The sequence below is a fragment of the Rutidosis leptorrhynchoides genome, chromosome 5, assembly GCF_046630445.1.
Source record: "Rutidosis leptorrhynchoides isolate AG116_Rl617_1_P2 chromosome 5, CSIRO_AGI_Rlap_v1, whole genome shotgun sequence".
NCBI classification, from domain to species: Eukaryota; Viridiplantae; Streptophyta; class Magnoliopsida; order Asterales; family Asteraceae; genus Rutidosis; species Rutidosis leptorrhynchoides.
In genome coordinates, this window is record NC_092337.1 from 306,124,253 (window position 1) to 306,196,341 (window position 72,089).

A 72,089-nucleotide genomic window follows, 5' to 3' on the forward strand; every position below is an offset into this window, starting at 1 on the left:
CGCAACACGTCATTTGACAACACGGTACTTTATGTACGCAACACGTCATTTGACAACATGGTACCATGGGTCGAGATTAATTCTTATCAATACGAATACGATGGGGTCTTTATTTATTTTATTTAAGCAACTAATTGTGGACCACTAACATCGGACTGCTAACTACGGACTAAGAAAATATTAAAAGTATTAAAAGTATATATATATATATATATATATATATATATATATATATATATATATATATATATATATATATATATAACGATTACTTAAAAAGAAAATATGTTGATATATTATATATATGGTTAGGTTCATGATATCTATCGGAGACCAAGTTGAATTAAATACCTTCAAGGCAAAAGTGAGTTTCATTTGCTCCCTTTTTAATTGCTTTTGCAATATATATTTTTGGGCTGAGAATACATGCGCTGCTTTTATAAATGTTTACAAAATAGACACAAGTACTTAAAAATATATTCTACGTTGAGTTGTACCACTGGCATATTTCCCTGTAGCTTGGTAACTACTATTTACATGGGTATTGTAAATGCCAATCCTGTTGATAGATCTATCGGGCTGACAACCCCAACCGGACTGGACGACCAGTATTCAACAGTTGCACAGTACTTCGTTTTGGTGACTACACTTGGTACGGTGTAGTGAGATTTCATAATAAAGGGAATATGCGACGTTGATTAAATGTTAAGTATGGTTACCAAGTGCTCAACCACTTAGAATGCTTTACATACACTTGCGAGTGTATTATTTTTATGATTATGAAATCTTGTGGTCTATTAACATATTGAAATGATTGTTATGATAAACCTATGAACTCACCAACCTTTTGGTTGACACTTTAAAGCATGTTTATTCTCAGGTACGAATTAAGTCTTCCGCGGTGCATTTGCTCAATATAAGGGCATTACTTGGAGCCGATCATCGCAATGGGACCAAATGTTGATGACTTCGTCCAGGTGGATTAGGACGGGTCCTTTCAACATCAATCTTACTGTTAGTCTCCAAAACCAAATCGGTACTCCCGATTTCCCTTTGACCCACTTCACCCCAACAAATCGGGGTTCGACATCTTCGCCCATAAAGCATCTCATAAGGTGGCATCCCGATACTAGTATGATAACTATTATTGTACAAGAATTCCACCAAAGGTAAGTGCTCGTCCCAACTACCATCAAAATCAATAATACACGCTCGTAACATATCCTCCGATGTTTGATTCGTACGTTCGGCTTGACCGTCAGTTTGAGGATGATACGCCGTGCTCAATTTCAATTGTGTACCCATATCTTCATGAAACTTTTCCCAAAACCGAGATGTAAAATGAGTGTCTCGATCCGAAACAATAGATATAGGAACTCCGTGTCGAGAGATGACTTCCTTGATAAACAACTTAGCCAAAGTATCCGACGATATCGCTTCCCGAATGGGAAGAAACAAAACACTTTTCGTCAATCGATCAACTATAACCCAAATCAAGTCAAATTGGGTTCTCGTCATTCTAGGTAACTTTGTGATGAAATCCATGGTAATGTGCTCCCATTTCCATTTCAGGATTTCTAACGGTTGTAAATTACCATACGGTTTTTGGTGCTCGGCCTTAACTTGCAAACACGTGACGCATTGCTCAACATATTTCACAACATCACGTTTCATGCCCGGCCACCAATAATCTTTCCTCAAATCAAGATACATTTTCGTCACGCCCGGATGAATGGAATACTTTGACTTATGTGCTTCATCAAGTAGCACTTGTTGATAATCACCCATCTTAGGCACCCACACTCTTTCTTGAAAAGATAACAAACCACGCGAGCCCATAGTAATGAACTCTGATTGTCCCACAATTCGCTCTGCATGCTTGTTGTGAACGTAAGACTCTATTTGAATCACACCCAATTTTCAAGAAAATTGTTAGTAATAATCATACGTAACAATCCCAATCGTAACACCGGGTGATGACTCTTTCGACTTAACGCATCCGCGACCACATTCGCCTTGCCCGGATGATAAAGTATCTCACAATCATAGTCTTTTACCACATCCATCCACCTACGTTGACAATAATTCAAATCTCGTTGATTAAAGAGATGTTTCAAACTTTTGTGATCCGAATAAATCGTACACTTGACACCATACAAGTAATGGCACCAAATTTTCAACGCATGCACAACCGCCGCCAACTTAAGATCATGAGTCGGATATCTCGTCTCGTGTTCCTTTAATTGTCGAGAGGCATAAGCGATGACTTTACCTCTTTGCATTAGAACGCACCCGAGTCCATTTAATGAAGCATCACAATAAACCGTCATGTCTTCCACCCCTTCCGGCAAAACTAACACCGGAGCTTGACACAACTTCTCTTTTAACAATTGAAAAGCAATTTCTTGCTCATTCTCCCATATAAATCTCGCGTTCTTCCTTGTCAATTTCATCAACGAAGAAGCGATCTTAGAAAAGTCTTGGATAAACCGACGATAATAACCAGCCAATCCGAGAAAACTTCGGATTTCTGTAGGCGTAGTCGGTTGTCTCCAACTCTTCACCGTCTCTATCTTCCCCGGATCTACTTGAATACTGTCCTTGTTCACAATGTGGCCCTCCCTTAGCCAAAATTCACATTTGGAGAACTTAGCATACAACTTCTCCTTTCGTAATGTCTTCAATACTTCACGCAAATGACGCTCATGTTCGTTCATACTTTTCAAGTAGACAAGTATGTCGTCAATGAATACAATTACCGACTTGTCCAACATAGGTTGGCACACTCGGTTCATAAGATCTATGAATTCTACCGATGCATTCGTAAGACCAAAAGGCATAACTACAAACTCAAAATGTCCATAACGCGTTCGAAAAGCCGTTTTCTCAACATCTTCCTCACGGACCCGCATTTGGTGATAGCCGGACCGTAGGTCGATTTTAGAGAAATACGTAGCACCCTGGAGTTAGTCAAACAAATCGTCAATCCGAGGCAATGGATAACGATTCTTGATCGTCACTTTATTCAACTCCCGGTAATCAATGCACATCCGCATGCTACCATCCTTCTTTTTCACGAATAAAATCGGAGCACCCCATGGCGAAGCACTCGGTTGAATAAAACCCTTCTCAAGCAACTCTTGGGTTTGATTTAATAACTCTTGCATTTCCGTCGGCGCTAAACGATAAGGAGTTTTAGCAATAGGAGTAGCTCCCGGAACCAACTCAATGCGAAATTCAACTTGTCTTTCCGCCGGAACACCCGGTAACTCGTCTAAAAAACGTCTTCAAATTCACTAACCACCGGAATTTCACGAATGGGTGGTGGCTCATCACGAGTATCAACGACATGGGCAAGAAAAGCTATGCCACCACTAACAAGAAAACGACATGCCCGCGCAAAAGAACATATCGGCACAAGTTTCCTCCGCTTATCACCGTGAATAATTAACTCTCCCCCACTAGGGGTCTTCATGCGAATAGATTTTTCATGGCATGCAATATTGGCTCTATTATGATCGAGCCAATCCATACCAACAACGATATAGAAATCACCCAAAGTCATCGGGATAAGATCAATTTTAAACTTTTCGGCACCAAAAAAAACATCACAATTCTTACACACATCAACCACTAGCACCGTCTTGCCGTCCACTATTTCAACTTCTACCGGGCGACTTAACTTAGCTAACGGTCTATTAAGTTTAGGCACAAACTTTGGAGACACAAACGACAAATTTGCATCGCTATCAAATAGGATTCTTGCCAGTTTAGAGTTAACCATAAAAGTACCTGAGACAACTTCGTTGGATTGCTTGGCTTCGTCATTCGTCATCAAGTAGTTGCGACCCCTAGCCGTGCCCGCCGCCTTTTCTAGCTTCTTAATATGATCATTATTCAAATCGGGACATTCTGGCCTCTTGTGCCCCTCTTTACCACAATTAAAACACGTGACCGACTTGGTCAAACAATCACGGGCGTAATGACCCGGCTTCCCACAACTATAACAAGTAGGCGTAAAAGTATTCGAACCACCCTTCTTCACACTTCAGACGCTTTTGGACCCTTTCTTGTTCTTGTTTCGCTTGTTTGAAAAGTTAGAATGACTAGAACCTTCAAACTTTCTTTTGGAAAAGACGAAATCACTCTTTCTTGGAACCTCCGGCTTAAAACCCCGAGCCAATTCAAATAACTCTTCAAAAGACTTAGCCATACCCCGACTAATCTTACCCTTGAACTCATCATTCAAAGTACGGTAGAAATCCTTCATTAGCTTATGATCATCACCAACATATTCCGAACAAAAACGAGTCTTTGCCAAGAAGGTAGACTTGAGAGTAACCAAGTCCATTGAACCTTGTTGCAAATTGTGCAACTCATCCCGGATTCCATCAAGATCGGAATAAGTTCGGTATTCTTTGAAAAATTCCTTCTTAAACTCCTCCCATGTCAAGCTCATACATTGCTCTTCACCATATAAATTGATTTTATCGTCCCACCACAACTTAGCTTCTTCTCGTAACATACTAGAACCATACCTCGCCTTCTTTTCGGGAGGACACTCCGCGGTACGGAAAGCCCCCTCGATATCAGAAATCCAACACGTGCTTTTCAACGGATCTCGCACCCCATTAAACATCGGGGGTTGAGCATCCTTGAAATTCTTGTAGTGGAAGTCCCGCCTTCTTTCACCTCCTTCACCACGAGGATAAATGTTTCTAGCATCAAGTGCCTCATCGACAGTGGCCTTCATTCGTTCATTTATTAAATCGGTTATTTGCTCGTCAACCGATTCCTTGAAAACCTTTCTCATGCTAACAAGAAAATCCTCCTTGTAGTTCTTCAAGATGACCTCAACCTTGGCCGTGAACTCGAAGTCCTCGCTTGTACCTCCGATATCGTTATCGTGTTCGTTTCTCGTCTTCATTCTATAAAACAGAAAAGGTTAAACAAAGAACTAAAGGACATAACACGTAAGTATATACATGTACACCACGCTACCCCATCTTGCTCAACAATCGTCGTACATTGCTTGTTTGATACGATTTGCACCCGTAACAATGGTAGCTAATCATTGTTACGCGAGCACGTCGCATCAACTCGCTAGTACAACGTCCATCTCGCTTGACGATTGCTAAACACAATACAAAACAATTAGCACAAGGTTAGTTCATAGAAACCAATGCACTAACAATTCCCGATCCGACCCAAAGCCCTACAAGTCCCGCATAAAATGTACACACAATAAAGTCTAAGTCTAGGCACCTATCTCAAGTCACCTAAATCCCTTAGACCATGCTCTGATACCACTTGTAACAACCCGACTTCATAAATCCAAAAACGTGTACCAAAAAAAAAAAATTTCTGATTCAACTCATCTGGATGGCGTCCAAGATCTTGGACGGCGTCCAGCTCTTAAGGCCAGGATGGCGTCCAGCAGATTTGGACGGCGTCCAGAAGGCCTGGCAGCTACTGATCCGGGCCATACTCACACGATCGGAAAACCCGCTTCCCGACACTTTCAAACGAAAACCTTTTTCCAACATGACAATATAAGTAAAACTAAGAGATTCACATAATCAAAATAAGTTTTACATCATCGGGCTCACATCGCCCATTTTACGAGTTTCGTTCAAAAATACAAGTTTTGACCAATACAAGTTTAATTTCCAAACGACACTAGAGCATGGTGTTTGGGGTTAAACTACCCAAATCATGGCCGAACTTCCAAAAGCTAACCCAAAAGCATCCCCTATCAAAAATAAGCGGGAGGCCACTAATCCAACCGAATACTTTTCCTTTGTCCGCGTCCGAGCCTAAAAAAAAAGTAAACAACGAGAGGGTAAGCTAATGCTTAGTGAGTAGAATAAATATATACATGCATATAAGATTTACCTACTCGCATCCACGATATCATATAACGCATACAATCGCAAAACATCTCTATAACGAGCTAGTATCATCAAACCGTACAACTAGCAACATTAATAGCATAATAATCATAACATTAATTAAATGCTAACGTTATCAACTATAAACCCATGGTCAACCAAATTCTTCGCAAGGGAATGACTTCGCGAAACAAGTCATCGATGTTCATAACAATCGTTAGCTCCCAAACACGGCTATGGTATACTAACCCCCGAAGTGTTTAAAAAACGGCTATGGCATCACCCCCAAGTGTTCCAAAAACGGCTATGGCATCACTTGATCAATGTGTGAGTAAAACACGGCTATTACTCACAATCATGCGCACAAACACGGCTATGTGCACAATTAATACTACAACAACGTGGGAGTAAAACACGACTATTACTCGCCACCATATGCACAAACACGGCTATGTGCATAAATAACAAATGTGGGCAAAAACGGCTATGCCTCACAACTATGGTCACACAACAGCTATGTGACACCATTAATACGGGCATCTAAATGATAATGCTAAAAACGAACATATATTTCATAGCATTATTCCCCAAGAAAGACAAGATTTTAGTTGGTATTGTTCGATTTACAAGCAATATTCGTTTAAATATTAAAAAGTGAAGACAAAAGGCAGATTCGACAAATTGAAGACAAAAAGGTCCAAAGAGCTAAAAAGTACAAGATACAACTAAAAAGGTTCAAAATATTGATGAGGAACGTCTCAAAATGACAAGAGTACAAGTTACAAGACGCAAAGTACACGATATAAAATAATACGCGAAGACGTCCGAAAATCCGGAACCGGGACCTGAGCCAAGAAGAAACGCCCGACGCAACGGACCAAAAATATCTAGTCTACTATGCACAAGAATATAATATAATATATATATAATTATATATAATTATATATTATATATATTATTATTATTATATTACGTCGGCAATAAGAAAACAAAGCAATTTGGCTGGATCCAGGGTGGCCATGCGACTCGCATGGCCAGAAGCACAAATCCATGCGAGTCGCATGGAGTGAAATTGCTGGTCAGGTCCTATATAAAGCCAGTTTTCTGCCGAGTTTTAATCATCTTTTTTTTTCTTCGTCTTCATACGTAAATATATTTATATTTATAATTTATATTTTAATTTTAATTATAATTCTAATAATAAGGGTATGTTAGCGAATGTTGTAAGGGTGTAAGTCGAAATTCTGTCCGTGTAACGCTACGCTATTTTTAATCATTGTAAGTTATGTTCAACCTTTTTATATTAATGTCTCGTAGCTAAGTTATTATTATGCTTATTTAAAACGAAGTAATCATGATGTTGGGCTAATTACTAAAATTGGATAATTGGGCTTTGTACCATAATTGGGGTTTGGACAAAAGAACGACACTTGTGGAAATTAGACTATGGGCTATTAATGGGCTTTATATTTGTTTAACTAAATGAAAGTTTGTTAATGTTAATATAAAGATTTACAATTGGGCGTCCCTATAAATTACCATATACACTCGATCGGACACGATGGGCGGGGTATTTATATGTACGAATAATCGTTCATTTAACCGGACACGGGAATGGATTAATAGCCACTAGAATAATTAAAACAGGGGTGAAATTACATTCAAGGGTAATTGGTGTAATTGTTAACAAAGTAGTAAAACCTTGGTTTACACGCAGTCGATAACCTGGTGTATTCATTAAACAAAGTATTAAAACCTTGTTACAATTCGAATCCCCAATTAGTTGGAATATTTAACTTCGGGTATAATAATAATTTGACAAGGACACTTGCAATTTATATTTATGACTGATGGACTGTTATGGACAAAAACCAGACGGACATATTGAATAATCCAGGACAAAGGACAATTAACCCATGGGCATAAAACTAAAATCAACACGTCAAACATCATGATTACGGAAGTTTAAATAAGCATAATTCTTTTATTTCATATTTAATTTTCTTTATTTTATATTTAATTGCACTTCTAATTATCGCACTTTTATTTATTGTTATTTTATTTTATCGCACTTTTAATTATCGTACTTTTTAATTATCGCAATTTTATTTTATCGCATTTTTATTATTCGCAATTTCATTATCGTTATTTACTTTACGCTTTAATATTAGTCTTGTATTTATATTTTACATTAGGTTTTAACTGCGACTAAAGTTTTAAAATCGACAAACCGGTCATTAAACGGTAAAAACCCCCCTTTATAATAATAATATTACTTATATATATATTTGTATTTTTATAAAAGTAAACTAATATAGCGTTGAGCTTTGTTTAAAAGATTTCCCTGTGGAACGAACCGGACTTACTAAAAACTACACTACTGTACGATTAGGTACACTGCCTATAAGTGTTGTAGCAAGGTTTAAGTATATCCATTCTATAAATAAATAAATATCTTGTGTAAAATTGTATCGTATTTAATAGTGTTTTCCTAGTAAAATAATAACTATTTTATATACACCTCGTTGCACATCAAGTATTTTTGGCGCCGCTGCCGGGGACATTCGCCGAAGCGAAACGCCATATTTTTAATTTTTAAGTTATAATTAGTTTTGGTAAAATTTATATTTTTAAAAATTAAAAAAATATATAAAAAAAAAGAGTATTTTAAATATATTTTTAAGTTTTTCTTTTATTTTTACAAAATTATAAAGTATTTTAAGTATATTTTTAGTTTTTAAAATTAAGTTTTATTTTAATTATATATATATTTATCTTTTAAATATAAAACAGAAAAATATAAATAAATAATAAATATTACGTGACCTGTCATTTGAACCAGTCCAATTGAACCAGTTCAGGGTATCCATGCGACTCGCATGACCCACCCTCTTAAATCATGCGACTCGCATGAGGGGTCTGACAGGGCCACATCCTAACCCTAATTCCGCATTTATTACGGTTATTATTTAATTATTATTAATTAAACCCTAGTTTGATTATTATTAATTAAGTTTTTAGTTTAATTATTTTTAACTACTTTTAATTAGTTTTATTATATTTAAAACTTAATACTTTAATATAATTAATATAAAAATAATATTTTAATAAAAATTGTATTTTTATAACTTTTTATAACTTTTAATATTTTGTCCCTTTTTAATCGTTGTAGCGTAATATTTGTATCTTTTAGCTCATATTTAATTTTAAACTTAGTTTTTGCTATAGTCATTTTTAATCCTAGATTTTTAGGCTTTGCCGTAGAATTCCTTAAGTGCTTTATCTTTAGACTAAGATTTAGGTGCTTTAGAATTTTGCGACGCCTTTTTAAGTTTTAGTTTCTTTTTAAGTTATTTCCATTTGGGATTTAGTTTTTCCTGTAAGCTTTAATATTTTTAGACCTTTTACTATGTACCAATTATCATTCCAATTAGTAATTTCAATTTGCGATTATAATTTTAAGTTAGTTGTAGTAATAAGGTTAGGATAGTCAAGTATTTTTAAGTTTTTATAAGTTTCTTTTATTTTTCCGTCACCTTTTATTTTTCAACCATTTTTTTTCTTTTTCGACCTTTTGCGACGAACTCTTTTTCTCTCTTATTTCTCGCCATTCTAGTTTTTAGGACTTAGAATTTTATTCTACTTCTTATCTAAATTTCTTAAAATAACGAAAATTTATTTTAAGTGGTTAAATTAATAGACATCAAAATTTTCTGGTTCGTAGTAATAGTTGGATTTGTACGTGGACCGGGTTATTGGAGCCAAACAGTCCTCAATTATATTGAGACCAAACGAATCCTGCCCCTCTGCTGCATCTTTTGGCTATTCGAAACGTGGGCAAAATCAGAAAAGTCTATCGATTGGATAACTTATTATAATTTTTCTTTCCTTTTTAAAACTAATAGGATATTCAGTGAATGCACCGAGCAAGACGTTCATCACCTTTTGTACGTTCACCACCTGTAACTAGATCAAGACATCGTTTAACAAATATAACCGCCATTGATTTTTCTTTAGAATCGTCATCCAGTCGACCAAGTACTTCAGTTCAAATTTCCGATAATCCATTTTTTGAACCCAACCTCACAATTGAGAATCCGGAAAATATTCAGGAACGGTTCGTAGATCCTGAACCACTAAACTTTCCTCCGGAGCCACCAATCATTCAAACAGAGATTGTTGAGGAACGAACCATTAAATCTGAAGCATCTAGTGATACCGATTCAACAAATTCAATTATGGAGAATCTGGAACCTTTAAGTATGGAAGACCGAATGAGAGCTAAACGCACTGGCCAAGGTCACGCAATTACTCATCCAGACATTAATGCGCCAGATTATGAAATCAAAGGACAAATTCTACACATGGTGACTAATCAATGCCAATTTAGTGGTGCGCCGAAGGAAGATCCAAATGAACATCTACGTACCTTTAATAGGATCTGCACACTATTTAAAATCCGAGAAGTGGAGGATGAACAGATATATCTCATGTTATTTCCCTGGACTTTAAAGGGAGAAGCCAAAGATTGGTTGGAATCGTTACCTGAAGGGGCGATCGATACATGGGATGTTTTAATTGACAAATTTCTTAAACAATTCTTTCCTGCATCTAAAGCCGTAAGACTTCAAGCAGAAATTGTTACGTTCACACAAAAACCAAATGAAACTCTATATGAGGCGTGGACAAGATATGGAAAGTTGTTAAGAGGATGTCCGCAACATGGTTTAGACACCTGTCAAATAGTACAAATATTCTACCAAGGATGCGACATCACTACAAGGAAAGATATAGATATAGCAGCTGGTGGTTCTATTATGAAGAAAACCGAAACTGATGCTTACAAAATTATTGATAACACTGCTTCCCACTCACATGAGTGGCATCAAGAAAAAGATATCATTAGATCATCTAAAGCAGCTAGAGCCGATTCTAGCCATGACTTAGATTCCATTTCGGCAAAGATAGATGCTTTCGAGAGACGAATGGAAAAGATGACTAAAGATATTCACTCAATACGAATTAGTTGTGAGCAGTGTGGAGGACCACATTTGACAAAAGATTGTCTAAGTATTGAATTAACAATGGAACAAAGAGAGAATATTTCATACATAAACCAAAGGCCTGGAAATAATTATCAGAATAATTATCAACCGCCAAGACCGATTTACAATCAAAACCAGAATTATAACCGAAATATTCCATACAACAACCAACAAGGTCCTAGCAATCAACAAGTATCCAATAATACTTATAATCAGCAAAGACCTAATTTTCAAAACAAACCACCACAACAAACCGATGATAAAAAGCCGAATTTAGAAGATATGATGACGAAGCTAGTTGAAACTCAAACGCAGTTTTTCACATCTCAAAAACAAACAAATGAACAAAATGCTCAAGCATTTAGAAATCAACAAGCTTCTATTCAAAATCTAGAACAAGAAGTAAGTAACCTAGCAAGGTTAATAGGTGAAAGAAAACCGGGAAGTTTACCTAGTGATACAAATGCTAACCCCCGGAATGAAACAGCTAAAGCTATTACCACAAGAAGTGGTACAACACTTAAATCACCTGAAATACCTGTAACTTCTGATGAAACTATTCCTACTCCACAAGAACCACAACCTGATCAAGATAAGGAAAAAGAACCGGTAGTTGAGAAGGTTAATGAAGATAACACAGTTAAGGATAAACCTTATGTTAAACCATACCAACCACCACTTCCTTATCCGAGTAAAATGAAGAAAGAAAAACTTGAAGCCGAGCAATCCAAATTCTTGGATATGTTTAAACAGATAAATGTAAATCTTCCTTTCATTGATGTGATTTCAGGAATGCCTAGATATGCTAAATTCTTGAAAGATCTAATCACGAATAGAAAGAAAATGGAAGAACTTTCGGCTGTTACTATGAATGCTAATTGTTCAGCAGTGCTGTTGAATAAGATACCAGAAAAATTATCTGATCCAGGAAGTTTCACAATTCCATGTTTTCTGGGTAGTCTTAGTTCAATAGAAGCATTGGCAGACTTAGGTGCTAGTATAAATCTAATGCCGTATTCACTATACGCTAAACTAGACCTTGGAGAATTAAAACCAACCAGAATAAGCATACAACTAGCCGATAGATCAATAAAATATCCTAGAGGGATAATGGAAAACATGCTAGTTAAAGTTGGTACTTTAGTATTTCCAGTAGATTTTGTTATTTTGGACATGGAAGAAGATTCTCAAGTTCCTCTCATATTAGGAAGACCATTCTTAAACACGGCTAAAGCAATGATAGACGTGTTCGGTAAGAAACTGACCCTAAGTATAGAGGATGAGAGTGTTACCTTTTCAGTTGATAGAGCAATGCAACAACCACAATCTGCAGATGATACATGTTATTATATTCAAACTATAGATGCACATGCAGAATTATTAGAAGAATTTCCAGAATTACAAGGAACAGGAGAATGTTCTTTAGGAGAAGGTAATGAACCAATTGATGAAGCTGAAATGTTAGCTACACTTATAGCTAATGGATATGAACCAACAACAGAAGAAATTCAAATGCTAAAAGAAGAAGATAGATATCGATATAAATCATCGATAGAAGAACCTCCGAAATTAGAGTTAAAGCCACTTCCAAACCATTTGGAATACGCTTATTTACATGGTGAATCTGAATTACCTGTAATAATATCATCTTCTCTTACTGAAAATGAGAAAACACAACTCATTTCTGTGTTGAAAGCTCATAAACCAGCCATTGCATGGAAGATTCATGATATTAAAGGAATAAGTCCTTCGTATTGCACACATAAAATCCTTATGGAAGAAGGTCATAAAACGTATGTGCAACGCCAACGAAGACTAAATCCTAATATGCAAGATGTAGTTAAGAAAGAGATTATTAAACTGCTAGATGCAGGTTTAATTTATCCAATCTCTGATAGTCCATGGGTAAGCCCAGTTCAATGCGTGCCTAAGAAGGGTGGCATGACTGTCATTACAAATGAGAAAAATGAGCTTATTCCTACTAGGACTGTAACAGGATGGCGTGTATGTATTGATTATAGAAAATTAAATGACGCCACCAGAAAAGATCACTTTCCCTTACCTTTCATAGATCAAATGTTGGAAAGATTAGCCGGAAATAGTTACTATTGTTTTCTAGATGGATTTTCCGGATATTTTCAAATTCCAATAGCACCCGAGGACCAAGAGAAAACCACATTCACGTGCCCTTAAGGTACTTTTGCTTACAAACGCATGCCATTTGGACTTTGCAACGCCCCTGCAACCTTTCAAAGGTGCATGATGGCGATTTTTCATGACATGATAGAAGAATGCATGGAAGTATTCATGGATGACTTTTCAGTCTTCGGTGATACATTTAAATCATGTCTAGTTAATCTGGAACGAATGCTAATTAGATGCGAAAAATCAAATCTAGTACTTAATTGGGAGAAATGCCATTTCATGGTTAAAGAAGGCATCGTTCTTGGACATAAAATTTCAAAAGAAAGAATTGAAGTGGATAGAGCTAAAGTAGATGTAATTGCTAAACTTCCACATCCCACCAATGTTAGAGGAGTTAGGAGTTTTCTAGGGCATGCCGGTTTTTACCGACGTTTTATAAAAGATTTTTCTAAAACTGCCACTCCTATGAATAAACTCCTAGAAAAAGATGCGCCATTCATCTTTTCAGATGAGTGTATCAAATCTTTTAATATTCTTAAAGAAAAACTCACTAATGCACCAATCATGATAACACCAAATTGGAATCTACCATTTGAACTAATGTGCGATGCAAGTGATTTTGCAATGGGAGCCGTTTTAGGACAAAGGATTGAAAAACGATTTCAACCTATATATTATGCTAGTAAGACATTACAAGGAGCACAAACGAACTATACAACTACTGAAAAAGAACTCCTTGCTATTGTCTTTGCTTTTGACAAATTTCGATCATATCTCGTTCTAGCAAAAACGGTGGTCTATACCAACCATTCTGCTCTTAGATACCTATTTTCAAAACAAGATGCTAAACCAAGATTAATCCGTTGGATCTTACTCTTACAAGAGTTTGATATTGAAATCCGAGATAAAAGAGGACCAGAAAATCTCGCCGCTGATCATCTTTCTCGTCTTGAAAATCCCGAATTAGAAGTTCTAAATGAATCGGCCATACAAGACAACTTTCCTGATGAATATCTATTGAAGATAGATTATAAAGAAATCCCATGGTTTGCAGACTATGCAAACTACTTAGTTTGTGGATTCCTTGAAAAAGGATTATCGTACCAAAGACGAAAGAAATTCTTCAGTGATATAAAACACTATTTCTGGGAAGATCCACATCTGTTTAAAAGTTGTCCCGATGGAATAATACGCCGATGTGTATTTGGAGATGAAGCTAGTAAAATTTTAAACCATTGTCACACAGGACCAACAGGAGGGCATTATGGGCCTCAACTAATAGCAAGAAAAGTTTATGAAGCTGGATTCTATTGGCCTACAATTTACAAAGACGCACACCTTCTTTGCAAATCCTGTGATGCATGTCAAAGGGCCGGAAAAATAAGTCAACGTGATGAAATGCCACAAAATGTCATCCAAGTATGTGAAGTATTTGACATTTGGGGTATTGACTTTATGGGTCAATTTCCAAAATCTCATAATAATCTATATATACTCGTAGCCATTGATTATGTATCTAAATGGGCGGAAGCACAAGCTCTCCCAACTAACGATGCACGAGTTGTAGTCAACTTTTTAAAACGTCTTTTTGCAAGGTTTGGAACACCGAAAGCTTTAATAAGTGATCGGGGAACTCATTTTTGTAATAATCAACTTGAGAAAGTTCTTAAAAGATATGGAGTAACTCATAAAATCTCCACCGCATATCATCCACAAACAAGTGGACAAGTTGAAAATACCAACCGAGCTTTAAAACGTATTCTAGAGAAAACCGTAGGATCAAATCCAAAGGAATGGTCCATTAAATTGGAGGATGCACTCTGGGCTTTTAGAACAGCCTACAAAACTCCAATTGGAACCACACCTTTTAGACTTGTTTATGGAAAAGCATGTCATCTTCCAGTAGAAATTGAACACAAAGCATTTTGGGCTTTGAAGACATGTAATCTTGATTTATATGAAGCCGGACGTCTACGATTAAGTCAACTAAACGAATTAGAAGAATTAAGACATGAAGCATACGAAAATTCGTTAATCTATAAAGAAAGAACGAAGAAATGGCATGATAAAAGAATCAGAAGTTCAAAAGAATTCAAAGAAGGAGACAGAGTTCTTCTTTTCAATTCACGATTCAAGCTATTTCCTGGAAAATTGAAATCAAGATGGTCTGGACCATTCATAGTCAAAAGAGTTTTCCCATACGGAACGATAGAATTAATAAATTCAAATGGGATTGAATTTAAAGTTAATGGTCACAGAGTTAAACATTACATACATGGTCCGGTGGAAGTCGACAACGAAGTTAATCACAATTTCGACACCACAGCTAACTAAGTGTGGGGAGAATCAAGTCTTTAAAGGATAATATGTATTTCTGTTAGAGTTAGATTGTCTGTTTTCGTGTAGTTTTCGAAAATGGAACCCGAATGGTCTTTCCCTAGCAGACCCTAAAGAACTAGTCTTCTCCCCCCATTCTGAATTTTTATTTTTTTTAGGTTTTTACAAAATGAAGACTGCCTGTGAATTAAACCATGGTCTAATGCTACACGCTTTGATCACTAAAAGAAATAATGACATACTACCGAGTGAATTAGTATCAGTAATCAGAGAAAGAATGGACGGAGTTAGAAAAGGATCCAGATGCGAAGATAATAAGTTACAATTTGGTAAAGGAAAATCAAAATCCGCAGCGAAAAGAAGAGCACGACACCTAGAACGATGTCACAAATGCGGAAAATGGTCACATGGAGGTAAATGTTCAAATAATCAAACCTATTCAAATACCGAATTTGTTACTTTATGCAGAGACGGACCGTTCATATGTTTAGAAGAAAAGACAATGAATGCTCGAGGTTACGCCTATGCAGCCATGGAAAACCAATTAAACCGACTATCTTATGAATATAATAGATCATATAACTAAGAAATCTATTTCATAGGTATGTCTGTACAGTTTTTAGTTTTTATTTTTATTTTTAACCTTTTGATAATAAACGCTAATTTGTTCGCTAAAAAGTATTAAATTGGTATTGAATAAAATTAGGTTTGGCGACCGAAATTATTGATATCATTCAAAAATTTATTACATCACTGCGAAATTTAACATTTATTCTTAAGGTATAAATATCTTTAATCAATCAAACCAAAATATTTCAAAAATTCGTCATGAGTTAAATTAGGTCTTGGAACCGAAATTACTTTACCGAAAAGAGGGGCGCATATTTTTGATAATATTTGATTGATTAAAATGGGATAAAAAGACAAAAAGATTTTTAATTTTATTTTTACCATGTTTTTAAAATTAATATTTAAATCTTAAATTAATATTGTAAACTTTGTAAAAACAATATATTTAAAATTGTAAATATTTGAAAAATTAATATAAATTTTTAAATTTATGAATTTTTAAAATATGAATTTTTAATTTTATGCATTTCAAATTTTAAGTTTGGTGTGATTTTTTTTTTATATTAATTTTGAATTTTATAATTGTGTGAATTTAAAAACAAAAATTACTTTATCTCATTAAGTTAAAAATATGATTTTTAAAATTCGTCGTAAGTTGAAGACTAGGTCTTTGAACCGAAATTGCTTTACCCGAGGGAGGGACGAGAACTTTTATTATCATTATTTTTAATCTTTTTGATTTAAAGTATGCCAAAAAAAAAAAAAAAAATTAAAAAATCCAAAAATCTAAGCTTTTAAAACAATCGCTTGAAAATGACAAAATTTTAAAATTTTGTCGAGGGACGGACTAGGGCATCGTCCCGAAACGACCTCGTCCTAAAAAGAAACAAAATTTTTAAAATTTTATTTAATTCTATGTTTTAAAAGTATAAGGTTTTATTAAAAAAAAAAAAAAACAAAAAAAAAAAAAAAAAAAAAAAAAAAAACAAACAAAACCTGGAATTTACCCCCATGCGACTCGCATGGGAGAAAGGCATAATCCATGCGAGTCGCATGGCCACAGAAAACTGGTCAGGTTCAAAAGCTCAGTCCGATCTGTTTTTCTTTCACAATACACACACATATACACGAAAACTCTCCCAAATCCTCTCAAAAATCCGCCATTTTTCACCAAATTTCTTGCAAAACTTCACAACAATCATGCCTAGATTCAGTAGTCTCAACCCCTTCAGGAGAAAGGTAAAGATTTCACCCCTAATCTCTTTAAATTCGAATTTTTGTGTTCTTGAGCTAGAAATTTTATATTTTGATTTTGTTAAATTTAGGTGTAATTAGAGCTAAATTGTTGTTATATTATGCATGTATATCCTAAATAGAAGCTATTTAACATGAATTGAAGCTAAAAACTTCAAATTTTTAAGAATCTAGGGTTTGTGTTCTTGAGCAATTTGGGGCTTTTTGATATAAACAGGTTATGGCCGATTTTTGTCATGAATTGTTGCTAAATTAAGTAGTGTAACATGTTTAGGTAGTTAATTGATCCAAACTTTGAGCCTAAACATGTTTTTGAGAATTAAAGTGGACTTTTTAAGTCTAAAAATTCATGAACTTGGATAATTTGATATAAAGGCCATTTGAAACTTGTTTCATTGCTAGTAGTGATTATTTTGGCATGTTATTTGAGATAAATGCTTATGAACCTGATGTACATTTTTCGTATATGCTTATTTGATAAAGTGTAGACTTGACAAAAATATGAAAATAAGCACTAGTTTGATTTGAATGCCATGTAACAAGTGTTTAATTGCCATAATGATTATTGTTGACATGTTTAAGAGTTTAAATATGATAAAACATTGTACACATTTTCGTATGTAAAAGTGTAGAATTGTTATTGTTAAGAAAATGTGTATAAAATGTGTTATGAATTGAACATGTCATCATAATTGTTTCAAGTTATTATTTTGCTAACACTAATGCATATTTGGATGCACAATTTTTGTGTTTAATGTGTTTTACAGAGAGCCGATACTGGAGGTTCAGGAGCATCATCGTCCAGACAACCAGAGCCCGAACCGGAAATGTTTCATGAACAAGAACAACATATGCAACAAGAAGAAGAAGAACATGAGGAGCAACATATTCCTTATCACGATCAAGATCAATTATTCGTGAATCAGTTTCGTCAATTCGCTCCACATCAAAGGATTCTGAGCTTAGACATTAATGAAGATCAGTTACACCCAAATCTGAGATTTGATCGATGTTGGATAGAGTATCCAGATTATCAAAAGAACATGCACATTCTCTACTTTAAGGTTGTTGAAATGCCAAGGGCAATTGACTGGGTACCTTTGGAAACAGTTGACCTTGCCGAACCGATTCGGGAATTATTGGTGCAAAGGTATGGTAATTCTCAGTTTAACGATTGGATGCGCCTATTTTCCATTCGTAGAACCATATATAGGGAATGGTGTATAGAATTACTTAGTACTATTAAGTTAAACAGTGATGTTAGGAGGATAGATGATAGAAGCTTTATTAGATTTCTGTTAGGTGGACGCATGTACAGAATGTCCATGATAGATTTAGCTAGGGCCTTACAGATTTACACCCCTGCTGAACTTTTGAGCCCCGACTGTAATAGCCTGATTGCCCAAGGAGAAAGGGTAGATAGGGAATTTGATATTAACGCTGTCTGGAGGCGTATGTCCCACTTTAATGAATTTCACGCCAGTGGAAATCATACATACTTAGATATAGACAGAGCTGAACTCCGGGTGATTCATAGATTCTTAGCAAACACAATTACACAAAGGGGAAGAAATAAGGAGAAATTGACCGTAAACGATTTGTTCTACCTCAAGTGTATTAGAGACCCGAGGAGTTTCGTTAACATTCCCTATTGTGTTGGTTATTATCTCGCTAATGTAGTTTCGGGGATGAAATCGGGGAGTATTATAGGTGGTGGTATTTTCATTACTCTCATTGGAGAGTATTTAGGTGTAGATAAGCACCAAGGGGGTCCAATGAACGAAATAGAGGACGGAGGTGAAACTATAAGTTCAAACCTTTATCACGGTGCAAGGGTATTATTGATGAGACGTGGTCGGGTATATCGATACGAGGGACCTCAGCGACAGGTAGAAAGAGGTTCGGATGATGAGATGGAGGATGCGAACAACATTATAGGAGTTGTTCGGGAGACTGCTCTTGATTTAGGCGTTCGTATGGAGGATGAATACATGACGAACTATGATAGGCATATGCAGTACGAGGCATGGCAACGTCGGAATGACTACGAGCATTCCCGGCAACGAGAGCATGGCCGATGGGATTATCATCAGCGCCAAATTATAAGCCAGTTGCAGCCTGGCGAGATGTATTATCCGACCCGACCCGCATACTATCCCGCACATCAGCCAGAAATGAGACCACCCTATGATTCATATGATTATGACGCAGCATACCAGTTCACCTATAATCAGCCATGGAACCCGGACGCGAACATGAATTGGGATCCCTATCCTAATTATCCTCCTAACCCACCTCCTGATCAGTAGAGATAAGTTGGTAATTTTTATTTTTATTTTAAACACTTAACATTTTATTACGTTTATGTAATGTTTGATATTCTTATTATTATTGTGTACTAATATTTTTCTTATAGTTTGAAAGTGGGATGCCAAAGTTCCATTTCAAATTGCATGTATGATTATATTTGTATTGTATGTATTCTCTTTTATGCACAAAACAGGGTAAAACAACGCGTTTTCAAAGACTGGCATTAAGTTCAGCAAAAGCAAGTAATTTTGACGACAATGATGCAAAATGTATGTGAAATAACAACAAGACGGAATGAACAAATGACGTGCACCATTTATCATTCAGCAAACAAACGCCAATATATTTGGAAACTTTGGTAAAAATTTAATCATTTTCACACAAATCACCCTCAATAATTTAAATTGTTACTGATTTCTTGCAAATGAGGGCATTGCAAGATCTTAAGTGTGGGAAGGGGTTAAATTCTTTCGGATTTTAAAATTTTTATATTAAACACTTGGTTACCATTAAAAATACTAGTAAAGCAGTAGTTGTATTAGAATCTAGTGCTCTCTGATAAAAAAGAACAGCCCTAGTCTTATATACTGACTACCCAATTCTAGTAAAATTTTTCAATTAAATGAATTCAAATCATGTTTATACATATTTATGAACGATAAAACTAGGTTTTAACACCGAAATTATTGTTACCTCGGAAAGGACATAAATTGAGAAACAAACTAAAATGTTAAAATTCATTTAAAATGGAATAGAGGACGATAAAAAGGAAAATAAAAGCCAAGTGTGGGAAAATTTACCAAGTTATCTTAAACATATGTCACATATATCTGTAACAAATAACTAAAAATACTTTTGCTTTGGACTAAACTAAACTGTTTTACCCGATGAAAGAAAAGAAGAGATGGATCTACACGATGAATCAATTCCATCATTAAAAGGAAGTAAAGTCTTCCGAAAAAGACACGCGCTTCTTGATTTAGGTCATGAAGTTGTCGTCCAGACCAGCTGTAGGTTGACGAAAAATCTAGAAAAGTCATCACTAAAATCAGCAGGAAATCCACGGACCTCAGCATTAAACAGGGTCGCCAAGTGGTCAGATTTATCCTAACCATGAGAAGGATTTATCTCGTACAATGGGGAGGCACCATGCAAATTAGCTGGATAAGACTAATGAATCAGATTCCCAGAAAGGATAATCTCCTTAAAGATTAAAAATCAGCTTTTAAGACTGATATTACTCAATCCTAGAGATTGACCTTAAAGATTGAGAATTACAAACTCATGGAATTCAATGATATCTAAACTCGAGCTTGAACGAGAAAATATTTTGATCAAAAATACAAACCGATTTGTTTTCTGAAAACCCTATTTTCAATGCGTTCATTACCATTGAACGTAAAATCCTAGGAATTCACCTGGAATTCATTAGGTCACCTGAACTAAATCGGGTGTCAACCGTAAGAACGGTGGTTGCATAGCATGGTCAAAGACAGGACCTTGTGCCAGACCGAAAAATTATAAGGGTGAGCTTTTACTATTGCTCCTACCAAGGATAGTAATTGCGTCCGACACGTTATAGACCATAATCAAAAGCATGTCACGGGACATTGCCTTAACAGTTGCTTGTTCAACGCTTTCCTTTACAACCGGACGGTAGTTTACCGAAAGGTAATATACGGGACAAGTAAACTGGACGTGTTGCTTTCCAAATACAAGGTTAGCAAGTGGGTGACACAAAACCGCAAGTTTTGAGCTAAAATTTTCAAATCTGAAACCCACCAAACCCACAAAAATATTTTGCAAACACCGGTAAAGGGTTATTCCGGAAAACTTATCTAGGGTAAAAACTAGATTTCAAAAGATCAAATGTTTTCATAAAGATCCAATTTCCTTAATGGATCTAAATTTTTATAGTCATGTGGGACTGTAAACCATATCGTTACTACCATTGTTCATACCGCCGTATAGAAATCACTGATGTACAAAGTATGAAGAATAAAGAAGTGATTCTAGTATTTCAAGACAATATTGCTTGAGGACAAGCAAACGCTCAAGTGTGGGAATATTTGATAATGCTAAAAACGAACATATATTTCATAGCATTATTCCCCAAGAAAGACAAGATTTTAGTTGGTATTGTTCGATTTACAAGCAATATTCGTTTAAATATTAAAAAGTGAAGACAAAAGGCAGATTCGACAAATTGAAGACAAAAAGGTCCAAAGAGCTAAAAAGTACAAGATACAACTAAAAAGGTTCAAAATATTGATGAGGAACGTCTCAAAATGACAAGAGTACAAGTTACAAGACGCAAAGTACACGATATAAAATAATACGCGAAGACGTCCGAAAATCCGGAACCGGGACCTGAGCCAAGAAGAAACGCCCGACGCAACGGACCAAAAATATCTAGTCTACTATGCACAAGAATATAATATAATATATATACAATTATATATAATTATATATTATATATATTATTATTATTATATTACGTCGGCAAGAAGAAAACAAAGCAATTTGGCTGGATCCAGGGTGGCCATGCAACTCGCATGGCCAGAAGCACAAATCCATGCGAGTCGCATGGAGTGAAATTGCTGGTCAGGTCCTATATAAAGCCAGTTTTCTGCCGAGTTTTAATCATCTTTTTTTTTCTTCGTCTTCATACGTAAATATATTTATATTTATAATTTATATTTTAATTTTAATTATAATTCTAATAATAAGGGTATGTTAGCGAATGTTGTAAGGGTGTAAGTCGAAATTCTGTCCGTGTAACGCTACGCTATTTTTAATCATTGTAAGTTATGTTCAACCTTTTTATATTAATGTCTCGTAGCTAAGTTATTATTATGCTTATTTAAAACGAAGTAATCATGATGTTGGGCTAATTACTAAAATTGGATAATTGGGCTTTGTACCATAATTGGGGTTTGGACAAAAGAACGACACTTGTGGAAATTAGACTATGGGCTATTAATGGGCTTTATATTTGTTTAACTAAATGAAAGTTTGTTAATGTTAATATAAAGATTTACAATTGGGCGTCCCTATAAATTACCATATACACTCGATCGGACACGATGGGCGGGGTATTTATATGTACGAATAATCGTTCATTTAACCGGACACGGGAATGGATTAATAGCCACTAGAATAATTAAAACAGGGGTGAAATTACATTCAAGGGTAATTGGTGTAATTGTTAACAAAGTAGTAAAACCTTGGTTTACACGCAGTCGATAACCTGGTGTATTCATTAAACAAAGTATTAAAACCTTGTTACAATTCGAATCCCCAATTAGTTGGAATATTTAACTTCGGGTATAATAATAATTTGACAAGGACACTTGCAATTTATATTTATGACTGATGGACTGTTATGGACAAAAACCAGACGGACATATTGAATAATCCAGGACAAAGGACAATTAACCCATGGGCATAAAACTAAAATCAACACGTCAAACATCATGATTACGGAAGTTTAAATAAGCATAATTCTTTTATTTCATATTTAATTTTCTTTATTTTATATTTAATTGCACTTCTAATTATCGCACTTTTATTTATTGTTATTTTATTTTATCGCACTTTTAATTATCGTACTTTTTAATTATCGCAATTTTATTTTATCGCATTTTTATTATTCGCAATTTCATTATCGTTATTTACTTTACGCTTTAATATTAGTCTTGTATTTATATTTTACATTAGGTTTTAACTGCGACTAAAGTTTTAAAATCGACAAACCGGTCATTAAACGGTAAAAACCCCCCTTTATAATAATAATATTACTTATATATATATTTGTATTTTTATAAAAGTAAACTAATATAGCGTTGAGCTTTGTTTAAAAGATTTCCCTGTGGAACGAACCGGACTTACTAAAAACTACACTACTGTACGATTAGGTACACTGCCTATAAGTGTTGTAGCAAGGTTTAAGTATATCCATTCTATAAATAAATAAATATCTTGTGTAAAATTGTATCGTATTTAATAGTGTTTTCCTAGTAAAATAATAACTATTTTATATACACCTCGTTGCACATCACTAAATCATATACATACATATATAGATATTCCACTCACCTTAGAGTTTTCTTGCAAAAGATAACCATGCTTGCAACTTCAATGTAATGTACCTATTACATTTAGCACATTATCAAAATCACAACTCACGTTGATCAACCAACTCATTCACATACTAGAGTCTTTTGACCCAAGGTGCAATTCCGACCCATTTTGCACCCTAAACCCTAATAATGGGTTAACTTCCCCAAAAACCCTAACTCTAGCCATTTAAGGTCTTAATACACTTTTAATCACAAAGTTAACTCATTTTCACACTCGCAAGCCAACTTAGATCATCAAAGACCCATTTGACCCATTTCAAGGTCAACATACCCACTTGGGTCACCCACAACCCAAATAACACCCATTAACATTAACCACAAGTGTACTAGTGATTTACTTAGGTCTTTAAGACCCATTTCATAATTAAACCTTTCAAAACCCTAGGTTAGTCATCATTTGGGTCTTCATGACCCAAACCTACCCGAAACCCTTAAATCACTAGCAAGTGGGTTTTATGTGCAACACTAACCCAAACCCTAGCCCTTAACACAATTAGAGTAAAGAAATTAGGTTTACGACTTACCAACACAATCACAACGTAGCTAGAGACTAGATGAACGACTTTAAAGCTTGCACAAAAACCCGATTCAACCTTCTTCTTACTCGTTTTGAGCTCTCTCACTCTAAAAACTTTCTCTCTCTCTAGATTTTAATGGAAGATGATAAGGTAGATGGAAATGGAGTAATGAGGCTCACCAAAACTAATCTAGGGCCTTAAATTCGGCCCCTATGTGAAATTACCAATTTAACCAATTTAAATATCTAAAAAGCAAAAGGCTTGCCTGCCAGCTATTCTGGACGGCGTCCAGAACGTTGGACGGCATCCAGCCCTTTAATCTGGGATGGCGTTCCGTCCCTTTGGACGGCGTCCCACTGTGCTGAGAAAACAGGATCTTACACCGCTTCGGCGCAGACCGAAGGAACCCTTGCTGATTTTCTCAGGTCATCTCGCAAAGGAAAAGGTTTCGGATCATCAACTACAAAGGTATCATCGTGAACCTTGAATAACACAAATGCCTAATTGTTATAGATGGTAAAATTTTAACCCCCACTATTGCACTCAGGTTGAGATCTTCAAGTGTACTGTCCATGTACCGAATGTCCGCACCAAGAATGGTTGGTATTACGTGAGTTGTAACATTTGCCAAGCTAAGAAAGGTATTACAAGGGAGGATGGCCACTATTGTTGTGATTCATGTGCCCAGGATGTGCTGTACCCAAATACAAAGTAATAAATTGCCCAAAAACTACATTAGGATATGTTAATTTTAAACCACATGTTCGCCCCGTACACAGAACTGACCGCCACGTTGTTATTCTCCCCACCAGGTTCAAAATCCAGCTCGAAGTGACAGACAGGACAGGCAAGGCTGTTGTCGTTTTTTTTTACGAAACGATGGAAAAGTTGGTGAAAGCAACAGCTAAATCTCTGGTGGCAGAGCTTGATGAGGTTATTTCCTAACTTACCCTATGTCTTCTTAATTTAATACTCTTATTTCAGTTTAAAAATGCACAGCAGGCCTACCCTTTAGGTTTAGATAAACCATTTGCATTGCTTTCTCATGTATTCCCATTTTTTCTTTTGATTAGGACTCCCCCAGCCACGTCTTACCTAACCCGATAGCGAACCTCATCAACACACCGCAGACTCTTCTCTTGAAAGCAGGATCACACTACGAGCACGGCTCACATGAAAGCTTCACATGTCTACGCGTGTTGAATTCCACCCACAATGCGAGTGTGCTTCCTGTCACAGGCAATAAAGCCCAGCCTCCAGCCGTCGGCCCATCTGTTTCTACCCCTGCAGGTAAAAAATGGGAATTGGACATCACTACTCCCGCCAAGGAATCAGACCGCCCAAACTGTCGCAATTAATGTTCACTCTACTCTCTACATAACTCTGCACGTGTCCCTTTCTTACCCCTCCCCCCTGTATCCATAAACATATGCACATATTTATGTACATATACATATACATATACATATACATATACATATACATATACATATACATATACATAAACATATACATATATATATATATATATATATATATATATATATGTATATGTATATGTATATATATCTATACATATTTATAGCCACGTATATGCATCTACATATTGAGTTTCGTGCCCTCCAACTAATTTTCCCACTCACTCTTTTCCTCTTTCTGTAGGTTTGTTGTTGAAAGCTCCGACTCTGAGGATGCCACACCAAGCCCTGGAACCGAGTAACTACACCAGACTTTGCGCCGCGCCAACTACAAGTGCCTATGTATATAAATAAATAAAACCACCTATTGTGTGCTGTATTGAAGTTTCGGGTGCTGTTAGGCCTGTTTTGTCATTTTCCTGTTCAACGTTTGTAGCTACGCTATTTAATAATAATAATAATATAAATTGTGCTTTCCCTTTTTAAGGCTTTTTTTCTGAGTGTTTCATTAGTTGTGGCAATTCGCTTTGTATCCTACGTGTTTATGATGCGTTATCAGCATGTCAACGTCGATCCCAGTTAATATCCCCATTCGCACCGTCCCTTTTCTCATAACTTCTTATTGTGATTATTTTTGGATGTGTGGGCTCCTTACTGGCCAATTCTACCATAGTTCCCAACTACCTCGAAACGCACCCAAATTACGCAACTTTGATACAGGCAATCTGAAATGACTCGTCCATATTACTTAAAACGTGTTACGTTATTCATTGGTCCCATAGCGAGGTATTTGACCTCTATATGATACGTTTTAGAAAATATTGTATTCGTTTCATAAAAAGCACACCATTATTATACATAATGCATGTTTTAAACAATTGGGCGATTATTTAAGGAATAATTCCCATAATACATCGATTTTCAAATACTACACACGTGACATAACAGTCAAATATAATACATGACAAAGTTTTATTGAATGTAACACTTTATTTAATTAAAAGCATGAGACTCCATGCATAGCTTGCTCAAATAATGCAACAGCGGAAGACTTTCTTAAGGACCTTAGAATAAATATGCTTAAACAGTCAACACAAAGGTTGGTGAGATATATAGGTTTAGCATCGATATAAATATAGACCACAAGATTTCATAGTTATAAATATATGTACACTCGCAAGTGTATAAAAGTATTCTATAAATTGTTGAGCGCTTCGGTAACCATACTTAACCATTAATGTGGCATATTCCCTTTATTATGAAATCTCCCTACACTGTACCAAGTGTAGTAAAAACAAAGTACTATGCAACCGTTTATGATACTAGAGTGACTAGCCCGGTTGGGGTTGTCAAACCCGATAGATCTATCAATAGGATTCGCGCTTACATGTTCTTACAACATGTAAATATTAGTTACCAAGCTATTAGGGAACATATGCAATGTGGTACAAGTCAACGTAGAATATATTTTAAGTAGTTGTGTCCATGGCGTAAAAAAAATGCATGTATTCTTATCCCAAAATATTTTTAGAGTTTAAAAATGGGACTATATACTCACAATAGTAAAAGTATATTAATAATAAGCTTTCAACTTATTAAAAATATGACCGTCGTTCTTGGATTCACGAACCTATAACAATAATAACGATTCAGATAATAATAAGACATATGAATAAAATAAAGCAAGTTCATAGAATACTTATATAATAATTTTTAACATTTTATGTTAGTAGTCCATTGTTAGTAGTCCAAAATAGTTCGAAAAGTCCAACAGTCCAATAATCGGTATATATATATATGTATATATATATATACATATATATATATATATACATATATATATATACATATATATATATACATATATATATATACATATATATATACATATATATATATATATATATATATATATATATATATATATATATATATATATATATATATATATATATATATATATATATATATATATATATATATATATAATCTTTGAATTACCCCACGACGTATTGTATACGTATTGTCTTTGCATCAACCCAGAGACGTATTGTATACGTATTATCTTAGAATTAACTAAGACGTATTGTGTACGTATTGTCTTAGGATTTATCAAAACGTATTGTATACTTATTCTGTTAGCACGTACCAAGAATATTATTATACATATATACAATCACAGAATTAACCAAGATTATAATATTTTGTTATACTACTGATAACATGTCCAAATATATATATAGGATATAGGAAAAGTTAACAAGGATATGGTTAATATAGTTTTATAATATAAATTTTGTCCATACAACGTTAATTTTAGCAGATTTTGTTTTGCTCGCCAAATTTTCATTACAACTCCGTTTAAAGTGAATCAAATTGCTATGAATTCCTTAAGAAGAAAATTTTATAAAACCAATTCGAAAAGTTCATCCCAAGTAGTAATTTTTAGAGCTTTACCCTATTTTTGTGTCGGTGGACAGATTTGGAAAAATCCCGGCATCCACCCAATATATGATTTTTGATAAAATAATTCCACTTTGTCTAAAATCATGAAAAAAAATACTGGAAGTCTTATTTACATATATTAACATATTTCTAAAGTCTTAGCCTCGAACTCAAAGTCTAAGATAGGTTTTTAATTCCCAACCCAAAACAGCCCGCTTTTTACCGAATGAAGATTAAAGGATATATGTTAAGTTTCAAGGTGTTCTTCATATGTACAAGTTATAAGTTCTTATATTAACCTAATATAACATCATAATACATATAAATAAGTTTTATTAGAGTTATGTTAGAAAGATTAGATTAGTTTTTTAAACAAGCTTGGTGTTCACCAAAACAAGTTCTAGTTTTTACAAGCTTTATAAGTATAATAAGATAGCAACTATACAAGGAATTGAAGAAGAATTTTGAGAAGTATTTTACCTTGATTATGAAGAGGAAAGTTTCTGAGATTAAAGTATGATATGAGAGCATTCAAGTGTGTGTTTTTAGTTTAAGAAAATGTGGATTAAAAATGATTTAAAATGGTCCTTATTTATAAGCTTATAATTTTAGCTTTTAGTGAAAATATCTAAGATAAGTTAAATTGTATTAAGTCTTGCATGACATATTAAATTGATTAGGTCATGAATGACATATTACACAAATAATTGCAGATTTCTATTGGTATATACCAATAGTAAATACTTCTAGAAGCTGTGTATAATACGGGTAAAAATACCGTATGAATGCGAGTAGAATTCTTGAGGAAATTGAACGGAAATACGAGTATAGCTATCCTTTATATGTATTGGTATATTATAAAGTGTTTTCAATACTTGTAAGGATGTATTTACACTCGTAATATATTATATGTAAATACATTTTAACATAAGTTAATTACGTCGTTTAAATAGTAACATATATATTGTTTGAAAACTCTTTAAACTAGTAGTATAAATAAATAAATATATATATATATATATATATATATATATATATATATATATATATATATAAAATACTTTGTTAATATACTTAATGAGATATTTAATTATCATATTTTCAAGTTAAATATATATAAATCCATATATATACACAATAATTAAACAATTAAACAATTAAATCAAGTTATGACGTTCGTGAATCGTCGAAATAAAAGGGTGACAAAAAGCTTGTGTAAAACTCTTTTTGAAGGTTCAAGATTTATTAAAATTTATTGCTTATCAAGTCGGAATTATATAAAGATTAAGTTTAAATTTGGTCAGAAATTTTCGGGTCGTCACAGTACCTACCCGTTAAAGAAATTTCGTCCCAAAATTTGATCGAGGTCATCATGGCTAACAATAAGAATGTTATTATGACGAATATAAGTTGATTCATAGGGTTTTATCATGATTGAAAAATATGGATAAAATAATTCGATTACTCGAAACGTATGAGTGAAGATATCGTAAAAGAGTGAAATGAGAAAATAGGGATTCGTCTTATCTTTTGACGTCATCACGGTTGATCTCTGGATTAAAGAAAATCTGTGTAATCTATATAAGATTTGATTCTTCGGCGATTAAGGAAATTATGATCCTCTTCGATTTAATGCAGTAATCTGTCTCGATTTCTCTGTCGGATATTTTACTATAAATCAACCTCCTACGTTTCCTTATTTCTACATCTCCCATCTTTTATACTTTCTTCCTTTCTTCGTACTTCCAAAACATTCGTCAATATGCTCCATCCAGTTTTAATTCTTGATATAATCTTGACTATCACATCTGTCATTCTTCTTTTTCATCTTCCACCGGAGGAATCCATTAATTTTTACTATGCTCTTGGGTTTATAGTTTTCTTAGTTTTCCCGTGTCTTTATATTGCTATACGCATCGATATACACGGTTTGTAATTTCTGCATTGTCTTCGTGCTTATATTTTTCCTTATATTTTGGAGTTTCATGCTTCGTCTTCTTTTCCCGACTTTAAGTCAAGCGAATAGTGGTCTAGAATTCATAGATATGAAATTTGGAATGAACATAGCTAATGCTCTAAGAGAGAAATTGTAAAACCACAATTTGACTTGCGAAATTACCAGAATCCGAAGGAAAAGATAGAACTATCAATAGAATATGTTCTTGATATGTTTAGAGATTAGATTGAATGTAAGAGTCATGTAATCATGGCACATGATGACGTTATGGTCTGTGAATCATTACGTTCCATTTAGAAACTCAGCATGACTTACTGTAATATAATCACGTTGATCAAGTGTCATTATATTATACTAACTCATGCTTCAGTTCCCAACATTACTTCAAAAACATTCATACTTTACACTCAGAGGTTTCAAATATTTAGAAACTAAAAAAGTTTTCTTTATGATGTGATAAAGATAACGCGAAGGAATAAATGATTTCAGATAAGAATGGTTATGAAAATATCTTCAGAAATATGAAGGATATTTATAATGGAAGATACGATGATATCTTAGAATATTTAAGATAAGAGGATGATGAAGAATATTGTTCGCAAGGGTTTTAGAGTAAGGAGCAAGGTATTTGCTAAGGATTTTAGTAGACACCGAATCATTTAGATTCTTTAAAGGTAGATTTCGTCCTTGTGATTTGTCTACAGCCTCCTTCAGGGTTTGCTCAATTCGTTTTCCAGTTCCAAACCTTCTCTTTTTCTGTGCTTTGCTAACACAATATTCTTTATCATCAACTTTAGACTATTATGGTTGTCTACAGTTTCTGCTGCTTCATTCAGCTTTTTCAAAACTTCATAGTACTGATTCATAGGCTGAAGTGCTATTCCGGATTTCGAAATTATAATTCCAGGAAATAACGTTATACGTATATGCAGAAATGATGTGAGATTCAAGAATAATTATTGATATTTCCTGAGGTTTGGTATGACAATTATTGTTACAAGATGTAGATGGGTACATGACATGGTTTTATAGTGATCTTTCAGAGAGATTTAAGTCAAAGAGCAATAAAGTTGCTGGTAAGCTTACTACTAATGTGGTGAAATATAAAAGGTTCCCCAGTAACGATGGCAAAAAGACAACGTATATATCAAGGTTATAATAAGGCTACTCCGGATGAAAAGTCGAAGTTGTCTTTTTGGAGCTGTGATAAAATTCGCTATTTTGAAAAGGGATTGTAAAGTTATTTTGGGTAATAATAATGCTAAAAGATCTGACACGGATACGTGTTGAACCTTTGCTTAGGTTTAAGTGTCCTCCGAATGCATATCTATATGCATATATTCTTCGTATGTATCGTGTGATTGGTTCATTCTCTCGATTGTTCCTTAGTTGAGATGTTTTCAAGAATTTTGAAGGGTTTAGATGCAGGTTGTCATCGTCAATATCCGTATAATGAATTCGTCGTGAATCTTGAATGATACGAATATCTTTATGAGTTCTGTGAATGAAAGTGATGTTCTAGTATAGTTTGAATTTAAAGTATGATTTTGAAGGATGTAGGAATTTAAGATTGATGGCACTTCTTAAATCTTGACTTGAATTTTGATCTGTCAAAATCAGAATATGTAATTGAATTGGTATGGAAAATGGTTGTCTTGAATTTTGTGAAATGATGTATATTGCTATGAAAGGAGAGAGTATAATTAATGATTATCGAAACATCATTGAAAATGTACAGTGTAACATATTAATGTGAACTTAAGTATTTCTTGGGTATTACCTACCCGTTAAAATAAAATTTCACAAGTAATATTTTTTTACAAATTAATTTTAATTACAGTCTTTTTAAAAATATATGTATGTATATTTTCTTCAGATGTAATATGGATTTAATGAGTTAATATTATATTAATCTCATTTGGTTTATGGTTGGAACTAGAAATAAATAATCCCTAAAATTTTAGAGATTACATAATCGCCGCGGAATATTTCTTCAACGTAAATGAAATAATGAATTAATACTTCATCACTCATTATTGTTGGTATCCCTCAGTGCCTGCGGTGTGTATGATGTTGATGCTAGTAATGCGGCTTGCGATGTTGAGGCTTGTGATGTTGTTGGTAATGCTGCTGCTGGTGCTGGCAGTGGTTTGATGTGAGTATAGATGATGAGAATTTGTTTTGTTTTGTATTGTGAAAGAAGATGTTTAAAGTTTCTTGAATAAAAAGAGAGTCAAGAGCTTTATAAAGGGAATGAAATGATGTAGGATGACTTGCTAATGAAGTTTTGCTTTTCATGACAGTAATTTTTTTTTTTTACTAAATAATTCACCATGCAAGATACGGAGTAAAGGTCGGATAGCCTCAATAATATTAGTAATATTATACTCGTTGCGACATATGCTGGAAAGGAGAGAGAAAATTTTGTTACGAACGGGTTCGCCGGTAAGTGCCTCATGTTCTTCACCAAGAGGGCAATGTGGTGGATGGAAGGGATCACCTTCTTCTTGTCTCCAATGATTAAGTAGACTACGAACCCATCCTCAATTCATTCAAAATAGATGATGGCTAATTGGTTGATCCATTCCGGTCACACTGCTTTAGGATCTCGAGTGAAATTCCATATAGGAATTCGAGGGGCTTGAACTAGTGGAGAGTTCCATTTCGTACGATTGAATAAAGGATTTTTCGATATGAAATGATTTCCGGCTATCGGATGGTATTCTAATTACATAGAATATCTATATATATAGAGCAAAAGATTTCATAGATTACGGAGGAATTTACGAAATATGTTCGGCAAAGTTTACAGTAGCAGATACGCTAAGATATGAATTAGCATATACGCTAAAATATGAACTTTGTCTATACACTATTTATGTAATCAATGCAGTAAGATGTGTCTAGACTAAGAATGATAAGCATGTAATTTTCTAAGGGTGATAAGCAGATGATTTCCGACTAGAAATGATAAGCAAAACTTTTGACATGCAGTTAAGGTCGAAGTTCAGACTCTCTAATGCATCTTAATAACTATCCGTTAGACACACTAATGCAAGACATGGTTCGCTAAGACCACTGCTCTGATACCAACTGAAACATCCCGTCCATATCACTATAAGGGTGGTACGTTATTCATTGGTCCCATAGCGAGGTATTTGACCTCTATATGATACGTTTTAGAAAATATTGCATTCGTTTCATAAAAAGCACACCATTATTATACATAATGTATGTTTTAAACAATTGGGCGATTATTTAAGGAATAATCCCCATAATACATTGATTTGCAAATACTACACAAGTGACATAACAGTCAAATATAATACATGGCAAAGGTTTTATTGAATGCAACACTTTATTTAATTAAAAGCATGAGACTCCATGCACAGCTTGCTCAGATAATGCAACAGCGGAAGACTTTCTTAAGGACCTGAGAATAAACATGCTTAAACAGTCAACACAAAGGTTGGTGAGATATATAGGTTTAGCATCGAAATAAATATAGACCACAAGATTTCATAGTTATAAATATATGTACACTCACAAGTGTATAAAAGTATTCTATAAGTTGTTGAGCGCTTCGGTAACCATACTTAACCATTAATGTAGCATATTCCCTTTATTATGAAATCTCCCTACACTGTACCAAGTGTAGTAAAAACAAAGTACTATGCAACCGTTTACCATACTAGAGCGACTAGCCCGGTTGGGGTTGTCAAACCCGATAGATCTATCAATAGGATTCGCGCTTACATGTTCTTACAACATGTAAATATTAGTTACCAAGCTATTAGGGAAGATATGCAATGTGGTACAACTCAACATAGAATATATTTAAAGTACTTGTGTCCATGGTGTAAAACATAAAATGCATGTATTCTCATCCCAAAATATTTTTAGAGTTTAAAAATGGGACTATATACTCACAGTAGTAAAAGTATATTAATAATAAGCTTTCAACTTATTAAAAATATCACCGTCGTTCTTGGATTCACGAACCTATAACAATAATAACGATTCAGATAATAATACGACATATGAATAAAATAAAGCAAGTTCATAGAATACTTATATAATAATTTTTAACATTTTATGTTAGTAGTCCATTGTTAGTAGTCCAAAATAGTCCGAAAAGTCCAACAGTCCAATAATCGGTATATATACGTATTGTCTTTGCATCAACCCAGAGACGTATTGTATACATATTGTCTTAGAATTAACTAAGACGTATTGTGTACGTATTGTCTTAGGATTTATCAAAACGTATTGTATACTTATTCTGTTAGCACGTACCAAGAATATTATTATACATATATACAATCACAGAATTAACCAAGATTATAATATTTTGTTATACTACTGATAATATGTCCAAATATATATATAGGATATAGGAAAAGTTAACAAAGTAATGGTTAATATAGTTTTTATACTATAAATTTCGTCCATACAACGTTAATTTTAGCAGATTTTGTTTTGCTCGCCAAATATTCATTACAACTCCGTTTAAAGTGAATCAAATTGCTATGGATTCCTTAAGAAGTAAATTTTATAAAACCAATTCAAAAAGTTCATCCCAAGTAGTAATTTTTAGAGCTTTACGCTTTTTTTGTGTCGGTGGACAGATTTGGAAAAATCCTGGCATCCACCCAATATATGTTTTTTGATAAAATACTTCCACTTTGTCTAAAATCATGAAAAAAATACTGAAAGTCTTATTTACATATATTAACATATTTCCAAAGTCTTAGCCTCAAACTCAAATTCTAAGATAGGTTTTTAATTCCCAACACAAGACAGCCCGCTTTTTACCGAATGGAGATTAAAGGATATATGTTAAGTTTCAAGGTGTTCTTCATATGTACAAGTTATAAGTTCTTATATTAACTTAATTTAATATCATAATACATATAAATAAGTTTTATTAGATCTATGTTAGAAATATTAGATTAGTTTTTCAAACAAGCTTGGTGTTCACCAAAACAAGTTCTAGTTTTTACAAGTTTTATAAGTATAATAAGATAGCAACTATACAAGGAATTGAACAAGGATTTTGAGAAGTATTTTACCTTGATTATGAATAGGAAAGTTGCTGATATTAAAGTATGATATGAGAGAATTCAAGAGTGTGTTTTTAGTTTACGAAAATGTGGAGTAAAAATGAGTTAAAATGGTCTTATTTATAAGCTTATAATTTTGGCTTTTAGTGAAAATATCTAAGATAAGTTAAATTGTATGAAGTCATGCATGACATATTAAATTTATTAGGTCATGGATGACATATTACACAAATAATTATAGATTTCTATTGGTATATACCAATAGTAAATACTTCTAGAAGCTGTGTATAATACGGGTAAAAATACCGTATGAATGCGAGTAGAATTCTTGAGGAAATTGAACGAAAATACGAGTATAGCTATCCTTTATATGTATTGGTATATTATAAAGTGTATTCAATACTTGTAAGGATGTATTTACACTCGTAATACATTATATGTAAATACATTTTAACATAAGTTAATTACGTCGTTTAAATAGTAACATATATATTGTTTGAAAACTCTTTAAATTAGTAGTATGAAAATATATATATATATATAATAATTTGTTAATATACTTAATGAGATATTTAATTATCATATTTTCAAGTTAAATATATATAAATCTATATATATACACAATAATTAAACAATTAAACAATTAAATCAAGTTATGACGTTCGTGAATCGTCGGAATAAAAGGGTGACCAAAAGCTTGTGTAAAACTCTTTCCGGAGGTTCAAGATTTATTAAAATTCATTGCTTATCAAGTTAGAATTATATAAAGATTAAGTTTAAATTTGGTCGGAAATTTTCGGGTCGTCACACAATCAGCTAGCAAATCTCCCTTAGAAATATCAAACAATCACAGTAATAATATATTTCTTCTAACAGAATTAATAAAGAATATAATGAAAGTTTGTTCACCCATGGCATAGTTTAGTGTTGTAACAGGCTATTATTTTGGATAACATCAACAAACAATACGACACTCTCGCTACATACCTTTTAATCAGTTATTTCAATTTCAATACATATCATTATTTAATAAACACATGATTTACGTACTATTGTAAACTGATGACCACGTCTTATGTATTGAAACATTGGCTAATAAGCTCATCCAACACCCAGCTTCTATTAATGATGTTCTTGGCCTGCTCTTTAAAAAAAAACACCTTCACTATTGCTTTCCTACTTCTGTCTGGTTTCTTTGGGTACCATTTAGGCCTTGGTATCACTAACCCATTGTTGCTGAAAGCAACCAGCTAATAAATGGTATATTAAAACACACTGAAAACACTTATTCCCAATAATAAATTAATAAGAAATGGTGCCCCAAAAAGAAACCCAACAGCCCAAAGTAAATGATGTTCAATAACTCCAGCTGGGCATACGAAAAGCTAATCAAACTACTATATTTACCCTTTGTATACCTTTCTTTTCTACACTTTGTTATTCATTATAGACAATGCAACCTCCAGCTCCTACTACGTTCTCTACACCCATGTGTTCAGGTATGCAGTCCATTGTTACCTCTTATCCACGCACCCACAGTTTTTACATCGTCTACATAATTCTGTAATTTTTTAACAGGTTTATTGGACCATCACAGCCATCCTTTACACCTCTCAACATTCTTGGATGGCCCTATCTCAATTTGTTCATCAACTACAATAAGGTCATCTGGGCAAAAGGTAACTTACTGTGGCCTGCAGCTAAACCATCCATCACCACTTGAACCAGGTAAAGTATCTAATCTCCACAGCCAATATACTATTTATTACATTCTTTTAAAACCACTGATATTTTTTAGTTTAAAAAACTTTATTATCGCTTTCTTGGCATAACTTAAATTTTACTGCTGGACATGTTATTTTTTACCATTTGGATATGGTTATCAGTGTGCCCCTAATCAATTGTTATGGTTAAACCTAGATTAAGGTATTATATATTACATTATCTTGTGTTTTATTTGAATCACCAAAGGGGTTCACTGAAATGACTCAATTATGTAGATTGTCATATGTCGCCCTGCTGCCCTTACTAGCCTAGGTTTACCTGAACTTGGCATACATAATAGATGCTTAGGAACTGCCAAATGCTGTTGCAGCACGGTACTAATGTACCTGGTTTTGGGTGTCCGGGTCTAATTACACTGAAACGTACCATGTCTTCGGTGAACATTCAGAGTACAATAGGCTCAAAGCGATGACTTATGGCAAAAAAAATTAAGCGCTCAGCAAAAAAATACGAAACACACAACCTTTGTATACCCTACGTTGGGCTCACTCATAAATCCTCTGTTGTGTCTTCTTTTATTTAGATTTCCAGATACTTACATATTTATTAATTAAGCTGCTCTAAACATATATAGAAGTAAACCAAACCTAGGCTACATTTTCGCTACCATTTGATGCTTCTTCGCCCTTCAAGCCGTTAAGATGCACAGTAGAAACTATCTTGGGATGTTAAATCCCAATGGTTGCAACAGGGAATGCCACAAACAACCAGGGCACACTTTGGTCTAGCAAGCTTCACACCACAGTCCTTAGGTTAATTGCTGTTTCCATATACTTTTTGAAACTAGAATCACTTACGATTGGATTCAGCTGACTTCACTGTTTGTTGATTAATACATATATGAATTTCGAACTACCCTACTAAAAATTAAAATGTCATACAGCTTCCTCGCTGTTTATACCCGCTGACTGCCCTATCTTATTTGCCCCGTCCCTCATTTTATTAGTTGTCAAATATAAATTTACTTTGGAATATTGATTTTCAAGAAAAAACTTTCTGTTGTTTATACACGATAATTTTGCGCTTCACATAAAGAATTCATGCATATATTATATGCTCAAGGGCATTTCCATTTGTAAGTACCCATACTTCTATTAGTTCCAAACACTATTTCACTCAACTTCAATAATTTGACCTGCAGGTCCAACATACGAGTGTGAAATTTGCTTATCCCTCTCTAACATATTGCACCATTCAATAGTCATCCATTCAACGGCAGGCCGGTAAATGGTGTACTCTCCACCTATGTCGGGTTGAAATTAGCTAATCCAAGTATTCGAACAGGCAGGGGTAATCTTAAACTCACTAACAAGTTGACTCAAACTAAACTGCCCTCCTCATATGATTATATGTTCATTATGTGGTGTAGATGAATCAGCGGCTACCGAAGGCTTACTAATTCCCGAGGCTACAGGAAGACAAACACTCATTCCGCCATTTAAAAATAAAAACTCTAGATTATCAGGAAAGGCAACCTTCTATGTAGATCTGTCCCATTGATTAACACTGACAAAAATTTTTTTATGTGAATATAGTCTCTCCCCTGTCCAACTTTTTTCACAACTCAGTAAGAATTCATTCAACAACGAATGTTATGCAAGACGAAAAACATTCGTCATATTGTGGCTTGCAAATTACTGATACTATAAGGGCACAACCAGGTATGATAGTAAATGTAAAGGTAGCTCAACTTACTAGAATTATAAGACAACAACCAGGTACGCCAGTTAATGTAAAGTTAAATTAGCTGTAAAATTATACATATTGTGACTTGGTACTTATTATTTAACATCCTATAAGGTTACCAAGTACAGATGGCTCCAGTGTATCCCTAACCAGCCTCCTCCATAAGTCACTCATTATTCAATCAGTAGAGAGGAAACTAAATGGTCACTTACAGACTTTGGTCAGCCTTAAACTCAACACTCCAACTACGGCATCGCAAGTGGGTAAGTGTACATTAGGTTGAAAACTGTTTAAAAAAAAATTAATAAATAAATAAAAAAAATTTAAAAAAAATTAAAAAAATTCAGATATATGGTGTAGTATTGTTTTTACCTAGTTAAATGCTAACAAGTTTCCTTAATCACATACGCTACTGATCAAATCAAGAACCTGTGAAAAGACGAGTTTCGATGGCCAAAAAAAGGAAACCCTACTCCATGCCCAAGTCCCTACAGCCTCTGATCAGCCTCTGTCAATTAATAGCGGGCTGTCATCTTTTATATTGCAGCTAGGCCAGGCAGACACCGCAAGTATAAATCTACGTGTGGTTTTTAATTGATTACATGCTTATTCATGTTCACTCCTGTATTGATTAGTTAACGCCGCCTTGACCGGGGCATTGGGCAAATTAACATTACACAATGTTACCATTCTATACATTTTTCCCAGACATTTAGTTTCCGTTGCTTTAATCAACTGGTAACTGATGGTGACGCACATATTTCACCAGGTTGTTCAACCCAGCCTACCGGCAAAAAAAGTGCTTTATGAAAAGGGCATCAAGATTATCAGGTCCCTTACTTCTAGTTTTACCTAACCCATGTTATACGCATACCATTACAACATACTTCTGACATTATTGTATCTGATTTTTAGGCACTCATGTGGCTTACCATGATCAAGGTCCACCCTCACACAAATGTTCAAATTGCAATGCAACAATGTGGTATCAAGAGAGGACTGACAAGCATAAGCAAACAAACATACCAACCTTCTCACTTTATTTTCAAAATAGTAAAGTGCTATTACCTCAACTCAAAGACCCTCCTCCATTGTTGAAAAAACTCCTAGACTACACTGACCCGACAACCGCAAAATTCAGGGAACAAATCAGAATTTACAATGGTATGTTTTTCTTCACATCATTTGGTGCTAAAAATGACCACTCCATCAACCGTGGAAGAGGGACATACACATTTCGAATAAGTGGACAGGCGTACCATACAATGGGTTCTTTATTACCCCAAGAAGGCAGCCGACCAAAATATGCACAACTATACTTTTATGACACCGATAATGAATCCAGAAATCGCATGTCAGCTTTCCTAGATCCTCATTCCAAAGACCTTCCAGACCAAACAATAACAACAAACATCATTAATATGCTGGATGAATTTAGCGCTGTTGCTCAAGCATTTTGAATGGCCAGGGATTGGTGTGACAACAACACAACAACAGATTTTCAACTCTGACTCATCGGTAACCATACCAACTCGCTCCAATATAACACACCTAATGTAGCTGAAGTAGCTGCTTTGGTAGCAGGTGATTTAGGCAGTTGTTCTTCGACCCGAGATTTCATTGTTAGCAAAACAAACAGCAAGCCAAAAAGAATATCTGAACTTCACATGCTCTACATGGCATTGCAATATCCTTAGCTATTCCCATATGGCAAAACTGGTTATCATGAACAAATAGCGTACCATAATAATACTGGAAGAAGGCAAACTAACCGAGGTTATGTAACAATGAGAGAATTCTATTGCTACAGGATTCAATAGAGAGAAAATGAGGGCAACACCCTCCTTAGAGGTGGGCGGTTATTCCAACAATATTTAGTAGATGCTTTTACAGCTGTCGAAGAACAAAGATTAAAATGGGTCCGCGCTCACCAAAATGACCTGCGTATCGACCTATATAATAAAATTTGTGATGCTGTTACACGAGGAGATACGAGGGCTTCATCAATTGGGAAAAGAATAGTTTTGCCATCTTCACATACAGGCAGCCCACGTTATATGATCCAAAACTATCAAGATGCTATGGCTTTATGTCGGGAATATGACAACCCCGATTTGTTCATCACCTTCACCTCCAACCCTAGATGGCCAGAAATAGATGGCATGCTCTGCTACATCGAGGGCCAAAAAGCGCCCGACCGCCCAGATATCATCGCAAGGCTATTTAAACAAAAGCTAGATGAACTCATGCGCAATATAATGAAAGCACACATATTTGGAAAATGCCAAGCAGGTAAGTTTTATCCCCCTTAATTATTTTTTATTTTTTTTACTTACTTTTAACGTTGTATGTAAATTATATCCTTTCACCCTAACATTTCGCTATATATTAACATTATAAAATCAATATTTTTTACCCAGGTATATATATCATCGAATTCCAAAAACGTGGTTTGCCTCATGTTCATATGCTCATCTGGTTAACACATGAATATAAATGTAAATCACCATCCGATATTGATGAGCTCATTTCCGCGAAAATACCCTCTCAAATAGAAGATCCAGCCGGCTATAAAGTGGTCACTGAATACATGTTACATGGACCATGTGGTGGAAATAACATGGACGCACCTTACATAATTAATCGGAAGTGTTCAAAACATTTCCCCAAACCATATTACGCGGAGACAACGATAGCCGAAGATGGATATGCTAACTATAGATGCCGCAACAATGGAATAAAAGTCATTAAAGGAAAGGTGACACTTGACAACAGTTTCGTTGTCCCTTACAATCGGTGTCTACTCCTCAAATACAATGCCCATATAAATGTCGAGTGGTGCAACAGATCTAGGGCAATAAAGTACTTATTTAAATACTTAAACAAAGGGCCAGACAAAGCAACCATTGTTATCCAGGAGAATCTCACACGAACTGGTGAATCATCCGTTGAAACAATAATTGAGGTAGACGAAATCAAGAATTACTTGGATTGTCGTTATATATCTCCATGTGAGGCTGTATGGCGGATGTTTTCATTCGACATCCACTTTTCACAACCATCGGTGTTGAAGTTATCCTATCATATACCAAACCATCACACAATCACACTCCACGATTCAGAGAGCCTCCCTGCATTACTACATAGGGAAAGTATCAAGGATACGATGTTCACCCAATGGTTTGAGCTTAACAAGCGTGACCCAAATGCATGAAAACTGACTTACGCGAAGATGGGAACCAAGAAAACAAAAACATGGGAACCAAGAAAACAACGGGGTTGCATAGGCCGTATTGTGTATTCACACCCCGCCTCTGGAGAAAGGTACTATCTCAGAATGTTGTTAAACGTAGTTAAAGGCCCCCGCTCTTTTGAGGAACTTCGCACACTCGATGGCACAGTGCAAAACACCTTTAAAGACACCTACTTCGCATACGGGCTGATCAACGACGACAAAGAATGGGCAGAAGTAATATCAGAGCAAAACTATGGGCGTCAGGGGCTCAACTTCGTGATTTGTTTGTCACGATGTTACTTTTTTATAATGTTAGCCAACCACTCAAACTATAGGAAATTAGCTGGGAAGCATTATCGGATGACATCCTGCATAAAAAACGAATACAGTTAAGGTATCCAGATATGATTCTCACGGAGGCACAGATTCAAAATTATTGCTTGGTAGAAATACAAATGCTTTTAAACAAAAATGGCAAAGCATTATCAGATTTTCCAGACTTGCCCCAACCAGATCCATCCCTCATCAGCCATCTAGATAACCGTTTAATCCGAGAAGAATTAAACTACAACATACAAGAGTTGAAGGCCATCCATGACAGCCTTTACAGCTCTTTGAACCCTGATCAGCTTAAAGTGTATGAAAGCATTATTGGAGCCGTAAATGCACAAGTAGGTGGCCTGTTTTTTGTGTACGGGCCAGGGGGCACGGGGAAAACTTTCTTATACAAAACCATCCTTACCAAGTTAAGGTCAGGGCGAATGATTGTACTTGCCGTTGCTTCATCAGGTATTCATACTCTACCTAATCAGATACCATATCAATTTTTATACTACCTATACATATCTTTACATTAACTGCTGAATACTTCACAACATAACACATATAAAATACAGGAATAGCTTCCTTGCTATTACCAGATGGCAGGACTGCACACATCAGATTTGTGATCCCCCTTGAATTGTTGGAAAATAGCACATGCGGTATAAAACAAAACACACATTTGGCGGAACTACTCCATGAAGTTAAACTGCTAATATTGGATGAAGCTCCAATGACTCAGCGATACGCTTTTGAAGTGTTTGACAAAACATTGTGAGATATTCTAGACGCTAAAGCCGAAGAAAATAGACGAAACTCTTTGGAGGTATGCCTATTTTACTTGGGGGAGACTTTCGACAGATTTTACCCGTGGTACCAAAAGGCAAAAAGCAAGAGGTGGTGCAAGCTTGCATCAACCGATCCGACCTATGGAAATTCTGTCAAATTCATACACTATCACGGATAATGAGAGTGAATGAATACACCAGTGATGGAACGATTGACACTCGCAAGCAATTGTTCAACAAATGGGTCCTAGATATAGGAGATGGTAAACTACCTGCGCATGCAAAAGAAGGTGAGGACCCAAGCCCAATTGAATCCATTGTTGATGCTATTTTCCCGGAGTTCAGCCTAAAACAATTTGACGAAGATTATTTGCGTGAACATGCAATTTTAACCCCGAGAAATAATGATGTCACAGAGATTAACAAGCATATCTTTAAACGGCTAAATGGTGCAAAAAAAAAACCTATAAAATCTCAGATGAAATTTGAAAAGGTTCCACTGACGCATTAGAGCAACATCAATCATACCCAGTTGAATTCTTAAATAAGTTGAACTTCCCAGGTGTCCCTCCCCACAAGCTCAAACTAAAAATAGGGCAACCTGTCATGCTTTTACGCAACATAAACCCAAGCGTTGGTCAGTGTAATGGAGCCCGATTAATTATAACTGAGTTTCAGAAATTTATCCTATATGCTAGGGTTATAACCGACTCACACATAGGAACCATGGCTATTATACCAAGGATAGTCCTCACTTCTACCGAATCAAAATGGCCGTTCATTATGCAAAGGATACAATTTCCCGTAAAACCCTGCTATGCAATGACGATTAACAAAAGCCAAGGTCAAACACTCCAATTTGTAGGTGTTTATTTACCTAAACCTGTCTTCAGCCACGGTCAACTATATGTCACTCTTTCAAGGGTAACCAACCTAGATGGCCACAAAATACTCATAGTGAATGACAACCCTGAAGCGTTGCCACACCACACCAGAAATGTGGTGTACAAGGAAGTTTTCGCGAATATATCTCTAAACATTTAAAGGTCAGCCTAAACCAATCATATAATCTGCTATACTAATGCTGTTTGCACCTCTTTCTCTGCAACACAGTAAAAAAAAAAAGGGAAACGTCAAGTCTACCTGACCCTTGGAACAGAAAAGTTTTCAAGTACTTATACATGCTATGTAAATTTAGTTAAATACTTTGAAATACAATTACCCACCTCTAATTATACCATTAACAGTATCCCCTGACTTTATTTGCAGGTGATCCGTCTCGAATCACTGATTGGCGGGTTAGATGGACTAAGTTCTCCCTTTTTTCGTACGTCTAATGTCATCAAATGCCTATTAATTATTCCCAACTGACATTTGTTTTTAGGGATAGTCAATTGTAAAAAAAAAAATGGTTACCTGGTCATTGATATCAGCCTAACCGTGTTCGTTGCAGGTTAAATTTATGCATCTTCTACAGGTTAAATTCTTGCACACGTTTACTTTGTGAAGTACCTTTTTACTCGTGCACTCAAGGTGAGATCATAGTCCCACTTTTACTCTTTTACACTTATACTTGGGATAAGAAAACATAAACGTTTCGTTTTACAAAGTGAACACAAGTACAAAAACAAACATTCTACGTACGAGTTAGAACAAAAAGCCTCAATTCAATTATCATTAGTTACACTTGTAAGGTGTAAGCGAGAACTTATGTTGTGTGGATCCATACGGGTTTGACAAACCCTCATTCGGACAGTTAGCTATCGTTGGCGGATGAAATGTAATTTTGAGTATAGTGTAGTTCTAACACTATGGTAACGAGGTTCGTATACAGTTAAGCCTTGATAATTGGGTGCTCGTGATACAACAACTTTTAGAATGGTTTACTATTATTTCAATGTTATAAATCTTGTGGTTCAATATTGTGATGACCCGTCCAAATCCACTTGGACGAATACATCATTCAATGATTTTATAGTGAGGTTTTGACCTCTATATGATACATTTTGTAAACATTGCATTCTTTTGAAAAGACACACCATAAATGAATATATAAATCCAAGGTTTTCGACGTCTGATGATTTCTACGTATAGACAATCACCGTTGATGTTTTCGCTAGGTGTATATAAAATAGCATATATTTTACAAGGAAATACTATTATATACGATACAATTTTACACAAGATATTTATTTATTTATAGAATGGATATACTTAAACCTTGCTACAACACTTATAGGCAGTGTACCTAATCGTACAGTAGTGTAGTTTTTAGTAAGTCCGGTTCGTTCCACATGGAATCTTTTAATCAAAGCTTAACGCTTTATTAGTTTAATTTATAAAAATACAAATATATATATAAGTAATATTATTATTATAAAGGGGGGTTTTTACCGTTTAATGACCGGTTTGTCGATTTTTAAAACTTTAGTCGCAGTTAAAACCAAATGTAAATATTAAAAATAAATACAAGACTTAATTTAAAGCGTAAAGTAAATAACCATAATGAAATTGCGATAAATAAAAGTGCGATAAAATAAACTTGCGATAATTAAAAAGTACGATAATTAAAAGTGCAATTAAATACAATAACAATAAATAAAAGTGCGATAATTATAAGTGCAATTAAATATAAAATAAAGGAAATTAAATATGAAATAAAAGAATTATGCTTATTTAAACTTCCGTAATCATGATGTTTGACGTGTTGATTTTAGTTTTATGCCCATGGGTTAATTGTCCTTTGTCCTGGATTATTTAATATGTCCGTATGGTTTTTATCCATAACAGTCCATCAGTCATAAATATAAAGTGCGAGTGTCCTCGTCAAATTATCCTTATACCCGAAGTTAAATATTCCAACTAATTGGGGACTTAAACTGTAACAAGATTTTAATACTTTGTTTAATAATTACACCAGGTTATCGACTGCGTGTAACCCAAGGTTTTAATACTTTGTTAACAATTATGCCAAGTGTCCTTGTACATAATTTCACCCCTGTTTTAATAATTCTAGTGACTATTAATCCATTCCCGTGTCCGGTTAAATGAACGATTATTCGTACATATAAATACCCCGCCCATCGTGTCCGATCGAGTGTATATGGTTATTTATAGGGACATCCAATTGAAAATCTTTATATTAAAATTAACAAATTATCATTTAGTTAAATAAATATAAAGCCCATTAATAGCCCATAGTCTAATTTCCACAAGTGTCGTTCTTTTGTCCAAACCCCAATTATAGTACAAAGCCCAATTACCCAATTTTAGTAATTAGCCCAACATCATGATTACTTTGATTTAAATAAGCATAATAATAACTTAGCTACGAGACATTAAATTAAAAAGGTTGAACATAACTTACAATGATTAAAAATAGCGTAGCGTTACACGGACAGAATTTCGACTTACACCCTTACAACATTCGCTAACATACCCTTATTATTAGAAATTAAAATTAAAATTAAAATATATATATATATATATATATATATATATATATATATATATATATATATATATATATATATATATATATATATATATATATATATATATATATATATATATATATATATATATAATTTACGTATGATGAAGAAGGAAAAAGATGTGTTTTGATGTTCAACAAGCTGCGAATTTTATAGGCATGTGGGCTGGAAAAGTGGCTCATGCGATCACATGAGCATCACCCTTCAAGGCCATGCAATCGCATGGCCAGCTGGAGAGGCTCACATGCCTTTGTTTTTTCTACCGACGGTTTTTAATAATATAATATATAATATATAAATAATTATAAGAATTATTTAAATATTATATTATATTTATGTGCATAGTTGACTTGTAATTTTTAGTCCGTTGCGTCAAGCGTTGAGAGTTGACACTGGTCCCGGTTCCGGATTTTCGAACGTCCTTGTGTATAATTTAATATCTTGTACTTTGCGTTTCGCGTCTTGTACTCTTGTAATTTTGAGACGTTTCTCATCAATAATTTGAACCTCTTTGATTGTACTTTATACTTTTGAGCTTTTTGGTCGTTTGCATCTTCAATTCGTCGAATCTGTCTTTTATCTTCACCTTTTATTATTTAAACGAATATCACTTGTAAATAGAACAATTGCAACTAAAAGCTTGTCTTTCTTGAGGAATAATGCTATGAAATATATGTTCGTTTTTAGCATTATCAAATATTCCCACACTTGAGCGTTATTTGTCCTCAAGCAATATAGTCTTGAAATACTAGAATCACTTCTTTATTCTTCACACTTTGTACATCAGTGATTTCTTTACGGCGGTATAAACAATGGTAGTAACGATGTGGTTTACAGTCCCACATGACTATAAAATTTAGATCCATTAAGGAAATTGGATCTTTATGAAAACATTTGATCTTTTTGAAAATTCAATCTAGTTTTTACCCTAGATAAGTTTTCCGGAATAACCCTTCACCGGTGTTTGCAAAATATTTTTGTGGGTTTGGTGGGTTTCAGATTTGAAAATTTTAGCTCAAAACTTGCAGTTTTGTGTCACCCACTTGCTAACTTTGTATTAGGAAAGCAACACGTCCAGTATATTTTCTCCGAATATTACCTTTCGGTAAACTACCGTTCGGTTGTAAAGGAAAGCGTTGAACAAGCAACTGTTAAGGCAATGTCCCCTGACATGCTTTTAATTATGGTCTTATAACGTGTTGGATGCAATTACTATCCTTTGTAGGAGCAATAGTAAAGCTCACCCTTATAATTTTTTGGTCTGGCACAAGGTCCTGTCTTTGACCATGCTATGCAACCACCGTTCTTACGGTTGACACCCGATTTGGTTCAGGTGACCTAATGAATTCCAGGTGAATTCCTAGAATTTTACGTTCAATGGTAATGAACGCATTGAAAAATGCGTTTTCAGAAAACAAATCGGTTTGTAATTTTGATCAAAATATTTTCTCGTTCAAGCTCGAGTTTAGATATCATTGAATTCCATGAGTTTGTAATTCTCAATCTTTAAGGTCAATCTCTAGGATTGAGTAATATCAGGCTTAAAAGCTGATTTTTGATCTTTTAAGGAGATTATCCTTTCTGGGGGTCTGATTCATTAGTCTTATCAAGCTAATTTGCACGGTGCCCCCCAATTGTACGAGATAAATCCTTCTCATGGTTAGGATAAATCTGACCACTTGTCGACCCTGTTTTATGCTGAGGTCAGTGGATTTCCTTCTGATTTTAGAGATGACTTTTCTAGATTTTTCATCAACCTACAGCTGGTCTGGACGACAACTTCGTGACTTAAATCAAGAAGCGCGTTTCTTTTTCAAAAGACTTTACTTCCTTTTAACGATGGAATTGATTCATCGTGTAGATCCATCTCTTCTTTTCTTTGATCGGGTAAAACAGTTTAGTTTAGTCCAAAGCAAAAGTATCTTCAATTATTTGTTACAGAAATATGTGACATATGTTTAAGATAACTTGGTAATTTTTCCCACACTTGGCTTTTATTTTCCTTTTTATTGTCCTCTATTCCATTTTAAATGAATTTTAACATTTTGGTTTGTTTCTCAATTTATGTCCTTTCTGAGGTAACAATAATTTCGGTGTTAACACCTAGTTTTATCGTTCATAAATATGTATAAACATGATTTTGAGTTCATTTAATTGAAAATTTTGAAAAATTTTACTAGAATTGGGTAGTCAGTATATAAGACTAGGGTTGTTCTTTATTATCAGAGAGCACTAGATTCTAATACAACTACTACTTTACTAGTATTTCTAATGGTAACCAAGTGTATAAAGTAAAAATTTTAAAATCCGAAAGAATTTAACCCCTTCCCACACTTAAGATCTTGCAATGCCCTCATTTGCAAGAAATCAGTAACAATTTAAATTATTGAGGGTGATTAGCGTAAAAATGATTAAATTTTACCAAAGTTTCCAAACATATTGGCATTTGTTTGCTGAATGATAAATGGTGCATATCATTTGTTCATTCCTTCTTGTTGTTACATCACATTTGTTTTTCGTTTTGTCGTCAAAACTAGCTTTTGCTGAACTTAATGCCAGTCTTTGAAAATGTGCTGGTTTACCCTGTTTTGTACAATCGACAATATACATACATACAAATATAAACATGCATGGCAATTTGAAATGGGACTTAATATCCCACTTTCAAATCCTAAATGTGAAATATTAGTACACAATAATAATAAAAATGATAAAGATTACATAAGTATATTCAATAACATAAGTTTAAACATGAATAAGTAAAAAGATAAAAACATAAAAATCATATAAATAACCAAATAGAACTAAATCAGTCTGGATATGGGTTCCAGTTCATCTCGTCAGGTGGGTTCCATTGTTGGTTATAGGTGTTCTGATAGGCTTGGTTATAGTCATACCGGTTAAAGGGTGGTCGGATATCGAGGCTGTGTGGCGAAAAATGAGCAGGTCGAGTAGGTACATAGTTATTTGGTACTTGATATGATAGCTGGCTCATGATTTGGTGCTGATGAACTAACCAGCTATCGTGTTGGCATCGGCTATAATCCTCGTATACTCGCTCGGAGTTCCACTGCTCATACATACTATGTCTGGCCGCGTTCGTCATTGCTTCCTCATCTATAAGAACGTGGACATCAAGAATAGCATCTCGAAAGACATCCCTAATGTCTTCCGCCTCCTCCATTTCCTCGTCTGAGCCTCTCTCTACCTGAGGATGAGATCCCTCATAGGGTACTGCCTGGTTACGTCTACTTTTCAATACCTTAGCACCCACATAAACTTTCAATCATAAGGGCTCAACCTGTTCTCTACAAAGCTGTAATGGACCCCCTTGGTTCCTATCAACACCTAAATACTCTCCAATGAGAGTAACAAAAATACCTCCTCCTATTATACTCCCGTCCTGCATTCCCTCTACCATTTTAGATAAATAAAAAGCAACACAGTAAGGGATATTGACAAAGCTTCTAGGATCCCGAATACACTTTAGGTAGAATAAATCATGTAAGGTAATTTTTTCTTTATTATAACCTCTCTATGTAATCGAGTTAGCCAAAAATCTATGAATAATACGAAGCTCGGCTCTGTCAATATGTGTATAGGAGTGTCCTCCTGCTCGTGTAAAAACATCAAAATGTGACATACGCCTCCAAATGGCGTCAGCGTCAAAGTTGCTATCTACCCTTTCACCATAATGAATCAAGTTTGTACAATCGGGTAGTAGCAACTCACCAGGAGTATATATCTGTAAAGCCCTGGCCATGTCCAGCATGGACATTCTGTACATCCTACTGCCAAGGATAAATCTAAGAAATCTTCTATCATCTATTCTAACTATATTTGTATCAAGTGATACAGTACTCATCAACTCAACACACCATTCCTTATATACAGGTCTATGAATGGTGAAAAGACGTTCCCAATCTATAAAAGAAGAACTGTCATACCTTTGAACTAAAAGCTGTCTAACACGGTCAGCTAGATGGACTGTTTCCAAAGGAACCCAATTGATTACCCTTGGCACCTCTACATTTTTTGTTACCAATTTGAATTTGTTTCTTTGATATGTCTCGTAATCTCTCCATCTCCTATCAAATCTCAGATTAGGATGCAGAGTGTGCTCAGGAATCGTTGGGAATTCTACTGGCGGCCTCATTGGGAATACTATGAATTCATCAACAAACTGTACCGGATCATAATAAGGTATGTGCTGATCAGGCTGTTGTTGTGGTTCTTGTTGTGGTTCTTGTTCGTGTTGCATTTCTGGTTCTGGTTCTGGTGCTGGTGCTGGTCGTCTAGATGATGATGCTCCTGAACCTCCCGTATCGGCTTTCTGCAAAACACATTAAACACAAAATTTGTGCATCCAAATATGCATTAGTATTAGCAAAATAAAAACTTAAAACAATCACTATAACATGTTAAATCAAAATTAAACTTATACACATTTTCACAATTTTTCACAATTCTACACTTTTCAAATAAGCACATATGAAAATGTATACAAAGTTCATAAGCATTTAACTCAAATAACATGTCAAAATAGTCATTACTAATAATTAAACAAGTCTCAAATGGCAAATATATCAAATTAATCAAGTTCATGAATTTTGGACTTAAAAAGTCCACTTTAATCTCCAAATATCATGTTTAGGATCAATGTTTGGATCATTTAACTATCTAAACATGTTACACTACTCAATTTAACAATAATTCATGACAAAAATTGGCCATAACCTGTTTATATCAAAAAGTCCCAAATTGCTCAAGAACACAAACCCTAGATTTCTAAAATTTTTGAAGTTTTTGGCTTCAAATCATGTTAAATAGCATCAATCTAGGTTATACATGCATAAAATACTAACAATTTAACACTAATTACACTAGAAATTAACAAAATTGCATTAGGTAAAAAATTGGTAATTATCACAAAAACTAGGAATTTATAGAGTTTAGGGGTGTAATTTTTACCATTTTGCTGAAGAATGAGAATCTAGGCATGATTAGAGCAAGAAAAATGACGAATTACGGTGAAAAATTGCGAATTTTAGAGAGTATTTTGGGGTATTTTCGTGTATTTGTGTGTGTTTTGTGTGAAGAACAGCTCTCTGGCTCGTTTGTATCTGGCCTGGATTTTCTCCCCATGCGATCGCATGGCACCAAAGGCCAAACTCCATGCGATCGCATGGAGTCCCGGGTACAGTGTTTTCACCTTTTTTTTATAATAAAACCTTATACTTTATAAAACATAAATTAATTTAAAAATTAAAATTTTGTTTCTTTTTAGGATGAGGGCGTTTCGGATCGATGTCCTAATCCGTCCCTCGACAAAATTTTAAAATTTATCAAATCAAAGCGTGGTTTTAAAAGTAAAGATTTTTGGGTTTTTTAATGTTTTTGACATACTTTAATTCAATAAGATTAAAAATAAAGATAATAAAAGTTCTCGTCCCTCCCTTGGGTAAAGCAATTTTGGTTCAATGACCTAGTCTTCAACTCACGACGAATTTTAAAAATTATATTTTTAACTTAGCGAAATAAAGTAAATTTTTGTTTTTAAATTCACACAACTTAAATTTAAAATGCATAAAATTCAAAATTAATATTAAAAATTCACACCAAACTTAAATTTAATTTTTGTTTTTATACATACAAACTTATATTAAAAATATTAATTTTTTCAAATATTTACAATTTTAAATATATTGATTTAAAAAGTTTACAATAATTTTTTTTATACTAATTTTAAAAACAAAGTAAAAATAAAATTAAAAATCTTTTTGGCTTTTATCCCACTGTAATCAATCAAATATTATCAAAAATATGCGCCCCTCTTTTCGGTAAAGTAATTTCGGTTCCATGACCTAATTTAACTCATGACGAATTTTTGAAATATTTTGAGTTGATTGATTAAAGATATTTATACCTTAAGAATAAACGTTAAATTTTGCAGTGATGTAATAAATTTTGTATGATATCAATAATTTCGGTCGCCAAACCTAATTTCATCGAATACCAATTTAATACTTTATAGCGAACAAATTAGCGTTTATTATCAAAAGGTTAAAAATGAAAATAAAAAATAAAAACTGTACAGACTTGCCTGTGAGATAGTATTCTTAGTGATATGATCTATCCCATTCATAAGATTGTCGGTTTAATTGATTTTCCATAGCTACATAGGCGTAACCTTGAGCATTCGGTGTTTTTTCTTCTAAACATATGAACGGTCCGTCTCTGCATAAAGTAAAAAATTCGGTGTTTGAATAGGTTTGATTATTTGAACATTTACCTCCATGTGACCAATTTCCGCATTTGTGACATCTTTCTAGGTGTCGTGCTCTTCTTTTCGCTGCGGATTTTGATTTTCCTTTACCAAATTGTAACTTATTATCTTCGCATCTGGATTCTTTTCTTACTCCGTCCAATCTTTCTCTGATTACTGATACTAGTTCACTCGGAAGTGTGTCATTATTACGTTTAGTGATCAAAGCGTGTAGCATTAGACCATGGTTTAGTTCACAGGAAGTCTTCATTTCGTAAAAACCTAAAAAAATAAAAATTCAGAATGGGGGGAGAAGACTAGTTCTTTAGGGTCTGCTAGGGAAAGACCATTCGGGTTCCATTTTTGAGAACTACACGAAAACAGAAAATCTAACTCTAACAGAAATACATATTATCCTTTAAAGACTTGATTCTCCCCACACTTAGTTAGCTGTGGTATCGAAATTGTGATTAACTTCGTTGTCGACTTCCATCGGACTATCTATGTAGTGTTTAACTCTGTGACCATTAACCTTAAATTCAATTCCATTTGAATTTATTAATTCTATCGTTCCGTATGGGAAAACTCTTTTGACTATGAATGGTCCAGACCATCTTGATTTCAATTTTCTAGGAAATAGCTTGAATCGTGAATTGAAAAGAAGAACTCTGTCTTCTTCTTTGAATTCTTTTGAACTTCTGATTCTTTTATCATGCCATTTCTTCGTTCTTTCTTTATAGATTAATGAATTTTCGTATGCTTCATGTCTTAATTCTTCTAATTCCTTTAGTTGACTTAACCGTAGACGTCCAGCTTCATGTAAATCAAGATTACATGTCTTCAAAGCCCAAAATGCTTTGTGTTCAATTTCTACTGGAAGATGACATGTTTTTCCATAAACGAGTCTGAAAGGTGTGGTTCCAATTGGAGTTTTGTAGGCTGTTCTAAAAGCCCAGAGTGCATCCTCCAATTTAATGGACCATTCCTTCGGATTTGATCCTACGGTTTTTTCTAGAATACGTTTTAAAGCTCGGTTGGTATTTTCAACTTGTCCACTTGTTTGTGGATGATAAGCAGTGGAGATTTTATGAGTTACTCCATATCTTTTAAGAACTTTCTCAAGTTGATTATTACAGAAATGAGTTCCCCGATCACTTATTAAAGCTTTCGGTGTTTCAAACCTTGCAAAAAGACGTTTTAAAAAGTTGACTACAACTCGTGCATCGTTAGTTGGGAGAGCTTGTGCTTCCGCCCATTTAGATACATAATCAATGGCTACGAGAATATATAGATTATTATGAGATTTTGGAAATGGACCCATAAAGTCAATACCCCAAATGTCAAATACTTCACATACTTGAATGATATTTTGTGGCATTTCATCACGTTGACTTCTTTTTCCGGCCCTTTGACAAGCATCACAGGATTTGCAAAGAAGGTGTGCGTCTTTGTAAATTGTAGGCCAATAGAATCCAGCATCATAAACTTTTCTTGCTGTTAGTTGAGGCCCATAATGCCCTCTTGTTGGTCCTGTGTGACAATGGTTTAAAATTTTACTAGCTTCATCTCCGAATACACATCGGCGTATTATTCCATCGGGACAACTTTTAAACAGATGTGGATCTTTCCAAAAATAGTGTTTTATATCACTGAAGAATTTCTTTCGTTTTTGGTACGATAATCCTTTTTCAAGGAATCCACATACTAAGTAGTTTGCATAGTCTGCAAACCATGGTATTTCATTATAATCTATCTTCAATAGATATTCATCTGGAAAGTTGTCTTGTATGGCCGATTCATTTAGAACTTCTAATTCGGGATTTTCAAGACGAGAAAGATGATCAGCGGCGAGATTTTCTGCTCCTCTTTTATCTCGGATTTTAATATCGAACTCTTGTAAGAGTAAGATCCAACGAATTAATCTTGGTTTGGCATCTTGTTTCGAAAATAGGTATCTAAGAGCAGAATGGTCGGTATAGACCACCGTTTTTGCTAGAACGAGATATGAATGAAATTTGTCAAAAGCAAAGACAATAGCAAGGAGTTCTTTTTCAGTAGTTGTGTAATTCGTTTGTGCCCCTTGTAACGTCTTACTAGCATAATATATAGGTTGAAATCTTTTTTCAATCCTTTATCCTAAAACGGCTCCCATTACAAAATCACTTGCATCGCACATAAGTTCAAACGGTAGATTCCAATTTGGTGTTATCATGATCGGCGCATTAGTGAGTTTCTCTTTAAGAATATTAAAAGATTTGATGCATTCATCTGAAAAGATGAATGGAGCATCCTTTTCTAGGAGTTTATTCATAGGAGTGGCAATTTTAGAAAAATCTTTTATGAAACGTCGGTAAAAATCGGCATGCCCTAGAAAACTCCTAACTCCTCTAACATTGGTGGGATGTGGAAGTTTAGCAATTACATCTACTTTAGCTCTATCCACTTCAATTCCTTCTTTTGAAATTTTATGTCCAAGAACGATGCCTTCTTTAACCATGAAATGGCATTTCTCCCAATTAAGTACTAGATTTGATTGTTTGCATCTAATAAGCATTCATTCTAGATTAACTAGACATGATTCAAATGTATCACCGAAGACTGAAAAGTCATCCATGAAAACTTCCATGCATTCTTCTATCATGTCGTGAAAAATCGCCATCATGCACCTTTGAAAGGTTGCAGGGGCGTTGCAAAGTCCAAATGGCATGCGTTTGTAAGCAAAAGTACCATAAGGGCACGTGAATGTGGTTTTCTCTTGATCTTCGGGTGCTATTAGAATTTGAAAATATCCGAAAAAACCATCAAGAAAACAATAGTAACTATTTTCGGCTAATCTTTCCAACATTTGATCAATGAAAGGTAAGGGAAAGTGATCTTTTCTGGTGGCGTCATTTAATTTTCTATAATCAATACATACACACCATCCTGTTACAGTCCTAGTAGGAATAAGCTCATTTTTCTCATTTGTAATGACAGTTATGACACCCTTCTTAGGCACGCATTGAACTGGGCTTACCCATGGACTATCAGAAATTGGATAAATTAAACCTGCATCTAGCAGTTTAATAATTCCTTTCTTAACAACATCTTGCATATTAGGATTTAGTCTTCGTTGGCGTTGCACATACGTTTTATGACCTTCTTCCATAAGGATTTTATGTGTGCAATACGAAGGACTTACTCCTTTAATATCATGAATCTTCCATGCAGTGGCTGGTTTATGAGCTTTCAACACAGAAATGAGTTGAGATTTTTCATTTTCAGTAAGAGAAGACGATATTATTACAGGTAATTCAGATTCACCATGTAAATAAGCGTATTCCAAATGGTTTAGAAGTGGCTTTAACTCTAATTTCGGAGGTTCTTCTATCGATGATTTATATCGATATCTGTCTTCTTCTTTTAGCATTTGAATTTCTTCTGTTGTTGGTTCATATCCATTAGCCATTAGTGTAGCTAACATTTCAGCTTCATCAATTGGTTCAGTTCCTTCTCCTAAAGAACATTCTCCTGTTCCTTGTAATTCTGGAAATTCTTCTAACAATTCTGCATGTGAGTCTATAGTTTGAATATAATAGCATGTATCATCTGCAAATTGCAGTTGTTGCATTACTCTATTAACTGAAAAGGTAACACTCTCGTCCTCTATACTTAGGGTCAGTTTCTTACCAAACACGTCTATCATTGCTTTAGCCGTGTTTAAGAATGGTCTTCCTAATATGAGAGGAACTTGAGAATCTTCTTCCATGTCCAGAACAACAAAATCTACTGAAAATACTAAAGTACCAATTTTAACTAGCATGTTCTCCATTATCCCTCTAGGATATTTTATTGATCGATCGGCTAGTTGTATACTTATTCTTGTTGGTTTCAATTCTCCAAGGTCTAGTTTAGCGTATAATGAATACGGCATTAAATTTATACTAGCACCTAAGTCTGCCAATGCTTCTATTGAACTAAGACTACCCAGAAAACATGGAATTGTGAAACTTCCTGGATCAGATAGTTTTTCTGGTATCTTATTCAACAGCACTGCTGAACAATTAGCATTCATAGTAACAGCCGAGAGTTCTTCCATTTTCTTTCTATTTGAGATTAGATCTTTCAGAAATTTAGCATATCTAGGCATTCCTGAAATCACATCAATGAAAGGAAGATTTACATTTATCTGTTTAAACATATCGAAGAATTTGGATTGCTCGGCTTCAAGTTTTTCTTTTTTCATTTTACTCGGGTAAGGAAGTGGTGGTTGGTATGGTTTAACATAAGGTTTATCCTTAACTGTGTTATCTTCATTAACCTTTTCAACTACCGGTTCTTTTTCCTTATCTTGATCAGGTTGTGATTCTTGTGGAGTAGGAATAGTTTCATCGGAAGTTACAGGTATTTCCGGTGGTTTAAGTGTTGTACCACTTCTTGTGGTAATGGCTTTAGCTGTTTCATTCCGGGGGTTAGCATTTGTATCACTAGGTAAACTTCCCGGTTTTCTTTCACCTATTAACCTTGCTAGGTTACTTACTTTTTGTTCCAAGTTTTGAATAGAAGCTTGTTGATTTCTAAATGCTTGAGCATTTTGTTCATTCGTTTGTTTCTGAGATGTGAAAAACTGCGTTTGAGTTTCAACTAGCTTTGTCATCATATCTTCTAAATTCGGCTTTTTATCATCGGTTTGTGGTGGTTTGTTTTGAAAATTAGGTCTTTGCTGGTTTTAAGTATTGTTGGATAATTGTTGATTGCTAGGACCTTGTTGGTTGTTGTATGGAACATTTCGGTTATAATTCTTGTTTTGATTGTAATTCGGTCTTGGCGGTTGATAATTATTCTGATAATTATTTCCAGGCCTTTGGTTTATGTATGAAATATTCTCTCTTTGTTCCATTGTTAGCTCAATACTGAGACAATCTTTTGTCAAATGTGGTCCTCCACACTGCTCACAACTAATTCGTATTGAGTGGATATCTTTAGTCATCTTTTCCATTCGTCTCTCGACAGCATCTATCTTTGCGAAAATGGAATCTAAGTCATGGCTAGAATCGGCTCTAGCTGCTTTAGATCATCTAACGATATCTTTTTCTTGGTGCCACTCATGTGAGTAGGAAGCAGTGTTATCAATAATTTTATAAGCATCAGTTTCGGTTTTCTTCATAATAGAACCACCAGCTGCTATATCGATGTCTTTCCTTGTAGTGATGTCGCATCCTTGGTAGAATATTTGTACTATTTGACAGGTGTCTAAACCATGTTGCGGACATCCTCTTATTAACTTTCCAAATCTTGTCCATGCCTCATATAGAGTTTCATTCGGTTTCTGTGTGAACGTAATAATTTCTCCTTGAAGTCTTACGGCTTTAGATGACGGAAAGAATTGTTTAAGAAATTTTTCAACTAAAACATCTCATGTATCAATCGCCCCTTCAGTTAACGATTCCAACCAATCTTTGGCTTCTCCCTTTAAAGTCCAAGGAAATAACATGAGATATATCTGTTCATCCTCCACTTCTCGGATTTTAAATAGTGTGCAGATCCTATTAAAGGTACGAAGATGTTCATTTGGATCTTCCTTCGGCGCACCACTAAATTGGCATTGATTAGTCACCATATGTAGAATTTGTCCTTTGATTTCATAATCTGGCGCATTAATGTCAGGATGAGTAATTGCGTGACCTTGGCCAGTGCGTTTAGCTCTCATTCGGTCTTCCATACTTAAAGGTTCCAGATTCTCCATAATTGAATTTGTTGAATCGGAATCACTAGAGGATTCTGATTTAATGGTTCGTTCCTCAACAATCTCTGTTTGAATGATTGGTGGTTCCGGAGGAAAAATTAATGGTTCAGGATCTACGAATCGTCCCTGAATATTCTCCGGATTCTCAATTGTGAGGTCGGATTCAAAAAATGGATTATCTGAAATTTGACTTGGAGTACTTGGTTGACTGGATGACGATTCTAAAGAAAAATCAACGGCGGTAATATTAGCTAGATGTCTTGATCTAGTTACAGGTGGTGAATGTACAAAAGGTGGTGAACGTCTTGCTCGCTGCATTCACTGAATATCCTATTAGTTTTTAAAAGGAAAGAAAAATTATATAAGTTATCCAATTAATAGACTTTTCTGATTTTGCCCACGTTTCGAATAGCCAAAAGATGCAGCAGAGGGGCATGATTCGTTTGGTCTCAATATAATTGAGTACTGTTTGGCTCCAATAACCCGGTCCACGTACAAATCCAACTATTACTACGAACCAGAAAATTTTGATGTCTATCAATTTAACCACTTAAAATAAATTTTCGTAATTTAAAGAAATTTTGAGAAGAAGTAGAATAAAAATCTATGTCCTAAAAACTAGAATAGCGAGAAATAAGAAAGAAAAAGAGCGCGTCGAAAAAGGAAAGGGTCGAAAAATAAAAGGCGTCAAAAAATAAGAAATAATAAAAAAATGACTTATAGAACTTAAAAACACTCGACTAACCCAACCTTATTACTATCACTAACTTAAAATTATAATCGCAAATTGAGATTACTAATTGGAATGATAATTGATACATAGGTAAAAGGCGTCTAAAAATATTAAAGCTTACAAGTAAATCTATATCCCAAATGGCAATATCTTAAAAAGGTACTAAAAAACTTAAAAAGGCGTCGCAAAATTCTAAAGCACCTAAATCTTAGTCTAAAGAAAAAGCACTTAAGGGATTTTACGGTAACGCCTAAAAATCTATAAATAAAAATAACTATGGCAAAAAATAAGTTTAAAACTAAATACGAGCGAAAAATACAAATATTACGCTAAAACAATTAAAAAGAGACAAAATATAAAAATATACTAAAAGTTGTAAAAAGTACAATTTTTATAAAAATATTATTTTTATATTATTTATTTTATAAAACTATTAATTTTATAAACTAATTAAACTAAATAATACAAATAATAAAATAACTAAACTAAATAATATAATATATATAACCTAATTAGGGTTTTAAATTAATAATAATAAATAATACCCGTAATAAATGCTGAATTAGGGTAAACTGTGGCGTGTCAGACAATCTCATGCGATCGCATGAGTTTATGCCTTCGGGCTCATGCGATCTCATGAGCCAGGATTTTGGGCCAGGTTACGGGCTGCTACAGTAGCAGGCCGAATGTTTTATTATTATTTTTTTTTTATTTTGCTGTGTTTATTTTTTATGTTTTAAATATTTATATAATATATTTTTATAAATTAAATAAAACTTATATTTTTATAAAATAAATATAAAGAAACTTTTATAGAACTTAAATATTTAACCAACTCTTAAAAATATTTATATTTTTGTTTTCTTTTTATATATTCGAATATATTAAAACGTATTTTTTACAAAAGCGTATTTTTTTTATAAAAGTAAACTAAAATTAAATTTTTTTTTTATTTAGCGTTGCGCTTCCGGCTTTTAAGCTAGATTTCAAGTCCCCGGCAGCGGCGCCAAAAATACTTGATGTTTTCGCTAGGTGTATATAAAATAGCTTATATTTTACAAGGAAATACTATTAAATACGATACAATTTTACACAAGATATTTATTTATTTATAGAATGGATATACTTAAACCTTGCTACAACACTTATAGGCAGTGTACCTAATCGTACAGTAGTGTAGTTTTTAGTAAGTCCGGTTCGTTCCACAGGGAATCTTTTAATCAAAGCTTAACGCTATATTAGTTTAATTTATAAAAATACAAATATATATATATATATATATAAGTAATATTATTATTATAAAGGGGGGTTTTTACGGTTTAATGACCGGTTTGTCGATTTTTAAAACTTTAGTCGCAGTTAAAACCAAATGTAAATATTAAAAATAAATACAAGACTTAATTTAAAGCGTAAAGTAAATAACGATAATGAAATTGCGATAAATAAAAGTGCGATAAAATAAACTTGCGATAATTAAAAAGTACGATAATTAAAAGTGCAATTAAATACGATAACAATAAATAAAAGTGCGATAATTAGAAGTGCAATTAAATATAAAATAAAGGAAATTAAATATGAAATAAAAGAATTATGCTTATGTAAACTTCCGTAATCATGATGTTTGACGTGTTGATTTTAGTTTTATGCCCATGGGTTAATTGTCCTTTGTCCTGAATTATTTAATATGTCCGTCTGGTTTTTGTCCATAACAGTCCATCAGTCATAAATATAAAGTGCGAGTGTCCTCGTCAAATTATCCTTATACCCGAAGTTAAATATTCCAACTAATTGGGGACTTAAACTGTAACAAGATTTTAATACTTTGTTTAATAATTACACCAGGTTATCGACTGCGTGTAACCCATGGTTTTAATAATTTGTTAACAATTATGCCAAGTGTTCTTGTACATAATTTCACCCCTGTTTTAATAATTCTAGTGACTATTAATCCATTCCCGTGTCCGGTTAAATGAACGATTATTCGTACATATAAATACCCCGCCCATCGTGTCCGATCGAGTGTATATGGTTATTTATAGGGACATCCAATTGAAAATCTTTATATTAAAATTAACAAATTATCATTTAGTTAAATAAATATAAAGCCCATTAATAGCCCATAGTCTAATTTCCACAAGTGTCGTTCTTTTGTCCAAACTCCAATTATGGTACAAAGCCCAATTACCCAATTTTAGTAATTAGCCCAACATCATGATTACTTTAATTTAAATAAGCATAATAATAACTTAGCTACGAGACATTAAATTAAAAAGGTTGAACATAACTTACAATGATTAAAAATAGCGTAGCGTTACACGGACAGAATTTCGACTTACACCCTTACAACATTCGCTAACATACCCTTATTATTAGAAATTAAAATTAAAATTAAAATTAAAATTAATATATATATATATATATATATATATATATATATATATATATATATATATATATATATATATATATATATATATATATATATATATATATATATATAAAATTTACGTATGATGAAGAAGAAAAAAGATGTGTTTTGATGTTCACCAAGCTGCGAATTTTATAGGCATGTGGGCTGGAAAAGTGGCTCATGCGATCGCATGAGCTTCACCCTTCAAGGCCATGCGATCGCATGGCCAGCTGGAGAGGCTCACATGCCTTTGTTTTTTCTGCCGACGGTTTTTAATAATATAATATATAATATATAAATAATTATAAGAATTATTTAAATATTATATTATATTTATGTGCATAGTTGACTTGTAATTTTTAGTCCGTTGCGTCGAGCGTTGAGAGTTGACTCTGGTCCCGGTTCCGGATTTTCGAACATCCTTGCGTATAATTTAATATCTTGTACTTTGCGTTTCGCGTCTTGTACTCTTGTAATTTTGAGACGTTTCTCATCAATAATTTGAACCTCTTTGATTGTACTTTGTACTTTTGAGCTTTTTGGTCGTTTGCGTCTTCAATTCGTCGAATCTGTCTTTTGTCTTCACCTTTTATTATTTAAACGAATATCACTTGTAAATAGAACAATTGCAACTAAAAGCTTATCTTTCTTGAGGAATAATGCTATGAAATATATGTTCGTTTTTAGCATTATCAACCGTATATAATAGTTTTTAACAATACATCTGTTGACAATACAGTCAAATAAGATACATGGTGATGATTTTGTGAATGCAAAGTTTTCTCGAATAAAGCATGTATGACACCATGCACATAGCTTGTATAACGTATAAGCAAACAGCGGAAGACTTCGAGGAACCTGAGAATAAACATGCTTAAAAGTGTCAACACAAAGGTTGGTGAGTTCATAGTTTTAATGTTGCGCATAATCTATATATAAAGGTGGATCACAAGATTTCAGTTGTTTCATCCAGAAACGTTTATCAAAATATTCTACGAAATTGAGCACCCTGGTAACTAAACTTTAACGTTATAATAAGTACCCCTGTTTTAAGATACATGCAACCAACATGTACAATACACGCAATCCAACGTGTACTAAACTCAAATAGCATACGTATGTTTTATAGTTCAGGCTAGGGTTTCTATACCTAGAACAGACGGGGATGTCAAGCCCTATGAATCCATATACAACTACTCGCGCCCACCAGTTCTTATAACCAGCAGTTACTAGTTACCAAAGCTAAGGGATTTTTGGTTCGAACTCTGTGTAGAATTAAGTACGTACTTGTGTCCATTGCGTTTAAAATAAAGTGCATGTATTCTCAGCCCAAAAATATAGATTTCAAAAGCAATTAAAAAGGGATCTATAAACTCACTATACTGTATTTCGTAGCAATTATTCATATGACGGCACTGAACAAGTGCAGAGTTGGCCTCGGATTCACGAACCTATATATATGTATATATATATATATATATATATATATATATATATATATATATATATATATATATATATATATATATATATATATATATATATATATATATATATATTAAAACATATAACAAGCTAGGTCAGGTCATAGTGTATCACAATCCTAATGCTCGAGACCGACATGCAAAAGTTAACAAAAGTCATCTCAAAAGTCAACCTGACCCAATATGATCTTTAAATCTATACATGTTTATTATATTAACATAGTATAAGTCTTGATAATTGAACGAATTTATAGTTTATCAAACTCAAAATATTATTTATTTCAGGAGCTATATTATATTTGAATTATCATGGCAATCGAAAATATTTTATTATTTCACATAGTTTTCCAATACTTGTAAAATCAGATTATAGTGTTTATAAAGTTTTAAAACATGATAAGACAGTCAACTTTGACAATTATTCAACAAAACGAGACGTGCCTTATATAGAAATTCATTTACTCGATTAATATCTAAAAATCCAATTTATCAATCTCATAGAAAAGTTGTTTAAATATTAATTTACAGTTTCAAACACAATTTCAATTAACGTCAAACATAATTCAGTTGACCATATCTTTTAATCCGTTCATCGAAATCACGCGATTTATAAATGAAAAGTTATTAATTTTTCGATAGCTTTCCAACGACATGCATATCATATACTTTCTATCAGTAGCATATGTATCAAATTTGTGATTCATCATAAACTATCTAACGACAAAATAAAAGCATACAAGCATGCATAAACATATATACTCGAGCACTAGATATGGATACACTATTAATATATAAAAGATAAGATATGAATGCTCACGTATCAATATTGTGATTCAATATTGCAGGAAAGTACGTAGACGCAACGAAAATGATAAACCCTAGGTTGGCCTCACGAACAATGCCCACGAGCATTACCCATAACCTCCATAGCTATAAGCCATAATTTCCTTAGCTTTGACTCATTTGAAAACCCGTTTTGAAAACACTTGAACATAACCCAGTTGTAGTATTTTATGTATATTACTAATAATAATAATAATATTAATTAATAATCTTCATAATAATCTTCATAATAATAATATTAATATGGAGAATATGAATATGTATATGTGTGTGTTCGATTGCAAACCATCAACATATATATATATATATATATATATATATATATATATATATATATATATATATATATATATATATATAATATAATAATATAAATATAATATAATAATTATAATAAAGTAATAATATAATAATATTAAAATAATATAATAATATGAAAATAAAAACGTGTGAATTAGAATTCAATAATATCTGCCGACAGTTTTCACGGACCGGTATTTCGTACTCTTGTTGCTAATAATTGGCGGGTAAAAGTATGAGTAAAAATTTCACTTTTTATATTTAAATACATATATATCTGTTTTGGTCTTAAGCTTTATAAAATTAGTTGTAAAAAGGTTCGTTTATAAAATTTATAAGCGTAATATGTGTTTTCCTAATTTTTGACTGGACAAAGATATATAATATAATATTAATTTAAATATAATAAAATAATAAATATAATAATATAATATTATTTAAATAAAATATAATAATAAATTTAGAATCAAATTTGAATCGTAAATTTTTAAAAAGTCATATTTCTCAAATACTTTAGGGGTATATTATTTAACTTATAATTAATAATTTCTATCATGTCGCTTTCATGTGAATAGTAAATTAATTAATTTCTTTCATTTACTATTCATATGAATAGTGAATGAATTAAATTCGATTCAACTATTTAAGTTACATTGTTGTACGGTGTGCTTTACAGCTTGTAGATCTTTAATTTAATTGCGTTTTTCTTATAAATTATAAAAAAATACATCATAAAAATAAAACAATTATATACGTAAAAATTTTAATTTAAAATTGCATCATTCATTAGTAAACTAATGAATGATATCTTAAATTAATTAGACCTAGTAATAGCTCTCATAGCTCACCAGCCTTTTTAGTTAGAAAACATGCATAAATAGCTACAGGAATAGCCAGGATGGCGATTAATTATAAAAGTCTAAATGATAATACTGTTTTTGATGGATATTTCTTGCCACACAAAGAAAGTTTAATAAATTGGACTAGAGATAAAAATATATTCTCTAAATTTGATTGTAAAAGTGGATTTTGGCAGATAAAAATGCAACCCGATAGTATGCTTATACAACATTTTCTACTCCACAAGGACAATATGAATGGCTTGTCATGCATTTTGGATTAAAAAAATGCTCCCCAAATTTTCCAAATAAAAATGATACTATATTTAAAGACTATGATTTTATATTTGTATACGTAAATGATATATTAGTCTTATCTAAAGATATTAATACTCATTTACAACACTTAGATATTTTTATTAAATTGTGTATTGAAAATGGATTAGCATTATCTTAAAAGAAGACGAATCTATTACAAAGCCAAATAGATTTTTTTGGATTAAAAATAGATGGAAAAGAATTGAATTACAAAGTCATATACTTGAAAAAATTGTAGCTTTTCCTAATAAATTAGTAGATAAAAAAAAATTACAAAGCTTCTTAGGTATATTAATTTATGCGATTTTATTCAGAATTTATCTACTATAAGAAAACCTTTTCAAAGTCTACTTAAAATGACAAAATATTTAGTTTTGATAAAATAAAATAAAAACTAGAAGATCAGGTAATAAAAATAAAAGAAAATTGTAAAAGGTTACCAAAATTACAATTACCTAAAAGAAGATAACGATTTAATCCTAGAAACAGATGCTTCCGAAGAATGTTGGAGTGGAGTGTTAAAAATAAAAGATTATAACAAAGAAAAAGAAATTATTGGCGAAAGCATATGTAGGTATTGTTCAGGGACTGATATCGGTTAAAAAGTCACGTTTTCACCCCAGTATTAAGGCCCAAAAATAATAAAGTTCCGAGCTTTATCGCCAAAATGCCCGCTTTGTCAGTTAAAATTCAAGATCAAGTGATTACGAAGACGGTGCAAAAAGAATCAAGAGAATCGGAGCTAAAACGAAGATTCTAGAGCGAAAACGGTGAAAGACAAGAAACTAAGCTACGATCAAGGAAATCATGTTGCGAACCAGTGAAATCGGCAAACCAGGGCATGCCAAACGACTTGCCAAACGGCCTGCCATAAGGGAAAATGGCCTGCCAAACGGCCTAGGCAAACGTGCATCAAAAACGGCTGACCAGTGCAAACGGGCTTGCCAAACGGCTTGCCAGCTGTTTGTAGGCAAAACTTAAGTCTATTTAAAGGGTCTTTGTCATCCATTTTTACACACACTTCAATTCACTTCTTTCTCTCTCTTTCTACAATATTAGTCATACTTTCAAGGTCTTCGACTCCGTGCGGGAAACCTAGTACCCGGAGAAGAACGCCGAAGATTGTATTAGGAGCAGTCTGGAGTTTCAAGTTGTCACTTTTGTAATCGGAACTCGTTTAATCTACTGTTACTTCTATTCTTTGTCTTTATATAATGTTTTCCATTATTATGCTTTGTGATATTGTTGCCATGATTAGCGAGTAGTTATCTTTAGTATATGCTATGATGTAGTCAGTTATAATGCCGAAATAATATTATGGTTTATGTATGTTGTCGAGATGCTTTCCGATTATGCTTTAAACTCAATCCCTTTTCCAAATAATAGAACGTAGTTATCGGCTCTGTTATTGGGAAGTCGCGAACCCCGATTCAGATTACACTATTTGTGTCACCCCTTGATAAGAGAAATCTATCAGATACAACGTAAGTTTGACTGAGGCACACCGCTTGTAGTAAGTCCACCGAGCCTTGGATTCCGACTGAGGACTCTTTCGTAGTGAAATATCTAACTAGACCCCTAGTACATTGTCGGTCCTAGACCATGCTAGTGTAGTCACCAAGCATATAAACTTCGTACATGCACGTTGATGCACAACGGTTGTTGTAAGCTGTACCTCTACTAAGTAAGGCCATGGAACCCGGTCAGTGCTGATTAGTGCACTTCACCATAACGCGGTCTCAAGCATTGCACCTCGCTTGATGGATTCTTAGTTAATTAAGAAACTGTTTGTTTAAACATATAAAGGATTGGAATGTTAGGATAACCGAACGTGTTCATGAAAGTCAAACCTGACTTGGCCATGGTGTTCTTTTTGGTTGAACTCTTTTAAGGGTATAACTATCTTTTAAACCCAATCATTAATGAAAGCATCGAAACACATCACGTCTCTCGAATACGGAAAACCTTGTATTCTATTATGCTTAAGAAAGTTTAGACCTTTGTGGAATGTTAATACTTCACCCAACCGAGTTGCTCAATTAGATGAGCCGTCTGAACGTGTATGCCTGTAGTCAGACTGCCCGGGCGTTGGGGGTAAGGGACGTTGCTGTCTATTCAGAATCTTCAAGCCTAACGCATTACCCAGTGACATGTCTTATGACAGGGGCGTTTAGGACCATTGTAATGAATAACAGGTCACTACCTATTCACCTTTATAATCTTGTACTTTTCAACTCATTCAGAACACATTTGAAACGTCTGTAGGTATCCTTGAGTAGTTCATCAGGTTCCCGTTTGAAATCTTCATAAAGTCCTAGGGCCTTATTCAGCTTAGTCACATTGGTCATGTCAAAGCCTTCTTTTTGTCTCTTGATCTCATCCCATATGTCCTTAGCAGATGTGTTGCTATCAACATTCTTAAACAGTTCATACGAAATAGGTTGCATGATGATATTCTTGGCTTCCATATCACCCTGAGCACGCTCACATCTCTCACCAGAGAGTTCATAGACTGGAATTGCTGGACCGGGTTCTGGATGAAATTCAGCAATTGGTCCATCTCTTAAAGAAACCCAAATGTGTTTCTCCTTCTCACCCTTGTAGTCTATGTACTAAGTGACAGGATGCAGCCATTGGTAATACTTTCCATCAAACAAGACATGAGGTCTAGTATATTATTCGATAATCAAAGTATCTTGAGTAGACATTTTGATAAAAACTGAGGTAGATTCGGTATAAATTCGGTAAGTCACAAAGACCAAGAATCAGAATCAAAAATCTAACAAGATGTCAGATTCGGTTTTGGTATTGTAGCAGTTTCGGGTTCGGTATATGGTTCGGTATTGTACCAGATTCGATATATCAGATTCAATATCAGAAACTGATAAAAAAAAGTCAAGTATCTCACTCAGATTCGGTAAGTACAGAATTTGAAGGCTTAGAACACTTAAACCCCAAGATATATTAAGTATATCTAAGATTCGGTTTCGGTTTTTGATTCGGTAACCAGATTCAGTGAAAATCACCAACAAATAAATCTAATCCCATGTTTAACACTTTCAATCAAATTCGTTAAGCTTGCTGCACAAGGAAACAAGTTAGTAACAAGTAAAATATCAATTAAACTGAATGTGAGGAAACCGAATGTCAACTGTAGCAGTTGACAAACCGAGTCTAAGTGTGAAACTTAGATAATTGAACGAATAACTACTAGAACCACTTGAATTAGCTTCGTTTTATCAAAACGAATGTGATTGAATCACAAACACTCCACAATCTACAACACCTTAAGCGAATTTAAGAGATGAAGCAGACTCGGTATGGCAGTTGAGATACCAAATGAGGATCAAAAAACCAAAAATTGATGAAATTAAACCGTCAGATAGTTGCCAAATCACCTCACAAACTTAACTGAATCCACAGATCTTCTCTTGAACACAGAAACAAGCTTAAATTGATCAAAATATAAAGTTTTAGCCACGAACTTTAAAAAATAGCTTGAATCTTTATAATTGTTGTTGTAAAGCTGTAATAATGGTCGAAACACTTTCCAATACACTTAATAAACCTTCACTGATCTTATCACACAAATCTGAACGTTAGATTATCAAATTCGATGATACCGAATGTGATTCAATCTAACCAAATGTGTTCAGATTTTGTAATCTTCAATCCCTGGATCGATATAGTTATATAGTATCACTCCCTAGAAGCTCTAATACCAAATGAAAGGTCAGATCATAGTGACAATTGAAGAGATAAGAGATAGAATGAGATTCAGGTTAACAGTGAACAGATTCGGTATTAGAGAGTTTCGGTTAATTTACATTCCACAGCTTCTTAAACTCAGTTATAATGCAATGACTATCTAATTAGGACTACTAAGGTTCCTTATATAGCCCTCTTCTAAGGAACCATCTAATAAGCTTGTTTCACATTAACACTATACACTTTCCGGGGTCCTAACACAACTCACAAACAATTTTATATTTGAATACTAGTATGCTTTGTGATTAAAGTGGGTTGTTGTCATCAATGACATGTTGACCAACTAGGGCTTTAGCAAATGTGTTAATTACAAACAAAAGATTATGACAAACTGAGATTGCCTCAAATGATTATCATGACTTGTATCCAAGAATGTTAGACTTTCCACTTTAAGCATGACAAGTCACTATCAAGGCATGATGTGCAAAAGTGTGCAGCGCTTAATTTGCCTTTCAAACTATTAAATTTATATAACCTTTTAATTCACTCTTAGCACCCTAACGAGCAACAAGACCCCATCAGTTGTAGTATTTTAGGTTATCGTCCCAAGAGAGCGTGGATGCGCTTTTAAGTTGGTTTATTGTATAGCTTAGCTCTTATTGAAGAACTAAAAATAAATTCTTATGTGTTTTAAAGTTGCTGATTCTTATCTCTTAGGAAAGAGGTGATTGAAAGATAAATTTTAATGAACGCGATAATAGATGCTCAACAAAAAGTTAACGAAACAAATAAATAATAAAAAGTAGTTACATGAACGAATAACTTCTAAGGAATCATATTAGGCAAGTTTCATAACTTATATTAGCACAAATCAAGATAATAATCATAGTCCAACTATTATCCCTAAATAGGTTAAGATAAGTGTTGCATATCATTCAATAGACAGGATTTAAAGCATATGCTAGACACGTGATGTGCATGGCTAACATCTCAATTCTTAGTATAAAATTCAATTACATGATACATATCAATCTTATGATGAGGATTAACATGCAAATAGATTGACAAATTATATAAATTATTAAACATCAAGTAGATCAACTCAAGTTACTAGCTGAAAGTTAATTATTACTTGGTTCTCATGTAATCATTAATCAAACACATCCATACAGAGGTTCTTCGACTAAGCCTAACAATATTAAACTCTATTGTATAAGTGTAATTCAAATTTAATAGATTAATCACTACTATAGTTGTTTAACTTAATTGCATGCAATTCAATTTAACAAGTTTAATTGACTAGATCTAAACAAGTAGCATGAATCGAATAATAGATCGTTGGATTAAGTTCTAATCAATCCTAAAATCAAGTTATCTAATCATTAAGCATGGTAAACAAGCATATTAAAACAAAGCAGATTCAAAACAGTTTAAATAATTATCACGAAAACTCAATCAATACAAATCTGGAAGACCAAAAACTACACAGAATGAAGCACGAAGCCGGCGGCTTGGGCTCAGTCAAGCAGGCGGCTTGGACTGAGGAATCCAACGGCTTCATCAGGTTCCCAGACAAAGTTAGTTTTCGTCCACATAACCACTGTGAACGTTTAGTTCATAGTGGTAGACGAACAGTTAAAAAAAGTAAATAAATGCAATAAAAAGAGTAAATTGATAAAGACACGTACCTTTATAAGGTAAATGAAAAGATAACTTTTAATGATAGCTTGATTACAACTTGAAATTGGAACCCTAAACTAAGATTTTTAGTTTTTTAGTGAAAACCCTAGGAGAATATGAAAAAGTACATTTACAACTGAACAAAAAGCCTCTATTTATAGTTTTTGAAAATCGGTGGCCCAAGCCGGCGGCTTCACTTGGTTAATTACTCCTTTTGCATGTTTAATGTAATCAGTAACTTGAATAACGTATTTCTACCTTGGGACAAGCCGGCAGCTTTGCTGATCTGCAATCTTTTTGATTTTGTTTCCTTTTTTAACTTTTTCTTGGGCTTTAAGTACACGAGACTGACTTAAGTCAGCGGCTTTAGTTGCAAGCCAGCGGCTTCACTGCTATTTCTCGAATTCTGGTGCTTTCTGCAATGTTCTGGAACTTTCTAAACTTTAAACACCAAGCCGTCGGCTTCAAGCCTTCTTACCGGCGGCTTCATCTCAAATTCTGCAGTTTTCAACTGTTTTTTATCCTATTTAATGCATAACTTAAACAAACACATTAGAAATATCTTTTTCCCATTTTACCCATTTTAATGTGTTTTAGTATTAAAATGACTTTAAAATAATAAGATAACTCCTTAAAATATTATCAAAATTCTGTATAATTTAGGAGTTATCAAGGCAACACATCCAAGGTAAATGAACACTTAATGCATATAGTACTTATATAGGATGTTGGGTATCTTTTGCAGGTGTTAAATGAAGTAAATAATCCAAAGATTAAAGTTCAAAACTGATTCAAACGGCTATACAATGGACAGGAGTTTTGGACTGGACCGCGTGCGGTCGACCCACGGTCGACAGTGGTCCCAGCCGCAACAACGGCTACTTTTTTTTATATCTCCATATAAATAGCAAGACTTGGAGAACTTTGAAGACTTGGACCTCTTGCATTATACAACTCAAAATCATCAGAGAATCACAAGAACATAACACTTATACATATGTTTGTGATTAGCAAGAGAAGTTTTATAATCTCATAGATTATAGAAGGGGTTGTAAGCTTACTTTCAAATTACTAACTTTATGAGTTTACATAGTGTTGTATTAATCCTTAGAATTGTCATCACTAGAAAGGGTGGGTCTTGTACTTTGTAACTAGAAGCATATGCTAGCTTAGCTATCATCTTCCTTAAAGGGAACTAGGGAGTTGATTAATTCTATTGGGGATTAATACTTGTCCAAGGTGAAGAGAAGTTTATCTAAGTTAGAGGTAAACTTTCAAAGGGATAGAAGGATTAGGTTTGTTGTCTAAGAAAAAGTACAAGGCTTGTAAATCGGATCTCCAACGGATTTAGAGAAAGGTGCTTAGTGAAGCAAAACTCCC

The 72,089-nt window shown here is 33.9% G+C and overlaps 2 protein-coding genes and 1 non-coding gene across 3 annotated transcripts; all 3 read left to right on the forward strand.

The window, feature by feature from the left end:
• The first annotated feature begins 41,798 nt into the window (after positions 1–41,798).
• On the forward strand, positions 41,799–42,900 carry LOC139849470 (uncharacterized). The gene is made up of 3 exons (XM_071839128.1): positions 41,799–42,035; positions 42,137–42,590; positions 42,698–42,900. The coding sequence occupies exons 1-3, from the start codon at positions 41,799–41,801 to the stop codon at positions 42,898–42,900; spliced, it is 894 nt and encodes a 297-aa protein (XP_071695229.1).
• A 188-nt stretch (positions 42,901–43,088) lies between these two features.
• LOC139849471 (uncharacterized) lies at positions 43,089–43,954 on the forward strand. Its single transcript, XM_071839129.1, has 2 exons — positions 43,089–43,359; positions 43,473–43,954. Exons 1-2 carry the CDS (start codon positions 43,089–43,091, stop codon positions 43,952–43,954), a joined length of 753 nt encoding a protein of 250 aa, XP_071695230.1.
• A 13,949-nt stretch (positions 43,955–57,903) lies between these two features.
• Positions 57,904–58,010, forward strand: LOC139850819 (small nucleolar RNA R71). The gene has a single exon (XR_011760197.1). It is a non-coding gene; the product is annotated as a small nucleolar RNA R71 (small nucleolar RNA).
• The last annotated feature ends 14,079 nt before the right edge of the window (positions 58,011–72,089 follow it).

Coding starts and splice junctions, on each gene's coding strand:
- LOC139849471 (XM_071839129.1), top strand. CDS start 43,089: ATGAGAGTGAATGAATACACCAGTGATGGAACGATTGACACTCGCAAG. Junction 43,360..43,472: donor TATCTTTAAACGGCTAAATG/GTGCAAAAAAAA, acceptor TGAACTTCCCAG/GTGTCCCTCCCCACAAGCTC.
- LOC139849470 (XM_071839128.1), top strand. CDS start 41,799: ATGGGAACCAAGAAAACAAAAACATGGGAACCAAGAAAACAACGGGGT. Junction 42,036..42,136: donor ACGACAAAGAATGGGCAGAA/GTAATATCAGAG, acceptor CTCAAACTATAG/GAAATTAGCTGGGAAGCATT. Junction 42,591..42,697: donor ACTTGCCGTTGCTTCATCAG/GTATTCATACTC, acceptor TATAAAATACAG/GAATAGCTTCCTTGCTATTA.